The sequence below is a fragment of the Pipistrellus kuhlii genome, unplaced genomic scaffold (genome assembly GCF_014108245.1).
Source record: "Pipistrellus kuhlii isolate mPipKuh1 unplaced genomic scaffold, mPipKuh1.p scaffold_m20_p_7, whole genome shotgun sequence".
Lineage (NCBI taxonomy): Eukaryota > Metazoa > Chordata > Mammalia > Chiroptera > Vespertilionidae > Pipistrellus > Pipistrellus kuhlii.
In genome coordinates, this window is record NW_023425573.1 from 55,496,827 (window position 1) to 55,568,915 (window position 72,089).

Here is a 72,089-nt window from a genome sequence, read left to right on the forward strand (position 1 = left end):
TTTTCCAGTGGTTAGAGCATCAGCCTGTGGCTGAAGGATCCTGGATTCTGTTCCCCAGTCCTGGATAGGGACACATGCAGGAGGCAACCAGTAGATATATCTCTTTCACAACACAATGATGTTTCACTGTCTCCCCCCAACCCTCCTCCTTCCCATCTACTCTTGTTAGAAAGCAATGGAGAAAATATTTTCAGGTGAGGATTTAAAAAAAAAAAACAAGTAAAAAGATAACCTAGAAATATATATATATATATATATATATATATATATCCTTACAACTCAGCAATAAAAAGACAAATAACTCAATAGATAAAATTTAAATAAGCATTTTTTCCAAGGAAGATATACAAATGGTCAATAAGCACATAAAATAATGTGCTTATTGACCATTTGTATATCTTTATTATTATTATTATTAGCATTATTATTATTTATTAGAGAAACATATCAATACCACAATGAGATACGATTAACAGCCATTAGAATAACTATAAAAAAAAGACCAAATATTGTTGAGGATGTGCAGAAATTAGAACCTTCATACATCACTGATTGGCACATAAAATTGTGCAGCCACTTTTGGAAAACAGTTTAGCAGTTCCTGAAAAAGTTAAACATAAAGTAGCCACATGATCAAGCAGTGCACTCATAGGTATACACCCAAGAGAAACAAAAATATAATCCTACAAAAAAACATTCACATAAATATTTATATCAGCACTATTCACAATAGCCAAAATGTGCAAACAGCAAAATGTCTATCAACTGTTAAACAGATATACAATGGTATATCCATACAATGAAATTTATTTGGCTATAAAAACTAAGTATTAATATATGATACAACATGAATGAATCTTGAAAATATTATTCTAAGTGAAAGAGGCAGATAACAAAAGGACCATATTATATGATTAATTTATTTGAAGTGTCCAGAATAGGCAAATACATAAAGATAAAATGTAAATTAGTAGTTGCCAAAAGTTCTGGTGGAAGGAATAATGGGGTATGACTTCTAACAGGAACAGGGTTTGTTTAGGGGGTAATAAAAATGCTCTAAAATTAGATAGTGAGGGTTGTACAACTTTGTGTCCACTGAATTATTATATAGTTTAAGATATATGGATTATAGCTCAGTTAAGCTACTATTTTTAAAAACAGAATCACTTATGGAGATCATAAGAAAAGAGAAGGAGGTCCAGGATTAAATTGTTGGGATACTCTATTTTCTAGAAATTTAATAGAGGAGGGAAAATCAGCAAAAGGTACTGAACAGGATCACCCAGTGAAGTAGAAATAAAAATAGAACTTTATTAATGCTGAAAAAATGAAGTGTTTCAAGAAGTAGGGAATAATCAACTATGCCTAATGCAGCTGAGCAATTGAGTAAGAAGAAGACAATAAAGTAACCATTAGATTTGACAAGCAATGTCAATAAAATAATAATGTATTTGACATCTTTCTATGATCTTTATTGATTTCATTTTATTTCAAACTACCAACAAATATTATTAGAAAATATGGCAAAAAAATTGTTAGCTTTTTAATTTTTTTTACATTTTCTTAGCTTAAATATTTATTTTCATACCCATAAAAAACTTAATGCATTGTATAAAAGTTTGAAAATGCATTCCTAAAAGTAGATAGAATGACAAATATATATATATATAGAAAAGAAAAATTAGAAAATAATACAAAAAGTCAAACATTTGAATACTAATGAGAATAGTGAATATTGAGTGAGAACAAAATAAAATGGAGAAGGGGAAGTCTTCAAGAAAAAAATTTCAAGAAAATTTTCCAGAATTTAAGAATATGAGTTTCTGGATTAAAAGGGCCTGATTAGTGCTAAACATAAAGAATAAAATCAGGCCACATACCAAGATACATTTCTGGAATTTTACAACACATGGGGGAAAAACAAACAATCCAATAAGGGCCCAGTTAGAAAAGACGAAATAATTTTACACAAAATTTCAAGAATAGCAATTACAGGACGCTTTTCCATTCCAACATCAAAATCAGAAGACAATGGAAGTATGTGTTCAAAATTTTGAGGGGAAATTATTTGCAACATAGAATTCTATATGCAATAAAAATAAAAATCCTGTATAATAAAAGCCTAATATGCTAACCATTTGGCCAGTTGCTATGCCATATACCAGGGGCCAGACGCTCTGACTGGTAGGTTAGTTTGCTGCTGGGGTCTGGCAGATTGGAACTGGGGGAGAATGGCCAGACACACCCTAAAGCTCTCCCGTAATCCTTCCCAGGCCCTGATCATGCACCCATGGGGTCCCTTGGTTTGGTCTGCACCCTCTTGCAATCAGGGACCCTTCGGGGGATGTCGGAGAGCTGGTTTCTGGCAGGCCAGGCCAAGGGACCATATACCAGACCTCTAGTCATATATAAAGAAAGAATAAAATTATTTTTAGAGGTACAAAAATATCAGAAATTTTACTTGGCACAAAAGCCTGCTCAAGAAGCTACTGGAGAATATACTCCTCCAATACAGGAGAGTAAACTAAGAAGGAGGAAGCTTTGGAATTCAGGAAGCAGGGGATATAATGTAGGAAAGGGAAGGCACGTGAGGAAAATCCCAGGGTGACAGCTGTGCAACAGAGCTAGAGAACAACTGGTCTAAGATTGGAACAGGTGGAAGGTATCAAGAGATACTTCTTCAAAAGATGAACCTGGTAGAAACCTAATGTGCCTGAAAGTTTTGAGATGATATTTCCACAATTGTGGGAGAGATTGGTCTAAGATAGCGGTAAGTTCCTAGAAAAACTAAAAGAAGAAAGACAATAAAACTAGACACTTATTGTCTTTGGGGAGAACAAAATGTTGTTCAGAAAAGTGATCGTCATATACTACTTACCTTGTTGGTGAGTAATAATTACATAATCATAAAAATCTGAACCTCAATTACCGGCCTAATATAATAGCCACCTTAGGAAGCGGGTGGGATCAGAACTGGGCTGAGTGTGGTCAAGAAAAATAGTGGAAACACATTAAATCCTTATCCTCCATAGTCCTAAGTAAAAACATAATGCTAAAAGTAAATGCTCACACTTTCTCTGTATACCTATAGTTTCAGTAGAGTGCTGAACATACAATACATGCTGCAGAAAATATTTTATGGTAAATCAGTAGCTAATTTTATATATTGACAGTCAGACAATATGAACATGTTTTTATGTAAAAGTTTCCTCAGAAGTATTTCCATAGTGAAGAAGATATTTTGAACGTGTATGTTAAAATTCTGAACTACCTTTTTCTGACTGGCTTATTTCACTTAATTGCAAATTATAAACATAATTGCAAATTCAGCTCATGGAAGTCTCTTCACAGAAGAACTACAATATATAAGAAAATATAAGCTTTAAATATAATTAACAGATTACATCACCTGAGCATGTTTTCTGATGTGCAGTCAAGAAAATAAAGGGAAACAAGCCAGTATGAAGTCTATTGAAAATCTCACTGTTCACTCTATTTATGGATATTTGTTTTTGTTAAAACACATCAACATCCTCATTCTTTTTAAGCCTAGAATCCAACAGTTAAACATCAAGACTAGCTCAGGTCTGATGATTAATGACTTTGAGCATTTTTTCATATGTCTGTTGGCCATCTGAATGTCCTCTTGGAGAAGTGTCTATTTAGGTGCTTTGCCCATCTTTTAACTGATTGTTTGTCTTTCTTTTGTTAAGTTTTAAGAGCATACAGTGGAGTAAAGATGTTCTCCTCAATAAATGGTGTTAGGAAAACATTGCATACAAGTACATGCAAAAAAATGAAACTATACCATCAACTTACACCATGCACAAAAATAAACTCAAAATGAATAAAAGACTTAAATGTAAGTTATGAAACCATAAAAATTCTAGAAGAAACCATAAGGCAGCAAAATCTCAGACATCTCTCATTGCAAATTGCAGATACATCTCCTAGGGCAAGGGAAACAAAAGAGAAAATAAACAAATGGCACAACATCAAAATAAAAGCTTCTGCACAGCAGAAGAAAGCATCAACAAAATGAAAAAGGATCCTATTGAGATGATATTTGGCAATGAAACATCTGATAAAGGATTAATTTCCAAAATATATAAAGAACTCTTATTCATTCATTTTTAAAACAAACCTGTAATTGGATCATTTGGTTTTAATAGCTGCTTTGATTTAGAGAGGCAGATACATTATAATTGATATTTATAAATTCATGTCAAAGAGAAACTTATTAAGAATTATGGTTAAATTTTGCAATTAGCCAATATAAAATAATTTCTATTAATCCTCATATTCTCTTGCAGAATGTTTTTTAAATTATTTAACAGTAAGATATGATAACTGGGGATTTGAACCATTTTTAAAAAATAGTTAAAGCCACAAATTAGAAAAATTCTGCCAATATATTATTTCATGTAACATTGGAAAATTGTAACAGGCTCAAAAGAAACAAATAATTTACATATAACTCATGGAAAATATCTCTAAGTATATAATTATAATAGAGAATAATTTTATTTGAAAATCTATAACACTTTGAAAGAAACCAATTTTTAATATATTAAAATTATATAACCCTCTATAGAGTTTGAAGCTATATTCATCTCTACACATCTATATCATTTCTGAATGGTATAACTATGCTTATTAAAATGCATTACTATTTTTAATGGAGATTTAGATACTACATTTTTCACTGAATTTTGGGGGAGTTAGGCCAAAGCAAAATCAACATACCAAAGCAAAATTTTAAGAGGAGCTGTTTTTATATAAAATGAATGGAAAAGCAATAAAGTATTCATTAGGAATTTAAGCATATAATCTCTTAATTTAAAATCATATCATTAAAGTTGCTTTTCTTTTACCTGTACCAGTACATACACTATTCAAACATTTGGCATATATTAGTTCACTTTGGTGTTCCCTGACAACTGACTGCCAAACAGAAAGTTGGTGACCTCTTCGAATTTCAGTTCTTCATTTAAAAGAATTCTATGACTGCAGAGATTGTAGAAGGAAAGGACTACAAGTCACGATATTTCCCACTATACCTGATGCACAGTTAAAAGAACTTTTCAATTCAGAGAATCTTTGTGATCGTTTTATTTTTCATTGCTTGAGAATCACTGGATACTCATATATGCTCTGGTCTTATCATTAATTTACTGACTATTCTCTTCTTCTCTTCTATCATAAACTCTGAGATATTCATTTTGTCTTTAATAGCAGTAGGTTTGGAAGTAAAAATCACCTTCAAACTCCACCATTATATCCATAATTTTGCTTCAAACCAAATGGAGTAAAAAAAGAGATGGAGTTAGCACCACCACCACCATCACCACTCCTGTTATAAACAGCTAGAAAATGAGACAAAATACAGAAAACAATGGCTTAGAAAAGAGGCATTATAAGGCTGAGACCTCTGAGAGAAGAAAAACAGACAATGGGATCTCAAGTTCATCAGCTTACTTCCTGGAGGCAATTTTGAGGCAACAGCACAGAGCCAAACAGACTCCTAAGTTGAAAAAGCAGAGATCACAAATCAGGTAAACCAAGAAAGATAGAATTTTTTAAATATATATTTTATTGATTTTTTTACAGAGAGAAAGAGAGAGGAATAGAGAGTTAGAAACATTGATGAGAGAGAATCACCCATCAGCTGCCTCTTGCACACCCCCCACTGGGGATGTGCCCACAACCAAGGTACATGCCCTTGACCGAAATCAAACCCAGGACGTTTCAGTATGCAGGCTGATGCTCTATCCACTGAGCCAAACCTGTTTTGGCTAGAATTTTTGTGGAGCCTAATACCGAGAAGGAAGGAGCTGTACAAAGAGAGAACTACTGAGATCTGCACTGGGGTCTGCTGGAGACTTTGGCTAGCTACTTACCTCTTCAAACATGAAAGAAAATGGCCCAAGGCTATGGAAAAAAACATCAGAAAGAACTAGTCAGAAAACACCTCGGGCTCACAAAAGGGTAGGAATAGTCTGTCTTCCCACCAGCCAAACTGGAGGGAAAATTCAGAGAATAAAATAAAATCCTCAGAAGGGTGCTGTATGTCAAAGCACAACATAATCAAATTGCTGAAAACTAATGCTGAAAAGAAAATCTTAAAATCACTCAGGAACATAAAACATATTGTGGCATATATTCAGAGCAACAAAGAAAAAGGTGACAGCAGACTCTTCATCAGAAACTATGCAAACCAAATACATTGAAATGTGAATAAAAACTGTCTACCGACAGCTCTTTAACAAGGGAAAATATCTTTCAAAAATGATAAATAAGTACGTATTTTCAGGTGAACAAAACTAAAAGAATCCATTGCACTTCAAAAATGTTAAAGGAAGTTTCTTAGTAGTTAAAATAGCAACTTAAAGCTTCACAGAGGATCTAGGAAAGCCAGAAATGAAAATATATGGGGAAATGCTAAAGACAATTTTCTCACTTTTAAAAACTATTTTTAAAATATAACAGACCTTAAAGCAAAAATAATAACTGTAGCTCGGAATTTACACCATAGGTGTAAGTGAAATACAGACAACAATAACACGAAGGATAAAGAAATTGAAGTAAACTGTTATAAAGTTTTTATACTACATATAAAAAGGTATAATATTACTTAAAAGCAGACTGTGATAAGTTAATGGTACATATCATCAACCCCAGAGAAATTAAGAAAAAACAAAGCAATATAAATAAAATATAATTGTAAAAATTAGTCAATCTCAATAAAAGAAAAGGGAACAGGAAAAATAAACAAAGAACAGTTGGCAGGACAGGCTCTATACATGGAAAACAATGAACAACTCATATTCACATCAGTAATAATAATAAATAACATTAACCAACTAGTTATTATATGCCAATAAAGTTTTAAGTACTTTATAGATATATCTAAAGACATTTAATCACTAATCAACCCCATTCTATAGATATAAACCTTGGGCACTTACTCAATGGTAAGGTAGATAAGCTAGTTTAGTAACTCTATCTTAGTAAATGAGGAGGAGAAATCAGTATTGTGGCTAGCCTAGGGAATTGGTCATGGGAGAGATAAGGCTTGAGTTGGCTCTTGGAAGTTCTATGCTTGATGACTACCAAGTTTTTTGTATCAAATGTTACAGTTAAATATAGGAGACCTAGTACTTCATCAGAGTAGTTTAAATAAATTCTTCAGCATTTTCAACAAACATTTATTGAACACCTACTATGTTTTAGACTCTAGGATCACAGAGATGGACAACAAATGGATGTCTATTGAATATGTATAAACAATGCACACCATATGGCTAGATGACACTGAGTTTGCAGTTATCATTCTCAAAAAGCTTATCTAGTCAGTTGTGTGTGTGTGTATTTATGTGTGTGCGTGCAATGTGCATGTGTGTAAACCTGAACAATGTTATATAATGATTCAGGAAACAGGAAATTAGTGTGAATTATCCAGAGATATCTTTATGAAGGATATGCCTTGCTGCTGAATTTTGAAAAACCAGTAGCATGTCTACATAAATAAAAAAGGGAGACGAGGCACATCAGTTAGTGAGAACAAGATGAGAAAGACTCAGGTGGAAATAAATGTAATCAACTTAGCTAAAGTTAAGTAATGTTAGAAAAGAGCTAAAGATAAAAGGAAGGAGGAATACTAATTGGAGCATGAAAATTAACGTGAATCCTAGATTTTTATTGAGAAAAAAGAATTGATGTTTCATTCCAAAATTTGAATAAATCATTCTGTTTTACTTAGGCAGAAGAAAGGGCATAATTACAAAAAGGAGTGAAGAAAATTCCCAAAACAATAGAGAAAAAGGGTTTCAATGATCATTTAATAAGCAGGTAATTTCCTTGGAACCCAGAAATATCAATAAAAATTCAAAGAAAGAAAAAATTTACTTCAGCTAAGAGTCTGTTGATTTTTCTAATGACAAAGGCTTTTTTAACCAATTAATAAACATGCATCACCGATTACACCAAACCATAGAGAAAATAGGAACCCAAACCAAAGAGTAAGCAGTATAATGACTGATACTTCCTGGGCTGGTGGAGTTCTTGGTCTGCTCAAATGACAGAACTCCGGTCTCCAGCGGGTCCAGGAGATATTCCCACTGCATTTTGTCAGAAGATTAGCAAATGTTCCTAGTGACAGGAACACAGTGAGGAACATAGCCTTGCCCTCATTTACGGCTCAAATCACCTCAGGACCATGTCGCTTTCCTCTCCTGGCTGCTTTCCTCTCCTGGCCTCAAATGCCAATTAAACAGCTTTGCCATCTCTGTATCTAAATTTGGACCTAGGTATCAAGTCTGGGTGCCTGATGAGACTAATTAAGAGCTTTGAAGAAGTGTGGTGTCATCAGTCCTAGAATGGAAGGAAAAAAAGGAATTCCCAGGGGTGGATTTAACACGTTTCTCATCCCCATGGGAATTTCACAAGATCCCAACTGAAAGAAACTTCTACTATAAATTAAAGGACTGTGTTAACAGCAGGAAACAAAAACTCATCTCACAACTCTTCCCCCACAAATTCTGAAATTGTCATCCTTCCTTATGTCTCCACCTAGTGTCCACAGGCAGGTGTATGTTAACATTAGCTGAGCCCAAAGGTGACATTTTTTTGCAGTTACCCCTCAAGGGCTTCCTGTTAGGTTTGGCTGTTCATTACATCAGGATTCCTAGTGTGATTCCTCCTTCTACTTTAGGGCATGTCCAAGAAAGTGTAATTATGGACTTACTTCACTGTAGTTGAAACTCCCATTTTGTGGATTATTCTCAAGTACTTTAAAACTGCAAACTGTTTCCCAGGATAACTCTTTCTCAACATTCAGCACACACCTTCCCTTCTCGCTTCTCTTCATGCTCTTTGGGTGTGGAGTATCGCTGTGCATTTTAATAGCATTATTTGCTGCATGAAATAGAAGTGGGAAAAAAGGGCTGTACCAGAAATGTATCAACATTTTCATAACGCTAACATTCGTGTGGCTTTAGAATTGCTTCCTTTTTAGATTCACCCTTTTCCTCCTTCTAGTCCAGCAACCACAGAGTGGGAGAAAAGAGATGTTAATGAATAATATAAAATCAGCCTAATTACAGGAAATAACAGAAATACAAAATAACTCCCAGGATTCGTTACCCAAGAGTCCCTATCTCCTTCTAACCAATCTTTAGAAATATAAGTCCAAGCAAACCTCTTCCAGCCAGGAACTGTGAGATTTTTAAAGATGCAAGCTTTCAGATAGGAGCAATCCTACCAAAACAGTTTTAGACCTACACTACTGTCTTGGAGTGAAACTTTTCCCATACCAGGCAACACAGGAAACTGAGCAGTCAGATGAGGTTGGGGTTTACAGACAGGAACATGGGATAGCTCTCTCAGTTTGCCTTGGAGGTAGATTGGCCAAACTGTGATGCAACATTTAGGACATCCTAGGAAACTATTCATTGTTCACGCAAAACTCAAATTTAACCGAGTGTCCTGTATTTTTCAGGGCAACTCTCCTTGGAGTGGACAAAAGACCTCGTTGGGGAAAATAACTAGGCTCCTAACAGAAAGGGAGTCATTTTTTATGGAAATGATGCTTCAGTTGGGTTCCAAGACCAATATCAAAGCAAAGCCCAACACTATAAGCATTCAAGTACTACTTTGCATATATTTAATACTTTACATTTTAGAAATATTTTCACATATAATATACAGGTCTGGGCTTACAGTTGTTTGTATAGAAACTAATACAATAATTAATAAATAATAATACAAGAATAAACTCGGTATTTTGCATACTCACAACTTTAAATCTACTTTTGCCCCACCCTGTATAAGTTGGATCCTCCTCACCGCAACCCTTATCTGGGTATTTTTATGCCTGTTTCAGGGCTCACAGATGTTAGGAACATGTTGTGATAAAGGGAAGCCAGAACATGAATCTTTGTCTCAGTATGATGCAGTGTTTACAATTAAAGAAAATGTCCATGTAGACATTACACAATACTTTCAATCCCCTAACTATAGATGGAAAGTAAATATCTGGAAAACCCAGTTTAAAACCAATATCTTCACACAAGGCCGGGAAAATGAAAAAAATATTCTCAGAAAGAGCCGCTGAGCTGCCTCACATACTTGCAGACTGTAGAGTCCAGTTTGTTTGTTTTTTTATTTTATTTTATTTTATTTTATTTTATTTTATTTTAATTTTTTTAATATATTGTATTTTATTGATTTTTTACAGAGAGGAAGGGAGAGAGATAGAGAGCTGGAAACATCAATGAGAGAAACATCTATCAGCTGCCTCCTGCACACCCTCCACCAGGGATGTGCCCGCAACCAATGTAAATACCCTTGACCAGAATCGAACCTGGGACCTTTCAGTCCTCAGACCGACGCTCTACCACTGAGCCAAACGGCTTTGGCGCCAGTTTGGTTTTTTAAGCAACAACACAAGCAAGCACAGTGAGACATTATTCTTCTGATGTGAGTTCATTCTCATATACCCAACATTTCTAAATCTCCACCCACTACTCTTTGTAAGCCATTTATATGTCTTCAAGATCCTTAATAAAATCACAAAATAATTCACATCTATTTAACTAGATCTTTACATTTCAATTTTGGAAAATGTTCTTGTAATAATTCCTTTGGCTGTTAACTATCAGGGTCTTTTAAAATTGTAGAATTGTGACACCTGGCGTTCATACTGTATATTGCACTTCTCCTCAGCACAGTTTTTATATATATACATACAGCATATAAGGTATATAGTTTACCTGTAGTCCTCAAATTCGAGAATTCATAAAAATTCATAAAAAATATTAAGCCACTCATAGATTCTAATGCTATATACCTGGGTGATTACATTATGCAAACCCCAAAGCTACCATTCCTTTTCCACCTCTTGTTCAATCTCATTGAAGAGAACTTCATTGTGCATATGAACTATTGGGATCTCATTAAAATACAGATTTGGGGAGGGGGGCGGTAATTTGGGGATAGAGCAAGAGATTCTGCATTTCTCCCGAGCTCCTGATAGCTTTAAACTCCCATTTAAAACCTAAACATTTTCACTTCTTTATGTAGCTTGAATCTGAGTTTGCAAGATGTGACTTATAGATGTTTCTCACTCATTGCTTATACTGATTTTGTTTAAATCTTCTCCACACCCTACTCTTCGTTCTGTCTACAAAAGTCCTTCATCTCAAGCGCAGTAGCTCCGGACAAAGCAGACAGACATCCTGATGAAAGTCCTGCCTTTCATTTCTGCTCCTTTCTAAACCCAACCATTTCCTGGTGCCAGACAGGAAGGCCCAGGGCAGTATCACTCTTTCAATAAGGACAATAAGATTATAATACCAAAAGAGACAAACTGTGCGTGTATATGGGAACCAAAGCTCATCTACAGCATCATTACCTCCCTATAAAATGGAGTTCAGCCCCACTGGTATGGTTTTCAGTAATGATTATGTTCATGATGATAATGAAGGTGTAGGCTAACATTTACTGTGTACTTGCTAAGTGCCATGCATTGTGTTAAATTTTTTACATGGATTATTGTATACAATGAAGTAGATAATATCATCGTCTCATTGCAATGATCAGGAGGACAGAGAGAAGAGCAGTGTAATATCTAATATCACAATTAAAGTCCAGTGGTAGACATATGAGTCACAAACTGAAAACCAACATATTACATTGAGGGCTACTCTTCATGTTTTCTATATAGTCTATACTTTTTTAATAGCATTGTCTGATGTATAAAATACAGCTGGGAAGAAATGCATTAAGTTGTTTAGAACACCAACAATTGAGTGGCTTCAGAAATGTTTCACTTTAAAGATTTACCTTTTCCCTCCTTCTAGTCCCAAAACCACACAATGGGAGAGAGGAAGATAGGTTAGAGGCATAGAACCATCCACTCTCTATAACTTTCACAGGTTGCCATCTCACAATGCATGGCTAGAACTTAGAAGGGCTTTCCAGAAAAATCATGAATTTTCTAGAAATGGCCAAAACATATGCCTGTCTTAACATAAATAGCTATTGCAGCACTGATACAGGCAACTTAAAAAGATGTCTTCTCACCCTAACTGGGTCAGTGGATAGAATGTCGGTCTGTGGACTGAAGGGTCCCAGGTTTGATTCCGGTCAAGGGCATATACCTTGGTTGCAGGCACCTCCCCAGTAAGGGGTTGCAGGAGGCAGCTAATCGATGTTTCTCTCTCATCTATGTTTCTAACTCTCTATCCCTCTCCCTTCCTCTTTGTAAAAAAATCAGTAAAATATATATTATTTTAATGTGTTCTCAATAGTTGAGTTTTGTGACCAAGTCAAAGAATAAAAAACAAGTATTCACATACTTTTTCTTTTATCCATACCTTTTTAAAATGTCTATTATTAACTTTTTATTAAATACTATTTCTTGCAACCAGGTAATACCCATAGTTCCATTCAATCTTTCTTATAATAATAACACAGACTATTTTATCCAAACTTTTAATGTGCTTCAGATGTGCTTGGTTGAGCAGAAAATATTCTCTCTTGTCTCTTTTGGTATTACAATATAATCCTATTGTCCTTACTGAAAGAGCTAGTAGCAAAGACAATAGTCTTTGTGAGCACTTTGTGATGACTAAATATTCCATCTTTGCTTAAAGGTGCATTCTTTGTTATTGAGAATTAGTGTTTTCTAGAATAAAAAGGAAGTCATATGTTTATTAAAAAGCATTAATGCAGACAGCTGTGAGAGTGAGATGAGAAAGAAAACCCCAAGGAATACCTATTGGCCTCTGAATAATCTCATAATCTTGTACTTTGATCAATCTTTATAGTTCAGCAAAGGCCCTGCTTTGTCTCTGAAAAATAAGAACAATCCAAGAGAGAGTGAAAGAAAGCAAATAGATAAGGGGACATTGGAATAACAGTTGAAAGACAGAGATTCACCTCTCTCTATTAGTTTTGTTATGGAAGGAGTCGATATTTTGGAACCAGATAAATCCAAGTTTAAATCTCATTCATCACTACATGTAAATATATGGCATCAGGCAGTTTACTTAGCATCTGTGAGTCTCAATGTAGACACTGCTACTTTCCCAGGCAAGCTGTTGGGTTGACAAATGTTAGCCAACAGATGTTAACGTAAGTTAGGAGTCTGGAAGTACAACTGCAAAAAGCAGCTTTTATTAATGGTAGTTTATTATGAATGATCATCACTTCATCTGCTCAAACATTGATTTGTCGTTCCACTTATTTATGCATTTATTGGTTGATTCTTGATGTGCCCTGACTGGGGATCAAACCCACAATCTTGGGTATCAAGACGATGCTCTAACCAACTGACTTACCCAGCCAGAACCATCTGTTCAACTTTCAACAAATATGGGTCGCCTCTTTTTTGGAAGGACTATAGTGAAGTCCCAGAAATACAGTGAACAAACAGATAAAGTCTCTGTCCTTAAGAGGTGTATGTTTCAGCCTTTGAATACCTACAGTAAAAAACAAACAAACAAAAACAAAAAACTGCCCTACCCCATTCCACTCCACTGAAATTCCTTTGGCAAAGATACCATTACCTTATTAATAAAATACACTGGACTGTTTGCTGGTTCTCAATAAGACCTCTTTGTATCATCTAATAATATTGAGCAATTATCATCTTGATGTCAAGAATACTTCTCTCTCTCCTGATTCCCTAAATCCTTGGATTGGAATGTCTCAGCTTTCATTGTTTTTTCTTGTTCTGTTACTGGGGAGATGATGAGACCTCGGTTCTTGTCTTCTTGAAGGAGAGATTTTAATCAAGAGACGAAGTATAAAAAGCAAGCAAGAATGTATTGGCCACAGCAAAAACATACTTAGGGCAGTGAAACAAGGAAGGGTTTAGAAGAAGCAATAGGAGAGCCTAGGCTGGCTGCCTTGGCTCGCTGGGAAGTCACAGAACTGGAGGCCTTGGAGATGGTCCCAGGGGGTTAGCCTGGGAAGAGCTGCCACTGCCCAGTGCTCCCCTGGTTGCAAATCTCATGGGGTCCCTTAAAAGTTGAGGCATATGGGGGGGCATAGGGAGGTTGAGAGGGAGAAGGCAATGGCTTGGGCATGCTTCCAGGAGAGTGAACCCTCTGGGACCTTTGTTTTCAAAGATTTTAAGGCTGGGTGTTTAGGGGAGGTCTTAGGGGCAGATCAGTAAAGTATTCATCAGCTTTATGCTAATGTACCAAAATGAGATTTATTCTCTTAATTTGTCTGAATTTGAGTGGGATTGGCAAATGATACTTAATTGGATTTCTGTTATCTATCTCCCTAAATAGGGTAATTTAAATTATTTACCATCGGTTTGAGGAAGAGAAGTGCAAACCATTTTTTTAAAGTGTTCTTGGTTGAGGGAAGATAGGATTTAGTAAGTGGCTGCAAACTGCTCTTTAATTATCTGTCTTTGTTTCCCATTCTGCTTATCCTGGAATTTTTCTAGCTTCTTATTATTCTATAATACTCCTGTTATCCCTTTAACTAATATTTCTTAGTGTTCTGAATTTTACCCTTTTTCTTTTATACCCTATAGCACATGTGTCAAACACAAGGCCCTCAGGCCAAATCCGTCCTGCCAGGCCTTGCAATGTGGCCCGCACTGCGCTGTCATCACTGCACTCCGCTGCGTTTCCATCACAATGACAGTTTATGACTGTTCAGTAAACCAGTGTTTTTCAACCTTTTTTGGGCAAAGGCACACTTGTTTCATGAAAAAAATCACGAGGCACACCACCATTAGAAAATGTTAAAAAATTTAACTCTGTGCCTATATTGACTATATATAAAGTAATTCTCTTGAATAGGAATCAAATAAACACAAAGAAAGTATTTTATAATTACTTTATTATGAAATATTAAGTAAACAAAATAGTGAAAAATTATAAAATTCTTGTCTTGTCTGCACCTACGGCACACCAGGCAACATCTCGTGTGCCGCGGAACAGCAGTTGAAAAACGCTGCAGTAAACCATTCGGCCCGCGATTTAGGCTGGATTTTAGATTTTGGCCCCTTCTCTGATTGAGTTCGACACCCCTACCCTATAGTAATGTTTATTTGATTATTTTAGAGTCAAGAACTCCTTTAAGAATCTAAAGAAGCTCTTGCCAGGTGGCTCAGGTGGCATTGTCTATCACCAAAAGGTTATGGGAGAGACTTTCGGTCAGGGCCCATAAGTAGGTTACAGGTTCAATCCCTGGTCAGGGCAAAATTGAGAGGCAACTGATCAATGGCACGCGCTTGCGCGCTCTCTCTCTCTCTCTCTCTCTCTCTCTCCCCATTCCTCTCTCTCTCAAATCAATAAAAACATATTCTTGAGTGAGGATTCTTTTTAAAAATATGTGCAGAAATCATCCACCCTCTCCCTAAAGGGCGTGGGGGGGGGGGGAGTATATCTACTTTTAAATATACAAAAATTTGCATATATTTTAAGAAATTTCATGGGCCTTCTTCCCTTCCCACAGAGCCCATTGTTGAACTCCAGGTTAAGGTGTTCTTAGTTTTAACTATTAGCTACATGCCAATGACCCTCAAATATGTCTCCCACATAAAGCTCTTTCCTGAGCAACAGTTCTACTTTCGAATGACTTATTGACAACTCCACATCAATGTCCCTCAGGCACCTTAAAAATCAAGATAACTGAAACCAAACTCATTATCTTTATCCTAAAACATATTCTCCTCCTACGACAGAGAACCTATGAGAAAACGAACACTGTTTTTGAAACTAATAGATCTAGTTTTAAATCCAGCCCTGGAAACTTCAATAATATATTTAATTTCTTATATTTAATATGAGTATAATACTTCCATTTTCTGAATTATGATGAGAATTAAAATAGATAATGGGAAAATCTCTAGCCATGTGTCACCACATAGCATACATTTCACAAATATTAATATGTCAGCCAAAGCAACCCCATTCACCAATTATCTTAAGTAAAAAACTTAGGGTCACCGGAACTGGTTTGCCTCAGTGGATAGAGCATCAGCCTGTGGACTCAAGGATCCCAAGTTTTATTCTGGTCAAGGGCACATACGTTGGTTGCCAGCACATCAGTAGGGAGTGTGCAGGAGGCAGCTGATTGATATTTCTCGCTCATCGATGTTTCTAACTCTTTATCCCTCTCCTTTCCTCTCAGTAAAAACTCGATAAAATATATTTAAAAAAATTTAGGGTCATCCTTAATTTGCCCCCCTTTCTTCATCTATAGCCAATGGATAGCTATGCTGTGTTGATTCCTCAATGTTCTCATGCCCTTAGTTCAGACTCTCATGTTCTTTCTCATGGACACAGCAGTAGTTTCTGTTATGCCCAGACTTCATGATCCCCAAGGACCACCAGGGAGCCAAGTCTGATGAAATAAACAAAAGAGCCTCTTCCATGCTAGCATGGGCTCTGTCCCACTCACGCCAGCAGCATGGCGGAAGAGCGAATCTTGCCCAGCCCAGGGGTTTTACTCCAGTCGGTGGTGATGTCACTGCCTTGGTTAACCCTGATTGGTTGAGTGAGGGCTAGGGTTCAGTTACAAAATGGAGGATAACTCCGCCCTACCCCATAGTGGAGTCAGGAGTTTGTCCTCACCCAACCCTGCCCTCTCAGTTTCCTGTCCTGTTGATCTAATTCCTATCTCACACCTGGGTGGGGAACTTTTTTTTCTGCCAAGGGCCTCTTGAATATTTATAACATCATTTTCAGCCCATACAGAATTTTCACCTTAAAAATCTAGCCTGCTATGTTTGGTCAGACATTTAACTAACTCACCCCTAATGCCTTGGCAGGGCCAGACTAGATGATTTTGAGGGCCATATACAACCCACTGGCCAGATGTTCTCCATCCCTGCTCTACACTGAAGCCAGGGGATCTCCTCAAGACACACATCTGATAATGCCATGACTCTGCTTAAATCTGCCCAGTTGCTTCCTGTTGCTTCCGGTATTACATCTACCTTAGTATTGCACAGAAGGCTGGCTGACTGGCTCCTGTCAACTCCAACCTGTGTGTCTCCCCAACTTCCCATAGTGTTTTGGAGTCCATATCTCTATTCACACTGCTTCATTTGCCTGAAATGTCCTCAACACTCTACATCTTTTTCTGGCATTCAGGCAAATACCTACTCACTCATCTTTCAAAACAGTCCAAGCATTACCTCTGCTATGAAGTTATTCCTTACAGCCTCCTGTCATACTGCTGCTCACTGACTCCTTTTATCTCCTTGATGGATGATTTTCTATCATGGCAAATATGAATGCACATAGTTTCCAATTTCAAAAAGCTTACAACCAGAAATCTTGTTATATAATCTGGACTAGTAAGCCAAAATGAAAGAGAAATCTTGAGGCATGAAAAAATGAGTTGTAAGCAACTTCAACAGTGAGATCAATGGTGCTTCTCAGAGGTTCTGTGTGACTCCCAAGTACTAGGTTGTGTGTGTGTACAGATTAATACATAAGTATTAGCTATATATTAACTAATTTAATCTTCACAATCTTTATGAGGTGGGCACTATTATTATACCCACTTTATAAGTCATGAGCACATTGGAGAGGCTAGAGGTTGAGCATCAACCTATAAACCAGGAGGTCATGGTTTGATTTCTCGTCAGAGCACATGCCTGGGTTGAGGGATCCATGCCTAGAAGTGGGTGTTCAGGAAGCAGCTGATCAATGATTCTCTCTTATCATTGATGTTTCTATCTCCCTCTCTATTCCTTTCTGAAATCAATTTTATATATATATATATAATTTTTTTTAATGGAAGTAAGGAAGCTCTGGCTGTTTTGGCTCAGTGGATGGATCGTCAGCCTGTGGACTGAGGGGGTCCTGGATTCAATTCTGGACAAGGGCATATACCTGGTTGCAGGCTCCATCCCCAGTGGGGGGCAGCAGCATTCAGGAGGCAGTCAGTGATTCTTTCTCATCATTGATGTTTCTATCTTTCTCTCCCTCTCCCTTCCTCTCTGAATTACTAAAAAAATATATATTTTTAAAAAGTAAGGAAATTAAAAATAAAGAGATTAAGTAACAATAGAAATGTTAGTATGAATAAAGTATGGATTTCGGTTAATTAAAAAATAGCATTGATAAAAATTAAGTTGATAAATAAAAATTAATTTTTGTTGTAATTAACTAATATATATTTTGAGCCTATTAAAGGCTGATGGGCAAAGAAAAACCTAGGTGCCCTATGCTCAAAAACAGTGAGTCATGAATAATAGAGTAAGATACAAAGAGCAGGAGACTATTTACTGGGGGCTGTAAGAAAACTCTGGGGTGAGGGCAATGTATGAACTGGATCAGTAAGTTAATGAACAAAACGAGATGAAAGCCTAACCCAGGTCGGGGGCCCTCCAGGCCATTCCTCTAAGTCACTCTGACTTCACCTTTTCTCCTCCCACATTGTTGGCCCGGACGAGCCAATGGGAGGTCGGCTCCGCCTAGGCCTCATGTGCGCGTGCGCAGCGTCGGATCGACGATCCTCTCCATCCATTCGCTCGGAAGCAACTTCCTCCGCCTCGTCACTGTCCGCGCAGGCGCGACCCAGCTGCCGCCGCCGCCGCCATCTTCGCGGCGGGAAGAGTCGGGGTCTGGGACAGCTGGAAGCGGCGGCGGTGGCAGGTATGGATGGTTTCCGCCCGCGGAAGCCCCTCCACATTCGCCCGTCTTCGGGCCACCGCTCTTGGTGTTGCTCCCATTCCCACAGGGCCACGTCTCTGCCCCCATTTCGTCCTGTCACTCTGGCTTCAGCCCCCTTTTCGCGTCCTCACTCTTCCCGTGCAGCTGGAACCTTTGTTTGGAGCTGCTGGATGGCCGCCCCGACCTGTGTTAAAACGCCCGCTCCGCCCTCAGGACCGGGCCTGGGCGCAGGCCCCCCACTGCTGCCCGGGTCTGGCCCGAGGTGTTGGCTGCGGGGCGCGCCAAGGGCCCCGAGCGCGGGCCTCCGGGGCGGGGCGGGGGCGGGCGGGGGTCTGGGCCGGGCCGGGCCGGGCCGAGCCGAGCTCGGTCTCCTTGGATGGACCGAACCTGGACGCTGATCCTTCGTGATCAGGGACACACACACACAGGCCGTTTCCGAGCGGCCCGCCGTTAAAGCCTGATCCTCCACTAGCCTGTGGTTTTGTCCTTTCCCAGGAGTGACTCTGCGGAAGGGAAGATCCTCTCTGTCTGCTCTCTCCGCCAGAAATGGCCAATGTGAGTAAACAAGCCCCGAAGAGGCGGCTTAGTCCGACAGCACCCGTCCGGCCGCTTGTTGGGGAAAGGGGGAGGTCGGGTTTGAGAGGGTGTTGGTGACACCATGTTTTTCCGGACTTAGACGGCTTAGCGCAGCGATTCCCACCCGATGGGTGAGCCGCGGGGATGGCAGAGCTGCAGCGCCTGGGCTGACAGGCCCTGAACCCTTCCCCTGGGATGGTCAGATCAGACATGACAGCAGCCGATCGGAGTGAAGGAGTCAAGTTCATGTCTATTTTTGTGGTCAGATGGGCAAAATACTGTGTGTGCGCGCTTCAGAATTTTAGTAATTAGTTTAGTGTGCCACCAGTTGAAAAAGGGTAGAAAAGTCGCTGGAAAATAAATGCCCAGGGAAGCAAGGGGCGAGAAATGAATGATGTTCTCCGCCTTGACAGTAGCTTGAACGCATCCTTTTTCAAGTAAAGGTGTACTTGTTTCTACAAACTCAGTTTTAGAAATACATTCAGATTATTATTTCAGTAAAATATTTCGGATCTGTTTTTAAATTCTTTGTTAGCCAAACTGGATGTTTTGTAGCAAGTTTAGCACAGCAAGTAACTTTCCAAACCCAGCAAAATGAAAGCAAGAGATACTATTCACACAGACTAAAGCTATTTATTGACTGTCACTGTCCAGTTATTAATCGGACACGCCCTAGCATATGGCGTTCTTATGGTAGGGGATGTGAAATATAAAGGGAAACAGCAATAAAAGTAGGAAGTGATTTTTTTTTTTTTTTTAAAGCTACACACACGGTACAATGTGGATTCAGCTTTGTGGAGAAGGGAAAGTAGGGACCTGGGATCACTTCATCTGAGAAGTGTTTAATTTGAGTTTTGTGAAAGAATCGGATTCAGAGAATCTAAGGTGTAAGTGGGAAGAACAGGAGTATATATAATCCAAAAAACTCTCCCCCTTTCAAAAATCAAGAATTTTGCCTTCCCAAGTATAAGATATGTAGATAAAATTACTGGGAAATAAGTTTGTATTCTAGAATTCTGATCAAATAATAGAGAGCCTTGAATGCCAAACAGTAATGTAGACATTTTTTAAATCATGATGATTTAGTCAGAGCGGTGTGTGAGGAAGATTAATATGGCAACAGATACCCAGAATAGTGTTTCTGTAATTGAACCTGATGTATTCAGGGAGAGTCTAATGATGTGACTATAGGGACAAGTTATAAAAGTAGACCACTAGTCTTGGCCATGTAAGATGAATTTTTACCCAGCCATAACCACAGAAAGGGAACATTGTAAAGAAGCACATGGTACTTTCAAAGGAGAGACATTAATTAGAGTAGAATGCTAATATTTGACCTGGCTTTATACATTAGGGTAAACAATTTGGAAGCTATTTTGTAAGCCCTCTTATTGTTAGAAAGAAGGTCATATAAAATTAATTTTCAAATTTGGTATTTATATGCATTGTAAACATTGAATGGATGTTACTAATAAAATATGCAGATATGTGTGTCTTAACCATGTATGAGCATACGTAGCAAGGATCAAAATGCCCATGCTTCAGCAGATAGGTAAATTAAGAGGCATTGATGGGGATTTTGACAAACTGAAATGTCTACTTCTGATATAAAGGGAGCAGCCTTCCTTAGCCACAGCATTTGTTGTTAACTATTGTCTTCTGGGAATCTGAATCATTGCTGCCAGATCTTCAAGAACAGTTAAAAATCTGCATTTTTTGTGTGAAATCTCATAGTTTCTCACTGTTGATATTCAATTCAAATTTCTTGTGTAACACTGTGGACCACACAAAAATGTCTGTGGATGCATATGGATATGTTTCATAGATGACCTGTTTTCAGTCTTTGGTATAGACCAGTGGTCAGCAAACTCATTAGTCAACAGAGCCAAATATCAACAGTACAACAATTGAAATTTCTTTTGAGAGCCAAAAACCTACTTCTACGCATGGACCACGAAGTTTTATTTTATTTTATTTTTAAATATTTTATTGATTTTTCTTACAGAGAGGAAGGGAGAGGGATAGAGAGCTAGAAACATCGACCAGCTGCCTCTTGCACACCCCCTACTGGGGATGTGCCTGCAACCAATATACATGCCTTTGACGGGAATCGAACCTGGGACCCTTCAGTCCGCAGACCGACGCTCTCCCGCTGAGCCAAACCGGTTTCGGCTTGGACCACGAAGTTTTAATCACACTGTACGTGCGTGCCCACATGTGGTATTTTGTGGAAGAGCCACACTCAAGGGGCCAAAGAGCCGCATGTGGCTCTTGAACCACAGTTTGCTGACCACTTGTGTAGACCATTTTTCTCCTCACAAAACTTAGGCCTAAGAAGTGCCTAAAGATTGTTTCTATTTATATGCTAAAAGAATTTTAAAATTGAATTCAAATAGCTTGTCATCTTCCCAAGTTTAGAGTCCTAGGTTTGTTTGAACTTAGTCATGTATAAAATATATACTTATCCTCAAACTAAAATAAGCTGGGTATTCTAATTTGGAAGTGGTTTTATTGGCTTCAACTTGTAAACATTATGTTCATCAGTTGACCCAGTGTCATAAAATCTGTCAAATTCACACAAAATATTTCACTTCAACCATAAAAGATTTGAGAGCCATATAGGTTAAAGGAAAATTTTAAAACTAACTAGTACTATCATCAGCCATCTCTTTCCATGGACAAATTAAATGCTGGTTTATTTTGCAAATAAAATGAAACTTGGTGATTAGATTTTCTTAGAATAGTTATTATATAATTTTTGTTAAAAGTTTTACCACAAAGAAAAATAAATATAGAGTCTAGTGGCCTTGGTACTAAGAGGCTGAAATAATTGTTAATAATATTAGGCAACTTCTGAAATAATCTCCCTGAAATGAAATTGTTTTTGCTTGTGAAGCAAAGTTAATATGATGGATCACAAATAATATTTTAATAATCATACTTAAGTTAGTACTAGTAATGGCATATAGGAGTGTTGTGAAAATTAAGTAAAACAGTACATGTGAAGCACTTACCACAAGGACCTGGCCCAAAGTCACTAATACTATTGATTGCTATTTAATATTGCCTCTTTCAGCTAATCTCTTATTAAGCTTCTTATTTTGAGGCTTTGCTCAAATATTTCTGATATTTAAATTTTTAAATTACATTTTAGATTCTGAGGCATAGTCAATCTGTTAAATGTCCTCAATGGTAAAGGTAAATTTAAAGTATTACAGAAACACCCAAAAGTTTCTAGTTTCTCTAGTAGTTTAAAAATTTTTTTTAATAATTGCCACCTTTGTCTCTTTGAGCAGATTGGGTACAGACAAGGGAGAATGCTTAAATTTTCAGGTGGACTGAATGCTTTGGAGAAAGTCTTGCACTTAGGAGACTCAGAAGGTTCTATTCCAGGTCTTTAAAAGTTGTAATATTTAAGGCTTAGAATATGAGGGAAAGGGGCATTTTAGCATAAGAACTCTTTTGGCAGTCTAAAAGAGGTAGACAAATATGGAAAATGTGAGGTAGATATTTTTATGTGACTAAAGAGTGAAGTAAGAGAAGGGAGGGTAAAATTAGTAATCAAATGCTGTCAGAATAAGACCAGTTTCTAATGTTGTCTTAAATTTATGGTAAGAAATAAAGTCAGAAAGAACACATAGGTTGGATTTCAGAATACTATATAAAAAGGAAAAAGAATGAGTAAGGTGTCAAATGGCTAGACTATTTCAACATCCTGGTAACTAGTTTTATACCACCTCTCTAACCTCACTTTAGTCCATTCTCTCTGCTCCCCTTAATGGTACATACCTTAAGATATATCATATTTTTATCAGTTTACTCCATTCCCTGTCTACAAAATAAAATTCTGATTTATTATCTTGATATAACCGGCCCTTTACTGTCTGTGCCAAATACAAGGCCTTTTATAGTTGCCCTCAAGTCAACTTTTAAGACTGTTTTTTACTGCACTCCCCTATATCCTCCCTCACTGAACTTGTCACTCTTTGAATATATCTTTTACAGCTTCATACTTTTGTTCCTGAAAGTCATTCATTGAAATTTCACTTTCCCTAGCAAATTTTTACAAAACCTAATATACTCTCCCTGAAACTCTTTTTCTACTCCTTCAAGGATTTCTTAATTATTCAAATATTTAAATAGAATTTTACAGATGACATATTTGTTTTTATTCTTTTCCACTAAACTAAAAAGTTGGCAAATTTTAAGTTTTTTAATATAAAGGTCCAGATAGTAAATATTTTAGACTGTGGGCCATAAAGTGTCTGTGCAACTGTATTTAATCCTATTGCAAAAGTAGCCATATAAGTGGGTTACTGTTACAATAAAACTTGTTTTATCAAAACAAACAGTATACTGTATTTGGCTATAGTTTTCCAGCCCTTGCATTAAATTATTCTGACTCAAGTATTTTACTAAAAGTTTATGCATTTACACAATCATTATAACACCTCAGAGTCCAGGAAATGAACTTAGGATCAGAAAATGTATTGCAAAAGCATGTGTTAAAATGGGAGAAAGTGGACATTGCCGTAAAACCAAGAGGAAAGTTGGCATGGGAGATAATTGACACAATTTATAGCAGTGAAAGAAGACAAGGGTTAGAAAATAAACAGGTTTTGATCCAAGGAAAGGTTTTGAAAGTTCTGTGTTTTGAGAATAGAAGAATCTTATTACTTGGGCTACCTTTTTAGTGCAATTTTTAGAGGTTCCATTCTCTAGTGTAGCACTCTTAATTCTGGTCTTTATTGGAAAAGTAACATATTGTTTGTTTGATTTAATATTTGTGTTTATTTTTTAAATTATGAATATACATAATATTTTCATATGAAAAGAATAAATATACATTTAAAAAGATATATTGCAGTGTGATTTGCCAGAGGTTATCAAAGTATAACATTTATAATCAGAAAAAAATAATTTAAAATTTTGTGTCATTTTTAGGTGCTCTGTAACAGAGCCAGGCTGGTTTCCTATCTCCCAGGATTTTACTCTTTGGTTAAAAGGGTTGTCAATCCCAAAGCCTTTTCAACTGCAGGATCTTCAGGTTCTGATGAGTCTCATGTGGCCACTGCACCTCCCGATATATGTAAGTAAAAATTATTATTGCTTTACTTATAATTGTTTCAAAACATTTTTAGTTTTGTTTCCTATTTTCTAAAGTTGAGTTTATACCATTGAATATAGACTCAGAGCTCTGCCTAAATATTTATATCCAAAAGCTACAACATTAAAAAAATAAAAGAATATTGGTTTCTAAAGCTTACTTTCTTACACATTAGTTTATTTCTATCTTCAAAAATACACAGCCCTCTCTGAAATAAATCTTTTAATGCTATTACACGTACCACTTTTTACCATTCTTTGCTGAATGTTTTAAATAGCTGTCACTTTTTATATGTGTTTATTGAATCAGTAACTTACCCTCTACAAATTCTGCTTCATGAATTCCATCTTGCACATTATTAATCATTCTAAAACATTTTAATTCTGTCACTTCCTTAATAAATCTTGGTTATCTCCCACTACTTTCAGTAACAGTTCCAGACTGTCCCCAACCTATGAATAATTTTCCTGTTCTAAAAAAGTTTTTTTTTTTAATTTATGTGATTAGGTAAATTTCAGAAGTGTTATATGCCGCAGTGCTATATTGGAGACTTATAATGCACACTAAAATATTAAGAGAGGGCTCTTAGGAACTTAATGTAATGTATCCTAAAGGAATTGGGCCTGGAATTCTTTTTTTTCTTGTAACACATTACTTACAGTGTAATGTAAGTTCACTTGAGCATGCCCCAGGTTTTCTTGCCTCAGTTTTATACCCCTTCTCTGATTACTCCAGCTTATATCTTTGGAAGACTAAACATGTATGTATCATAAATGAAACATTTGTGTTGAAACCGGTTTGGCTCAGTGGTAGAGTGTTGGCCTGCAGACTGAGAGGTCCCAGGTTCGATTCCGGTCAGGGGCATGTATGTTGGTTGAGGGCACATCCCCGGTAGGGGGTGTGCAAGAAGCAGCTGGTCGATGTTTCTCTCTCATCCACCTTTCTAGCTCTCTATCTCTCTCCCTTCCTCTCTGTAAAAAATCAATAAAATATATTTTAAAAAAAATAATAATAATAGTTTAAATAAATAAATAAATAAATAAATGAAACATTTGTCATTCAGGGATTTGTATCCTGAATATTAAAAAAAATAATAATAGCCGAAACCGGTTTGGCTCAGTGGATAGAGCGTCAGCCTAGGGACTGAAAAGTCCCGGTTTCGATTCCGGTCAAGGGTATATACCTTGGTTATGGGCACATCCTCAGTAGGGGGTGTGCAAGAGGCAACTGATCGATGATTCTTTCTCATCGATGTTTCTAACTCTATCCCTCTCTCTTCCTCTCTGTAAAAAAAAGAATAAAATATATTTTTTTAAAAAATAATAATAATTCATAGGAGAAAGACAGTAGGAAATCAGACTATTTTTTGCATTTTAAGATATAAATTTTGTTTTTATTTTTACAGATTATAATCCAAATTCAGTTAAAATCCTATTATAATTTATTTATTTTAAATTTATCTTCATTGTTTTTATATACTTTTTATTGTTACTAGTATTACAGATATCTTCCATTTCCCTCCTCAATCCCCCCTTTTTCTCAGCCCCTACCTACCCCCCCCCACCATGTCTTCATTACCTTGTTGCCCATATCCAAGGGCTATGCATTTAAATATAAGTTCTTTGGTTGAGGGGAGCTATTCATTTAAATATAAGTGCTTTGGTTGAGGGGAACAAGAAGAGATAAACCAAACATTTTTTAATGTAAATGAACAGACTATTCCTGGAAGAAAAAAACTAAATAACCAGTCAAGGTGAAATTATGCTCAAATCCACTGTTAACATGGGTTTTTTTTTTGTTTTGTTTTGTTTTTTGTTTTGTTTTTTTTTTTTTTTTTTAATAGACTGTTAGATCTGAATAGTCTTTAAAACCAATCTTATTAAAAAATAGCTGATAGGTTTTTGCTTTTGAACTGACTTGAGTTAATCATTAGTGTGTGTCAGCCTTATTACTCAAGATGGGCTTCAGACAGTAGCATCTAGAACTTGATAGAAATGAAGAATCTTGAGCCCTACTCCAGACCTAATAAATCAGAATCTACAGTTTTATAAGATCTCCGATGATTTTCTGACATATTTTACCTTTTTTTCCCTTCACCCGAGGATATATTTTTATTGATTTTTTAGAGAGGGAAAGAAGGAGAGAGAAACATCAACCAGCTGCCTCTTGTAAGCTCCCTAACCCAGGACTGAACCCACAACCTACTTATGTGCCTTGTTGAATGGATCCTGAAACTCTTGGGTGCATGGGACAATGTTCTAAACAACTGAGCCACCTGGCCCGTACTCTGATAATTCTTAAATACTCCTTAAGAGTTTAAGAAATATTAGACTAGAGTGTTTAGGTTAAGAATTATGAAACATTATCTAGATTCAAAGGGAAGAGTTTTATGGTTGATGGATAATGTTGGTCCTAGTTCTAGAAGATGAATATGGTAACACAATCTAATGATGGAGCAGCCATATTATATGGCCATTTTTAGTCACTCGGTTTGGGCAGAGAATTAAAAAATATTTTTATTGCCAATTGATGTCTTCAGCAATCATTTTTTTCTGTAAACAAAATTTCTACTTGCATGTTTCTTTGTTTAGTTTTCTACTTTATTCTTTCCTGGATCTTTTTGAAATTTTCACAAGTTAGGATATTTTTAAAAAGTGAATGAAGCACTATTTCTCTTCTGTAAGTATTTAATCCTTGTTAACTCATTCAGCTGGATAAACAGGGCATTATGTTATATGGTTCATGAAAGGTTTTTCCAGCCCATCATTAACAACAGCTTTATGCCCCTCCCCTAGGTTAACACTTGTTATGTTCAATATGCTTCATTTTAGATTCTCTCCCCCCTTTTTTTAAACATAAATAAAAGATTTTAAAATAAATACTATTCTTTGACTTAGCTTTTTCTCTTAAGATAATATATCTTGGACTTTAATATCAGTAAAGATATACTATATTCTTTTTCACAATTATCAAGCATTAAATAATATGGATTGCAGTACTTTTATTAAATCTAATAATGGACTTGCTTAGGAGCTGACATCTGATTGCTTTGATTAGCAATTTGGAAATAACTCGAAACTAATTTATATTTGCATAGAAAAACAAATTTCTAAAGTCTATCATTTAGGTAAAAATACCAATTCTAAAAAGAATTCATTCTTTCAGTCTCCCATTACTGTTAAGGAGAAAATGACTCATTTTGTTGTTTGTTTTCAGGCTCTCGAACAATATGGCCGGATGAAGTAATGGGACCATTTGGGCCTCAGGACCAGAGATTCCAGCTTCCTGGGAACATAGGTTTTGATTGTCATCTCAATGGGACCATGTCACAGAAGAAAAGCCAGGTTCATAAAACTTTGCCTGATGTTTTAGCAGAACCTTTATCAAGTGAAAGACATGAGTTTGTGATGGCACAATATGTGAATGAATTTCAGGTAAATTGTTAATATCATATATTCTGTTTTTATAATGCTATATTAATTTCCATAAAATACTTTTATTGAAAAATGTAAAAGAGAAATATTTAATTTCAATATATACAAAAACAACATAAGTAGATTTTTTTTTTAAGTTGGCATTGTCTTATATATTTTACTTTAGATTACACTCTTTTTAGGTAATTAAATCTTCAGAACTGTCTTTTGAGATAATTTGATTATTTTTATATTACTGAAAATTTAGATCCCTGTTTTTCACTTTTATAAATTGTAATTATTTGTATGTGGACTAAATTCCTGCTATATTCCTTTTTCCCATTTAAAAACTTCAGAAAATTTTGAGATCTCTGAAATTCTTCAGATGCAGTAATCTAAAAAGGAAAACTTACAAGTGAGCTTGTGTTATTTTAAATACAACTTCTGAGGGTTCTTTTTAATCTGCTGTTGTTTAAATGAATGTTTTTAAATGAGTTTTTTAAAACTAGTATTGCTTCATTGCCCAATCAAGTGGAAAGCTATATGCTATTCAGAGTTTCTGTCAAACCCCTGATTCTTGTCATTTTTCACATTTCTACATAGTTTCAGGCTAGGTTTTGATCAACACCATGTTATTAAAAGCAACAACCCTTTACAGTTATTATGGTTTATATTAGATAACCTAATATTGGATACAGTTGACCTCTCCTGATAATTTTATTTCAGATAATTCCTTCTCAGTCCTCTTGGCTTCTCCTCCACCTACTAATCACATGATATTTCTCATATACTTCTGTTCTTCATCTTTTCTTTTTTTTAAAATATATTTTATTGATTTTTTACAGAGAGGAAGGAAGAGAGATAGAGAGCTAGAAACGTCGATGAGAGAGAAACATCGACCAGCTGCCTCTTGCACCTACCAGGGATGTGCCCGCAACCAAGGTACATGCCCTTGACCGGAATTGAACCCGGGATCTTTCAGTCTGCAGACTGACGCTCTACCACTGAGCCAAACCGGTTTCGGCTCTATCTTTTCTTTTACATTAATTCCTGGTCACTTATTCCCTTGGCTTCCTTTCTCAGGTGGTGTTTTTAGAATTTCTAACTTATTATTTCTACCATTTCTGGGTCTATATTTCTGTCTGCCCAACATCTTTGGATATCTCACAAGTCCTAGACTTTGCATGTCTAGTACTGAATTAGTTTTGTTTTCTCTCAAAACCTGTCCTTTTATATTTTCTGGAGTATAAATGACTTAGCTATCCTTCTACTGTCCCAAGATAAAAATTATACTGCCAATCTTAAATCCTCTCTCCATCATACCTCCATAAATAGTAATGAAATCTCATTGCTTTTATCTCTTACAGTAGCTTTTATATTATTTGTGGCCCTTTCAATTTTCAATAATATTGCCAGAGTTCCAGGCTACCTTATCTTACCTAGATTCTTAGAAGCATCCTATCTAATAAAAAGTAATATGCAAATTGACCATCAGTCCAACACACAAATATGGCTGCCCCCATGTGGATACAAGATAGCCAGCATGGGAGGGCAGTTAGGGGTGACCAGGCCAGCAGAGGAGGGCAGTTGGGGGCAACCAGGCCTGCAGGGGAGGGCAGTTGGCATGGACCAGGCTGGCAATGGAAGGGCAGTTAGGGGTAACCAGGCTGGCAGGGGAGGGCAGTTAGGGTTGACCAGGCTTGCAGGGGAGAACAATTGGGCAGTCGGGCAAGCAGGGGAGCAGTTAGGCATCAATCAGGCTGGCACGGGAGTGGTTACGGGGTAATCAGGCTGGCAGGCAGAAGCGGTTAGGGGCAATCAGGCAGGCAGGCAGGTAGGTGAGCATTTGGGGGCCAGCATTTTTGGATTGTAAGAGGGATGTCCCGATTGGAGAAGGTGCAGGCTGGTCTGAGGGACACATACACCCCTCCACCCGGGCTTGAATTTCATGCACCAGGTCTCTAGTTATATTGTAAAATGATGGACAATGGAGAAAGGATAAATCTAGGTTCAAAGGTTAGGTCTGCCATTTATTTAATGAGAAAATGACTTACCTTTCATAGCCTCTGTCTCTATATATAGAATTAGTGGCCTGATGCACAAAAATTTGTGCACTGTGGGGCGGGAGACCCTCAGCCCAGCCTGCCCCCTCTCACAGTCTGGGAACCCTCATGGGATGTCCTACTGACAGCTTAAGCCACAGTCTGGCCTCCCTCTGCTGGAGGCAACCGGCCTATCAGGTATAGAGATACTTTCTGAAGGCATCACAGACTCCTTCCTTATTTCTTTCCTCTGTGATTGGAGAATAGGGTATAAGAGGTGGAGACAGAACTGTGGCCAGGCCTTGGGGTTTTGTAGGCAGTGGAAAGAGGGAGAGAGCTGGGGAAAGTTTAGATATGGTTTCCTTCAATCCTCATCCCTTCCTCCGGGCCCCCCCTCCATTTTTTTCCTTGTCGTGGTGGAAGCTCGGGCCTTGGACCGACAGCCCAGCGACGGTGGGGTTCAGCCCCCTCACTTCTCAGCTTAACAAACAGCCACCTCACATTCCAGGCCGGGCTGTTTTCAAGTGGCTAAAGCTCTGGGAATTCACGCCTCCCGGTCTTTCCCCTCTCAGTTTCCTCCTTGGGTCTGTTTGACACTTCACCAAGACAACAAAGCAGCTCTTCCCTGATAGTTCTGCACCGGCCCCTGCCCAGGCCCTGCCTGGCACTCTTCCTCAAGGTCTCCAGGTCCATAGTCTGCGCTCAGGGAAGTTGCCCAGAGCCCATTACCCCAGGCAGGTGGGGCTGGCTTGGAGAGCTGGAGAAAGATGGTAAAGTAAGAGTTGGTATAAACCAGTGCCTGCTCAGTCAGACTTCCTAAGTTCCTTACTGGGCCCAGGCCAGGCCCCTTCCCCGCACCAGGAGGATCCCAGCTGAGGTCCCCTTCCTGCACCCAGCACTCTGGACCTTGCCAGCCCAGCAGGTGGTGCAGCCTAGGGCACCAGTGGCCACAAGCCTCCTCCCCCTGAAGCATGGGGCAGGGACCCAGGCACCTTGCATGGATACACTGCTCACCTCTGAGCCATAGTGGCGCCTGGGACCTGTGGGGTTGGGGTGGACTTGGGCTCCTGCTGGCCCCATCAAAGCCAGACTCAGCTTGGCCAGCCACCCCTACCACTCAAAGGCTGTGCGTGCCCTGCAGGCCTCGACACTATCATGAATCACTGCAGCCTGGCCGTCCCATCCCAGGAAGTGGCTGTCCCGATCACCATGGCTCACTCACCAGTGCAGTCAGGCTTGCCCAGCAAGCACATAGGCAGGAGCTGGGCTATCGAGGGGAGGGAAGAGAGATGCGCGGGCCAGGGCAGAAGCAGAAAACGTGGCAGTGTAAACACAGCCCCCCACACCACATTTCCAGACCCCCAGGCACCCCTGCCCGGTGCCACGCTCTCAGGCCTGGGGTGAGGGCAAGGGACTTAGGGCTGTGGCCTGGAGGCGGCTCTCACTGGCTTGGAATCATAGTGGTTGATCAGGAAGGGATGCAGGGTGCCATGAGGCAGCCTCACGCAAGTCCCCACTGCAAGTCTCCGCCGCTCTCGCTCTCGTTCTTGCACTCGCGCGCTCTCTGAGAGGTCAACAATTCAGCCCCCTCACATGTTGTGTCCACAACCTGGCATTCAGTTGAGCTCTTGGTCGTTTGGATGTTATGGACACTGGCTCTTTATATGTATAAATGGGGATAATAATCTCAGGCCAGTGCAGGGATGGGCTAGAAGAGATCAAGAGGGAAAAGAGGGACTTATGTAATATTTTCAACAGTAAATATATTTAAAGTGATAATAATAATAATCTCAGGCCCAGAAAGCTATGAGGATTATATGTGAAAGTGTATGTAAAGCAATAAGTGGTTAATACGTTGGCTTTTACTAGTCTATACCTTCTTCTCATTACCATATATCTTCCAAAGTAATACTACCATTAGCTTTTTATATCTTATCTGGCTATTCTGCATTATAAAGTCAGAAATTCTTAATTTGGTATAAATATGGCTTTCCACAATTTTGACCCTTATCATTTCCACTTTACCTCTCTCTACTTCCTACTTTCTCTGTACCTCAGTTACAGCATGCTTTTAATTTTTTTAAATACACCATTCTTTTTGACCATTGAATGCCTTTACCACTGTTGTAATATCTTGCTGGCCTGTTTTCCTCCTGAATTTCTAACCTATATTGCACCTACTTTTTACCTATCAAACATGCATATCAGTTAATATTTAGCTCAAATATGATGATTTCAACCTTTTTCTGATTTCTCTCAGCAAAGCAAGTTTCTTCCCTATCTATAAAGCTAGCAGACATTCTTCACAATTCTGTAGCACTTTTCCTTTTGGATTGCATTTATTTGTTCATGCTCTTTTTTCTTTTACTAGCTCTGATATACCTAAAAGTAAGGACTGGATTTTTATTTTTATTTTTACCTTTGTATTGCCTGTGCTTGTCAGTGTCTTATGTATAGTAGATGCCCAGTTAATTTCTGTTGAATAAAAGTCTCTAAGCCCTTTCTATAGGAGAGGCTGCATATTCAGTCATCTTATTTTGTAATTTAGTGTTATCCTCATTTAACAAATTACAGAATGAAAGGAAAGATAATTAGATATCACCAAAATATAATGAGGTAACATTGTAGGGCACAATTATGGTATTTTAGTTAATTTCTTAGCCAATTTCTATTCATATCAAGTCTCATTATATCAGTATATTTATACATTCTAGGTTTTTTATTTTGGTTTTTTGTTTGTTTAGATTTTTCAGATCCTGAGTGTATCAGAAAAAAAAACTACTACCCCACCAATAGTTGATTAGGATTATGAAAAAAACTTTCTAGGGAAGATAAGTTCATAACAGGCAAGATATTTTATTTGAATTCTAGATTTTATGTACTTATATTTCTTTTCCCCCTAGGGTAATGATGCACCTATTGAACAAGAAATTAACAATGCAGAAACATACTTTGAAAGTGCCAAAGTGGAGTGTGCAATCCAAACATGCCCAGAATTGCTACGAAGAGGTATGTTGTGCTTCTTTGCATTTTGCACTTATGTATATTTTATAATGGTACTAATTTTTTAATGTGTTGAATAATGTGCTCCATAGGAATTGCAATATTTGTGTTTTACTTAATATTTTATCATGTATGGAAGAAAATGATTACATGGCCAAGATAGAGTCTTGCAAATGTTCCCTGCCATCTGACCTGATATCATTGAATAGGGATAATAAATTTTTAAATAACTTTTTCCCTGTAGCTTTTCCCTAAAGTCATTTCACTCCTCTGTGATTATTATAGTTACTAGAGGCCCAGTGCACGAAATTCATGCACTGGGGAGAGGGGGTGTCCCTCAGTCCAACCTACACCCTTTCCAATCTGGAATCCCTCTCACAATCCAGGACTGCTGGCTCCTAATTGCTCGTCTGACTGTCTGTCTGATTGCCCCTAACCATTTATGCCTGCTAACCTGATCACCTCCTAACCACTCCTCTGCCAGCCTGATTAACACCTAACTGCTCCCCTGCCAGCCGGATCATCCCCAATTGCCTTCCCCTGCTGGCCCAGTTGTTCCCAATTGCCCTCCCCTGCCAGCCTGATCTCGCCCCCAACTGCCCTCCTCTGCCCACCTGGTTGCTCCCAACTGCTATCTCCAGCCAGCCTGATGTCACCCCCTATAGCCCTCTACTGCCAGCCTGATCTTACCCCCAGCTGCCCTTCTCTGCCAGCCTGATCACCCCTAACTGCCTTTGCCTGCCTGATTACCCCTAATTGCCCTCCCCTGCTGGCCTGATCTCGCCCCCAACTGCCCTCCTCTGCCAGCCAATTTGGTTCTGATTGGTTGGTTTCTATTCCAGTCAGCGGGCTTGGGGCCTGCTCAGAAAGGCAGAGTTGATCAGCAGCCCCAGTGGAGGCCTGGAGAGAAATGGAGGCGCAGCTACTGGCCAGGCCCTGAGAGAAAGAGGGAGGCAAGTGCTAATCAACAACTGGCACAGAGGCTACAGATTAGACATTGCTTCTCTCTTCAGGATTCTCTCCAGGCCTGATTCACAGCCCTCTCAGCAGTCAGTGCTGGGTCTCCACAGCAATCCAGTGCTGACTGTAAGACTGACTTCCAGTTGTCAAGCCTTCGGTCATTGTGGGTGTAACGGACCCAGGGTTTTTATATGTTAGGATAATTACATTCACTGACACATAACCATAAGAAAAATCTGAATAACAAAACTTTTTTAAAAATTATAAAACCGTAACATGTAACTCTACAGAATTATTGTCATTAATATAACAGTCATTACAATCAGAACAGAAGTGAAACAAAATAAAGTTTGTCTTCCTTTTAAAAAAATAATATGCAATTATAAACCTGTTATTGAGTTGGTACCACAATAATTTAACTTAACCATCTTTATAAAGAAGTGTTTTTATGCACTGATCCTCTTTTTTAAAACCAAATTATTTTCTTCCCGGAATTTTTTTCTTATTTATAGATTTTCAATCACTGTTTCCAGAAATGGCCACCAACAAACTAATGATTTTGACCGTAACACAGAAAACTAAGAATGATATGACGATGTGGAGTGAGGAGGTAGAAAATGAAAGAGAAATTCTCTTAGAAAAGGTAATTTTTTTCAATTGGTGACAATTTAATTTTATGATTTATTTAAACAGGAATGGACCAGTGTTTTAAAATGCTGGGTGTATTTTCTAGCCTTTATTAATTATCTACTAACTTATTTCATTATTAAAGAGCTTACATCTTTTCTAAGAATATCAGTGCCACAATTTAGAACAACTAAGATTCTAATACTTTCCTTAATTCTTTTTGAATTTAGTTTTGTTTTAGGACATTTGGAAAATAGGATAAAAAAAAAATACACTCTTCATACCTATCTTTCTCTCTCTCTCTCTCTCTCTCCCCCTCTCTCTCTCTCTCTCTCTCTCTCTCTGTCTGACCTTTCTTTCTCCATCCGTGTCTCTCTCTCTCTAAAGCATGTCAAATAAACAGTGAAAATTACCCCAGTCTTCTTCAAGGAGTAAATGGTAACTGTGTACAGTGCAATAGTCATAAAAAACTATATACTCACATTTTTTTCTGTCCTTTGCTTTTAGTCTGAAGATATATTTTAACTTTCTATAACATTACACAAAGATTTCATTTTTTGTAAAATCTACATATGTCCCATGGGCAAACCATACATTTTTTAAGTTACTTAAAATTTTCCTTTAGTATTATAACTTACAAGTTGAAAACCAAACTTTTTTTTTATAGGCTGTGAGTATATTTGTACATATATTCTTTATGCACAGACTTATATCTCTAGATTTCTGAATAGGAAAATTCTGAATTAAGGGATATGTTCATTTTAAATTTTGGTAGGTGCTGCCAATTTGGACATGAAAAAGATTGTCTTAGTGAATAAGCTCTCACCCTATCTTACCTTGTATATAAGCATTTCCTTTTCATTTTTACCAACCTGAGAAATGTTAAGAAGTGACTTCCAAATTTTAAATTTTAAAATTATATAATTTTCTGAGGGTTTTTTGTTTAGTTGTATCAATTTATTTGCCTGAAAGATAGAAATATTCCTGTGCCTGTGTGACAGGTTAGGAATAACTCACTTGGGTAATCTTAGCTAGCTATAGTTTAAAAAATTACCTTTACTAATTTCCAGCCAGAATAATGTTAGCAATCATTTTATATTTTCTTATGTATTGGAAGTGTGATTCTCTTCATTTGTAAAAATATAATTTACACAATTAACAGTGTTTTATAATGACGACTTAATAATTCTTAAAAGTCCCTTGATGGGCTTTGCTAATAAATTTCATGCAGTAGGCAACAATCTGAGCAAGTTAATAAGAAAATTACAGAGAGGCAGGCATACAGCATTGTTTCTGACTTGATAGAGATCTCAATTTAGAGAGTTGAAATTTAAATAGGCAATGCAATAAACACTTTTATTTACATTTCAAGGTAATGTTTACTAAATTTATACTTATCACTCTCACTAGAGAGCTCTTGTGTGTATAGCATTTTTTGACCAGTTAAAGATTCTGAACCTCTTGATACTAATCCATTATAGTTGTAAGGCAGTTTTTTATAACCAACTAGTGGCTCAGTGTACGGATTCATGCACATTGAAAGGAAATTAATTAGAATAAATATTTTAATATCGCTATTTGCCCTTTATAATAGAAGTGTCAACCAAATTCATGATCAACAATGACAGATCGAAACACATGCATGCAATTGGCACCAGTGAGAACTTTATCTGCATCACACATGTACAAGTCAATTTAGCCTTTTATATAGAGAGAATAAACTTGCTTAATTAGGCCTGCTTTCTTATTTAGCTAAACTTTTTCCAGCTCAGTGAAGCACCACAACTTCTCTTTCAGGTAATTGTGAGCAACACAGTAGTAAATATCAACACAAAGCAGATTATTATTGTTGATCATGCAGGGAGAACAAAGGGTAAAATATTTAACTGCAGCAGTGTTTGACTATATCCTGCACAGTTGAGAAAACCTGAAGTCATTTTCAAGGTCCACCATTTCTTCTTTTCAGTCGTGTCAAGTTTCTAAACTTTCTAAGTCTCCGTTTTCCAGCTAATGAAAATAGGATTCTACCAAGTCTCCTATCAAACTACTCCAGAACTTCTGTGAGGATCAAATGAAATGAGGCATGGGAAAATGCTTCACATATATTTGGTTAAAATGTGAAATGTTTGCACCTGGCTATAAAGCAAGTTGTGTTCCTGGGCTGAAGAAACTCCAAGGAGGCAGGCTAGTTGCTAGGGAGAGGAAGCCGGGCATTGCTACATGATACCTTTACCTAGCGCCCACAGCCACTGTTTCTGGGCTGGTCTGGGCTGGGCTGTAGGCCGCATTTAGCACCATGGGCAGTGTTGGCTGCGATTTGGAAGGCCGTTGCTCCAGTTGATGGTGGGACCTGTGTCCCACTTGGGGGAAGCTGTGTGTTGCTTTGTTGGTGCCAGATCCATGGTGCCCACTTCATGGCAGCTCCTGCGTTGAATGTCTGCCCCCTGGTGATCAGAGCATGTCATAGCAACCTGTTGGACAGTCAGAGGCTCACTTAGCATATTAGCCTTTTTTATGTGTGGTTGGGTGGGTGGGTGGGTGGGTGGATGGATAGATAGATAGATAGATAGATAGATAGATAGATACCGTGTTTCCCCAAAAATAAGACATCCTCCGAAAATAAGACCTACTTACAGATTTCCTTCTGAGTGAAATATAAGGCATCCCCCCAAAAAATAAGGCCCCCCCAGGCTAAACATGAGAGATTTGGTCCACTGATTCTGAAAGAAATGGAGTCACAAGAAATTCACCAGGAAATTCAGGAATTGGATTGTTATGATGATGTTTCAGAAGATGATGACATGATTGTCATTGAATAAATGAGTAAATTCTTGATACTGTAGGATTCAGTTTGTCTGGTTTGTGTTGACTACTACCGTACTACCGTACCATATACAGGTAATAAATTTCCTTTATTTTCATTTAACAATAAATGTGTACCATATTCTTCTTCATGGAAAAATAAGACATCCCCTGAAAATAAGACCTAGCACATCTTTGGGAGCAAAAATTAATATAAGACACTGTCTTATTTTCGGGGAAATAGGGTAGATAGACATTTCAGGGCTTTGAAATGGCATATGCTTCATCTTGTGATTTTTAGGGAAATAGATTTTTCTACTTTAGATATATTAGCGGTTATTTTAGAATCACATATTTTACTGTCGATAAATAGGTATTTTATATTTTTTGATTTAAATGTATTTTTCCAGCAGATGTCAGTATTCAATATTGATGAATAGAAATCTGAAGAGAAATATTTAAACTGGATCTTTTTTATGATAATAATGGGATTCTTTTAGTTAAACTTGACAAATATTTGATTGTATGGTTTTTTCTTTCCTTACAGTATTTGTGTATAGCACATCTCTGCATGATACCGACATACTAGTGACTTTTCTACATCATATTCAGTAGTTTTTCTATTTTTAAGAATATGGGGATTAATAAATATGGCAATAAATAGAAATATTAAGTGTGAAGGTAATCTAAAAAGCACAGTATTAATGTTTTGCATTAGTTTACAAGTATTGGGAGAAAATAAGTTAGCTAAGCTTGTATACATCTATAGCAGAGGTCAGCAAGCTTTTTCTGTAAAGAGCCAGATAGTAAATATACCTAGGTTTTGTGAGCCAAAGGCTCCAACTACTCAATTTGACTCTTGTATTGTGAAGCAACTACATGTATGTGTGTGTGTTCCAATAAAACTGTATTCAAACAGGCAGCCATCTGGGTTGGGCCCTCAGATGATAGCTTGCTAACTTCTTATTTAGTATATGGCCCCTATTCCTAAGGTTTTTACTTTTGAGATTGTCAGCTTAAGTCAGCGAAGGCTCTTTACTCTGAGTGGGCCAGAAATCCATATTACGTAGCACTGCATACACCCTGATATCACCATTCAGCTCTCAGTTGGTTCTTTCTGCTTGGCCTCCCAGAATCTCACCATGTGCGTGCACAGCTCAGGATATATCACCACGGTCAATTGCCCTGCAAACTACCTGGAGCCTTGCTTGCTTATCTCCCTCTTCTTCAGTATCTTTTCCACAAATTCCATATGCTTCAGTCCATAATTCTTGTTTTCTACTACCTCCTCAGTGCGGTGACACTATCATTTGCTTGGAAACCACTTCTTTGCCTGTGACTAGAAGGTATACCCAGACAAAACTGGAAAATATGGGGTCACCTCATCTTTTCCCCATCTGTCAAAGAAAGTTTTGTCTGATTGTTATTCAAGGTATAAAAATAGTTGCCTCATATATTCTTGTCACTTTTATACTGTTCAGCAGATGACAAGATTGGTACCTATTACTGTTATTGCTGGAAGTGGAACTCTACCCTATTTTTAAAAAAATAGGTATAAATAAATATTTTTTATGGATTTCAAAGAAAGGAAGGTAGAGAGAAACATCAGTGATGAGAGAGTATCATTGATCTGCTACCTCCTGCATGCTCTCTACTGGGGATCAAGTCTGCAACCCTGAGCACGTGCCCTGTCTGGGAATTGAACCATGACCTCCTGGTTCATGAGTCTACATTTAGCCACCGAGCCACACTGGCCTGGTGTATCCTCTTGTTTTTAAACATTTATGATCTGTTTTTTGTTTGTTTGTTTAACATTCTAATTTGGGTACTAATGTTTGTTACTGACTTCACTGGTTAGACTTTCGATAAAGCTAATAAAGTAATCATAAGCATTAGGATGGCGAGGCCAAGATTTTGACTAGGTGATACATACACAGGGTATATAATAATTATACATTATACAAAAGGAACAGTTTTATAATGAAAAGTAAGCATCCTATCCCATCCATTTATCCTGTTATTTTTATGTACCTTTTCAGAAGTATTTCACAACTGAAAGTGGATAGATGTGTTTTTGAAGGACACAAACAAGTATATGATTTTAATGTTTATTCAAATTAATGAATGGTTCAGATCTTTTTGTGAACATTTCGTTTTTCCTTTCATACTTTATTTCTAATATTTCCATAGCATTACAAAATAGCAACTATAGCTTATCGTTCATGATAAATTCAGAAATCAATAGCACAGAACTGATTAGAATTAGTTCCTAAAATAAGAAATAGTTTAGCAGAAAAAAATACGCAATTTATATTTCTTGAAAAAAAATGAAAATGTTATATGAACCATTAATCTTTTAGACTGGTGAAAACAACCTTATGACTTTATCAGTTACAAGTTTTTACTAATCTTATGGAATTCTCTGAAGCAAAACATTTATTTAAAAATTTATTAAAAATAAAATTCTGTAGCCCTGCTATTTTGAGCATATTATTTGTCTTTTTCTCTGCAGTTTATCAATGGTGCTAAGGAAATATGCTACGCTCTTCGAGCTGAAGGCTATTGGGCTGACTTTATTGACCCATCATCTGGTTTGGCGGTGAGTCATTAAATTAAAAGTTTGAAAGCCGGGTTATGTAACTTGAAGTAGAAATGGTTTTTATTATTGCGAAATCATTTGTAACTATAACTTTGGTTAAAATAGATCATTTAAGACTTTTTAAAAACCTCACAATTTTACCAAAAAAGTACCACAGTGAGTCAATTGCAGTCACCACTTGTAGAGACCCCTATCACTCATACTTAGGTTTCTTCATCACTTTAAGGATTTTTAAATTAAAAATAAAAAGTTATTTCCATCATTATTTAATTGATGTGTTTATTGTTTGTTAGTTAAAAATTACTTATCTGTAGTTTCTTTAAGGAAGAAAATAATTTTTTAGAATTAAGGAAATTGGATGATAAAAAATATTTGGAAAAGTAACAATTTTAAAAATAAACATAAAGTTATATTTTGAAAATAACTGAACTACATTCTAACATTTTAAATTTTGGGTGTTGTGTTTTTTTTGTTGTTAAAATAGTAATTTTTTTTAAAAAAATCTTCATATAGGATTATATACTATTTTTTTCTCCAAGTCAAGTAAGATATAGTATAGACAAAAATGAAGAACTTAACTCTGGACTTTAGCTTCCTTTTCTTGTAAATGATAAAGATGAACCACAGATGATTGTCTAAAATTTATTCCATCTTTAAGGTGATGTGATGTGATGCATTTGGTTCTAGATAACATGAAATTTGCTAGATCATTCATTTCACATTTCCAGAATGCACAGGTATTGGGGGAGAGGAGGTATTAGGCAGTTTATTTGTTTCATGTGACCTTATTATTTGGTTTTAAAAATATTTGGAATATTAAAATAGATACGTGTTTATGTTTGCATGAAAATTATTGTCTTTCTTGCTAATGAAAATACTTCATTTTTTAAATTTCCTCCAGTTTTTTGGACCATATACAAACAACACTCTTTTTGAAACAGATGAACGCTATCGTCATTTAGGATTCTCTGTTGATGACCTTGGCTGCTGTAAAGTGATTCGTCATAATCTCTGGGGTACCCATGTGGTTGTAGGAAGTATCTTCACGAATGCAACACCAGACAGCCATATTATGAAGAAATTAAGTGGAAACTAGTAGTAATGTCAATTTATTTGCTGTACTATTTCTACTTAACACTTGGGTTGATCCATAAACACTGTCAAAGGCTTCAGATTTTAAAATTTACTTATTTCTAGGTATTTATTTCAACATTTGTAAATTTACAGCATTGACAAGGATTTGTGATTTTTAAATCTCAAAAGTTCATATTATCTATGAATACATGTTAAGCACATCCACATTGTACAGAATGTGGTAAATAACATGTAGCTATGGTATGATCTATTGTTACTGCTCCCCTTTATTGGAAAAACCTTAGTTTTAATTATTTTCTCCAAAAATAAATTATACATTTGCTTATGGTATTTTTTTTTTCATTGCAATATTTTTTAAATATGGTTCTTAAGACTCCTAAGAAATTGTATTAATCTTTATGAAGTTGTTTTTTAATGAATGTGGTTGAAAAGTCTAGATTTAACTTTTCCTAATTTTCTTTTTTCTTATACCAGTCTTGAGTATTGCTTTGAAATAATGTACATATAGGAAAAGAAGAATAAGAATAATACTACATGTATAAAGGCATATGAATCTCATCCTTATACATACTAAAGGAATAATTCTTAACTTCTTGGTTGTAATAAATAAATGTGGACTATTTTGAGACAAAACTATGCCTCAAGCTGTTAAATCATATTTCTCCAATTTTAAAAGATGCAAACTGTGAGACATTACAGCAATATCTCATTTGTGATAGCTAGTTTTTACAGCATTGTGAACTTTTTAAAAAAATCACACCTTTTCATTGGTGAGGCTTAGACAGTAGGAATAGAGACAAATCTCAGGAGAACAAGTAACTTCTACCAGATAAATTATTTCATTTTTGTCACATTTGCAATTTTACTTCAGTGTACATGAAATACCATAGTCATTAAATGTGCTTCCTTAAAATGAAAACAGGCTGGAAAGATGAAGTTGTGATGTTATAATCTGCTTTGATCTTGTTGTATTTAAAAATAGATGCTCTCCTAGCTGATTTAGCTCAGTGGATAGTATCAGCCTGGGACTGAAGGGTCCCTGGTTTGATTTCCTGTCAAGGGCATGTGCCTGGGTTGCAGGTGCCTTCCCCAGTAGGGGGCATTTAGGAGGCAGCTAATCAGTGATTCTCTCTCATCATTGATGTTTATCTCTATCCCTCTCCCTCTTCCTCTTCCTTTTTGTCCCCTTTTCCTTCCCCCTCTCCCTCCCTCTTCTTCCTCTCTGCAATCAATAAAAATATATTTTTAACAATAAATATTTCAGTGGCATCTTAACCAAAACCCATTCAAATGAATACAGGCTCCTTTATTTAAAAGAGAAGAAAAAAAAAATATATATATATATATATATATATATATATATATATATATGCTCTAATTGCTTTAATTTTATTCTGCATAAGATTATATTTAACTTATGACTTCTTGCATATTCTGACATAAAGAGCAATATTCCTGTAATTTAATGATGCAAAAATGGACATTTTTTATAAACTATAATACAATTAATCAAAAATTTCCCCTTGTATGGTTAAGGTTCTGTCCTATTTTTAAAGAGCATTAAACGTTTGAAATGCTAGGTTGTATTCATAGCCTAGTTGTTTTGCTATAAATTGAATTTTTAGTAGTTTTTAAAGAGTATAAAAAGCCATTCTTGTCAAAAACTTCATGAAGTATCTGCCAAAGGTCCAGTTTTGTTCCCGGAAGATTCTCCAGCTCACTGTTTATTACATAGATGTCCAATAACAGATTTTGACTAATTTAATAATGGCTCAGAACAGCAATCCAGATTTGATGGGGTCAAACTGGAACTTTGTGTCAACTTTAATCCAAAACCTTGTGCAGAGAGATCCCAATTAATTTCAGATTAGTTCAATCTGGTTTACAATTGCAGCACAATTCAAACAGTGTATTAGTGATGTATACTGCCTATCTCCTACATGTTGCATGGTACATACTAATACTAAAAAGTTACTTTTTATCTGAAATTCAGATTTATCTTACAGTCCTCGATTTTGAATTTTTAAATCTGATGACTGAATGTCAACATTGTTATCAAACAATATTTTTAATGGTGAGATTATAGAGGAACTTGAATAGAAACCAAACTTAAATTTTTCAAGCATACAAACACCTACTGAGATTGAAAAGGGTACAATAGCCCAGATCACATGGCTCTGTGGTTGAACCAGGAGGTCAGGACACATGCCTGGGTTGTGGGCTTGATCCACAGTAGAGAGTGTGAAGGCAGTGATCAATGATTCTCATTGTTGATGTTGCTACCTCTCCCTCTCCTTTCCTCTCTGAAATCAATTAAAAATATATGTATTTTTTTAAATGAAAGAGTACATACAATCTTTGAGCACCCTGAAAAGTCAGCACTTTCAGAATTAAACAAATGCCTTGATGTCTCATTTCTATTTCAGGCTTTGCCTTTGATATTTTATGATTACTGTGCATTGATTGCTATATTTTTATTTCTTCGGTTTGTTTTAAAACTGTAAGTTAGGCCGGGACCGGTTTGGCTCAATGGATAGAGCGTCGGCTTGGGGACTGAAGGGTCCCGGGTTCGATTCCGGTCAAGGACATGTACCTTGGTTGCGGGCATATCCCCAGTAGGGGGTGTGCAAGAGGCAGCTGATCGATGACTCTCTCTCATCGATGTTTCTAACTCTCTATCTCTCTCCCTTCCTCTCTGTACAAAATCAATAAAAATATATTAAAAAAAACAAAACACTGTAAGATCCTTAACTTTGGAATAAACAGTATTTTTTAGAAGAACTTCACTACAGAGGAACATGAGATCCATTTGTTATTTGCTTTACAAGCATGTGACTATATACCTTTAGATAAAAGTCATTTTAAACAATACAAATTTTACCTCTAATTTCACTCAATCTTAATTGTAAAATACCAGATTTGGAGTACCTTGAACTGAGTTAAATCACTAGCAGGGCCAAAGAAGACTTCCTTCTGGCACTGAGTAAACTGGTGGGAAAAGAACAAGGCAAACTAAGTTATGGTAATAAGATTTGTTAAAATACTTTGTAGAGTCAAGTGGTCGCTCATGGGAGTTAAATTAACTTTCCTGAGACAGAGGGGTATGAATTAGGACCTGGAAGAGACAATTTCAAATGGATGAGCATTTGGCTGATAGATTGCTCCCCAGTTATGGTTCCCTTAGAACCAGTGTAGATCAACACAGTGTGGTTTTATGCAAATAAGCCCAAAGACCTACATAGATTCAAGACAATAATGTCTCCAGGTGGCAAAAAATCATTTTAATAAATTGGGGCGGGGGGGGGGGGTCAGAAAGTCGGTCAAGAAATCTACAATGGAGATAAAACTAATATTAACACTGCAATTATTGAATGTTTTATGGGTTTTTGTCATGGAACTTTTGTATATATCACTTAACACAACTTTCTCCAAGCAAATTTGAAGTGTGGCAATTAAAAGTATTATACCATTTAGGTCTATCAGAATTCCTAGCCTGCTTTTTAAATTAATCCTGCTTCTATTTTAAATTAAATTCTCTTTCACTAGTGACTTAAAAGACTGTAAAAGCTTAAATAGCCACTTTTCTGACAATGTGATTATTTTGAAGGGTAGCTAAAAAGCACTGAGATTAATTTCATAAGTAATGTGTAAAAGTCAATGTTATTACTTTGCAATCATTTCCAATAGAAGATCTCTACTATTGTGGGTACTGAATGGTTAGGCCCCAACTGTCTAGGATTATTTTTAGCTGTTGGCCTTTCCACTTCATAGCACTGCCCCTTCTTTTCAAAGTGAAGAATAACCTGATGCTAATAAGTATCCTTATAATATACATATATACATACACACACAAGCACATACCTTGTGAACAAAACAACTTCTAAGAGCAAGATAGCTAAATAGGTGAAGTGTGTTTATTTTATTTAGAATTAATCCACAATGTGAATGTCTCAAGTGGATAAAATCCCTAGTTTTGTACTTGGGACTTTGCCAGCAGTATTTAACCTTCTGCTCCTAGGTATATAAAAATATGAGCTGCAATGATACATTTGGACAATAGGTGTCACCATCTAATTACCTAGAAATACCTCAAATTTGGGTCTTATTTTGCAAAGAATCCGGGGCTTCTGACTTTGTAAAAATTTATTCAATTATGAGTTGAAATTTATTCTATTCAGAAAGAGGTTCCTCTACATTGCTAATGATTTAATTTTTTCACTTTTTTCCTTAAAGCTGTTACCCAGATGCCATTAGTCTATGAAACTAATTATATCTTTAAAACAAAATGAATCTCCAATGCAGTAAGCCAAATTGTTCAATAGTCCCACGTCATTGTTTTTATTTATAAAAAAATATGAGCTCCTAATAAAGGTATCAGTTTGTTACCGTGAATCTAATGGCTTGAATTCGTAGCTTGGTAAGTAAAAAAAGAAAAAGGTATAGAAATACTCATGTGTTTTGGATATTCAAAACATACCTTTTATTTGGTGAGAAAACTCAAAACCTTTAGAGTCATAAGTGATTTGCCCAAGATCACAATAGAATCTAGATTTCCTGAATCTTAGTAAAGTTGAATTGGTGATTACTGATAATTCTGCCAGGTTGTTTTAAAATTAATACTCTTTATTTAAAAAATTTCAAGTACATTTTGGGCTTTTATAATATCCATTTATATTACATGATCATCTATTTTTAATACAACCTTATTAAGATTCTTCCCCATTCCCAGACAGGAAATTGTAAGTTGTTCACAGCACTTCCTTTATTTGGACAGCTCTGCTGCTTTTATCATATCAGAGATGACAGGAAAGGTAAGAAGTTCCATCTAACAGTGGTGCTAGAAGTAATGAAGAAAGGCCAATACCTTTGATATAATAAATTACTGGATTTCTCAGTAACATTTGTGTTTTATAATTATACTTGTCTGGCTATAAAACACCTTTATTGTTGAAATTCCTTAACAATATCATGAAAATTCCTATTTTTGCCATTGACTTTCTTTTTTGAGCACACAAGATTTCTTAGGTATACAACTGCATTACAGCAGTATGGACAAACGGACAAGTGAAATAATGAGGCCTACTGATTTATCTTGAGCAGTGAATTCAAGCATTCTATTATACACGGTGACATTTATTTATTAAAACAGGTTACAGCAAGCCCTTTGCTAGTTCAGTTATTGCTTTCTATCACTATAACACTAGGAAAATGTTTGAATACTTTAAAATCTTATAATTCATTAAATATTTCTCAAACATCATATCTTCCTTTTGTTTTGTACTTAATCATCCCTAATATGCGTGTACTCCAACTGAATTGTTAAAGTTTGACTTTATTCTGATTCCCCTTGGGTCTGCTCCAAGACAGAGAGAGCAGATAGCATGTATGGAGCCTTTGGAGGAGACAAAATTTGAGCTGCCCCTAGAGCAGCAAGTAGTATTTAATAATGATAATCTGAATAGTAAAAGGGTTCCAGGCCCTAAGAGTGTTGTATGGAGAAGTGCATATATCCAGTAATTTATTATATCAAAGGTATTGGCCTTTCTTCATTACTTCTAGCACCACTGTTAGATGGAACTTCTTACCTTTCCTGTCAATATATGCACTGGTTTGCTTAAAGGTTCTTTCACATGCAAGAAAGAAAAAGGAAACTGGGAAAATAGGTTGGAGCTGGATTGAAGGGATTTTCTGTCCCAGAATGAGGAATTTTCACTATATGCTGTAGCATTAGACATTGAAAGTTTTTGAGTTAGAGAAGAATTCTATTAAAACAACATTTACAAAGAGAATTTCTGGTGGTATAGAGCATGAATTGCAGGAGAGAAGGAACAGGCAACAAGAATGCTATTGTAATGGAGAAGTTCAAAGGTAATAGAAACCTAAGTTAGGGTGGTGGCTGTAGAAAATGCGTTATGTTCCAAAAGAATCTCCTGGTTCCCACATCCTCTTCACATCTAGTCATTCAAACAAAACACTGCAGTGTTCAGCCTGAATGACAAAATAATAGTAGCCAACATTCCTCTGTTGCTTACTACATGCCCAGCACTTGTGTGCTTTATGTGAAATAATTCATTTAATTTTCATAACAAGCTCATGAAATAATAATTGGGTGGATGGAAACCTGAAACACAAAGGTTCGATGATGTGTTCAGTCACACAGGTAATGAGTGACAGCCATGATGGAATAGCAGCAATTGGGACTCAGGATCTTATGCCTCTCCTGATGATCTCATTAACAGGTACTATAATAGTTTGTGGGTTATAGCCCTCTTTACTTCACATGTGTTCAAGCTAAAATGGTGGTGATATTGAGCTGTTAATTGGAGATGGGAACCTAGAATTCAGAGACTAGTTAGTATTGAAAATTGAGTGTGGTGGCCCTGCTGGTGTGGCTCAGTAGTAGAGCATCAGCCCATGAACCAAGATGTCAGTGGTTTGATTCCCTGAACAATCATGGGCTCCATCCCAAGAAAGGGGCCTGCAGGAGGCAGCCAATTGATGTTTCTCTTTCATCAATTTTTCTCTCTATCCTCTCCCTTTTTCCCCTCTCTAAAATCAAAAAACTTATTTTAAAAGATTGAATGATGGGTACCTCAACTAATTAAAATATTCAAAACCCTTCATTACAGAATTGAGATTAGATTTTAGCCCACTGATTTTCCACAGTGCAGGAGAGGGGGCATAAGCAAGGGTAGACTTAAGATTTTGAGCCCCATTAGAAATCATGCTGACAGAGTTCTTGAAAAAATGTTGTGCTTATCTTTTGTTCTCTCATATCCTATCCAACGAAAGAGTAATATACAAATTAACCATCACTCTATTACACCCACAAGCCACACCCACCAGCCAATCAGGAGTGAGTATACAAATTAACCCAACCAAGATGGCTGCGGCCATGGAGCAAGGAGGCTTGGGTTTCCTCGGCAATGGAGGAAACCAAGCTTTATGCACACCCTGGTGGGCCCAGGCCTCCTCTCATACCAGGACCTCCACTTGGGTTGCTAGGGGGCATGGCTAGCCTGTAAACCACCACAGGCCCCTCGCCCAGGCCACCCCACTCCCCAAGGTAACCCCATCCTGACCCAGGACACCCTTCAGGGCAAACCAGTCAGCCCTCACCCATGCACTAGGCCTCTATCCTATCTAATAAAAGAGTAATATGCAAATTGACCATCACTACAACACAAGATGGCTGCCCCCATGTGGACACAAGATGGCCAGCAGGGGAGGGCAGTTAAGGGTGATCAGGCCGGCAGAGGAGGGAAGTGGGGGCAACAGGGCCTGCAGAGAAGGGCAGTTGGGAACCCAGGCCTGCAGAGGAGAGCAGTAGGGGGGGACCAGGTCTACAGAGGAGGGCAGTTAGAGGCAAACAGGCTGGCAGGGGAGCAGTTAGGCATCAATCAGGCTAGCAGGGGAGTGGTTAGGGGGTGATCAGGGTGGCAGGAAGAAGCAGTTAGGACCAATCAAGAAGGCAGGCAGGAAAGCAGTTGGGAACCAGCAGTCTTGGATTGTGAGAAGGGTGTCCCAGATTGGAGAGGGTGCAGGCTGGGCTGAGGGACACACCCCTCTGTGCACGAATTTCATGCACTGGGCCTCTAGTAGTTTAATAGTTTTCTATTTGAGTTTGTAATATATTCATTTCCATTTGGTTATAGGAAATCATGTAGCTTATATTTTCATGCTTAGTTTTAAAGTCCCAACTTGTTTTAGACTTTTGAATTTTTTTCATTATAGCTTGCCATAAACTATCACTGAGTTCAGATATTCAGACACTCATTAGGAAATCAAAGAGCTTTGTAACATCACTACCAAAAAGGAGGGAGAGAGGCTTTGGAAAACACCTGGATTTGGGTCTTAGTTCACTATCTAAAAGTTTTCCAACCTTGGACAAGTTACATTCTGTTTTCTGATAACTCCCCATTTGATGGGAAGATTGTAAGTTTTAGGAGGGAATGACATATGCAAATCACTAACATTTCCTATTGAAAAGGTCAGTAAATTTTAGTTCCTGTTATCTGATCTCTGTGCACAAATTTTGAGAACATCAAAATAGGAAAAATTAGCCCCAAAATGAATTTCCCTAAAAATATAGTACAAGCACCTTCAAGGGGAAATCTGTTTGGCAGAACATTTTAGTACTTAATCTAACCACAACTTTGGAGTAAACCACCAAAACAAACAATGCCATCACAAACAATAACATCCAAAACAAAAGGAATACTCCCATTAGCTGTTAAATTATAGTGTGTTAACCTAGTAATCATGTGACTCACTAGTTTAGATGTTAGCAGCTATTCCATGCCCAGAAACTTGTCAGAAACTTGGCACTTAAACATTTTCCTTTAGTTAGGTGCACTCAAAACCCAGCATGCAAACACTGGATCCAACAGAATTCCACCTCAAAAATTTGGGAAGATACATACATACACTGTGAGGAAAATAGAAACTATTTATTTAATTTTTAAAAATATATTTTATTGATTTTTTTACAGAGAGGAAGAGAGAGGAATAGAGTTAGTAACATTGATGAGAGAAAATCATTGATCAGCTGCCTCTTGCACACTCCCCACTGGGGATGTGCCCACAACCAACATACATGCCCTTGACCAGAATCAAACCTGGGACCTTTCAATCAGCAGGCCGACGCTCTATCCACTGAGCCAAACCAGTTTCGGCAGAAAATAGAAACTTTAAAAGTATCAATATTTATATGACAGATCTGTGTATGTTTTTGTATAGTCAAGTCTTAACAAGGCCTACCCTGGTGCAAAGTACCCGTATTTTCCTGCGTATAAGACGACACTGTGTTCTAGTAAAAAGCCTGCTCAGATTGGCCAGAGTCAGAGAGGCGGTCTATTAAAAAAAAGAACTGGTGTTGCCTCGGAAGTGGGGGGTAGTCTTATACAGCAAATATAGGCCTAAACGTATGTTTTAACTGTAAAATTAGGGGATCGTCTTATATGCCGGGAAATACGGTATTTCCCGATGTGAGATTTTGCTATTTGGTCACAGCTATTGTGATGGTTCTGTTTATAAATCAGTAAGGGCTTAGAATTATTTATTTTTTTTTTGCAAAAAACATTATCTGTTGAAATTTATATAAGTATCTCATTTAATTTTTCACATAAACAGTATGGGGTACCCTAGATGGTTTGGCTCAATGGATAGAGCATCAGCCTGTGGACTGAAGAGTTTCGGGTTTGATTCCAATCAAGGGCACATGCCTGGTTGCAGACTCAATACCCAGTGGGGGGCATGCAAGAGGCAGCCCATCAATGATTCTCATCATTGATGTTTCTGTCTCTCCCTCTCCCTTCCTTTCTGAAATCAATAAAAAATATATATTTTAAGAAAAGAATGGAAACTTAAAAAACAAAACAAACAATATGGGGTAAGTGATGGTATCCAAATTCATGAGGAGAAGTTTGAAAATTAAAAAAATCAATAATTGAAGGCCATGACATTTTTAAGTAATAGACCAGGAACCCAAACCCAGGTCTTTTTCATCTGAAAGTCCAAAATTTTAATACTGTATGGACTTGTGAAAATCACTGGCCAAGCTTCTCACCTTTGGAAATAGCTTTTGGATATGTTCCTTGAAGGAAGGGCTGTTGATTATGGGGAAGCGATTTAAGTGTGATTTGAAGTGCTTTTGAGAAATGATTACTTTTAGGCACCCTGAAGACTGACTTGATGGTCAATTACATGGCAGTGGCTCAGAGCATGTTCTGCTGCCTTTGGAAACTAAAATTTTCACAAGCCTGTGAGTTCTAGTTTTAGAAAAAGAGCATATTTTCAGACTGACCAATAAAATGTAGGTGTAATTATAATTCTTAATATTGCAATCTCCAGCATGATAAAAGAATAAAGTGGGATTTCTTTATTCAGCTATAATTTATATACTTATTTAACATAAGCACCTGCTTATGCGGGTTACTGGAGATCAAGAAAATTGTAAATGCCATAACCAGAATTTTACTACAATGGTTTGACTTACGATTTTCGACGTTATGACAGTGTGAAAACAATAGGCATTCAATAGAAACCATACTTCACATTTTGAATTTCGATCTTTTCCCAGGCTACTCTCTCCCGATGCTGGGCAGAGCTGCAGCCCCTAATCAGCCACATGATGACAGGGGTAAATAACCCATAGTCTACTGTGTGCCAGCATTTTTATTTTTTGATATTTTGTTCTGAGCATGTCTAAGGTAGGCAAGATTTGGATGTGGTGTTCAGTAGTTTAGGTGAATTAAAAGCATTTTTTACTTACCCTATTTTCAACTATGATGGGTTTATCTGAAGGTAACCCCCTTGCACCTCAAGGAGCATCTGTATTTATAAAATGACTATATGAATAAATTAGAAAGCAGTCTTAATAGGTCTAAATGGTTATGGTTGCCTTCAATAAAGAAGATTATAGACATTATGTGCATGTATCCAAATATATGCAAACAGGCACAAGTTTGTTTTATCCCTGATATTTTATTACATTATTTAATAACTAGAGGCCTGGTGCATGAAATTTGTGCACATATAGGGTCCCTAGGCCTGGCTCACAATCACGGCTGATCTGTGGGGCAACTGGTGGGACAATCAGGGGGGCCCTGCTTGCACGTGCCTTGGCCAGCCTAATACTGCCTGCTTGCCAGCCCCACCCCCCACTTTGACTGCTGTTCACCTCCCTCTGCAGAGCAACCAGGGGTCCCCACTGGCACCACCTTGGAGGCAACTAACAGGACAATTGAGGGGTGGTGCTAGCCCACTTGCTGGCCAACCCCATCCCCCGATCGTCCTGCCACTGCCGCCGCCAGTCACCTCCCTCTGTTGGGTGACTGGCAGGGCAATTGGAGGGCCCCCACTGGCACCTGCCTTGGCTGGCCTGGGGTCTATAGGCTGGAGGAAGCTCCTACATTGAGCATCTGCCCCCTGATGGTCAGGGCACGTCACAGTGACAAGTCATTCCACTGGTCATTCTGCTGTTTGATCAATATGTATATTAGGCTTTATTATATAGGCTCTTCTGTGAGTTTTCTTAACTGTTATAATTCTATGTTTATCATATCTTAAAGTTTGGAAGCAGCAACCCTGTTGTTTAAATAATTATTGCTACATTGAGGAAATATACTTCAGAGCTCTTAACCTTTATTTTCTTCATATTATGGGCCCCTTTTTCAGAATTATATTTTGAGTGCATAAAATATATGTATTATTAAAATTGGTTATTTTGAAATACAATTATCAAAATATTTTATGCATTTGTGATAGAACATTTATGTTTTTTTATTACAAGACTAGAGGCCCGGTGCACAAAATTCATGCATGGAGAGGGGAAGTTTCTCTCAGCCCAGCCTGCACCCTCTCCAATCCAGGACCCCTCAGCGGATGTCTGACTGCCATTGGGATTAGGCCTAAACTGGCAGTCAGACATCCCTCTCATAATCCAGGACCGCTGGTTCCTAACTGCTCACCTGCCTTCCTGCTGGCCTGATCACCCCTAAATGCCCCCCCTGCTGGCCTGGTTGCCCTTCACTGTCCCCTGCCCTGCCGGCCTGGTAGCCCCACACAGCCTGCTGTTCAGTTGTTTGGTCATTCCTCACTGACCCCTCTGCCAGCCTGATTGCCCCTCACAGCTGCTGTTTAGTCATTACTGTGAGAACATCCTGACCAACTTGCATATTACCCTTTTATTAGTATAGATATAGCAACAGGTCTAATAAGTACTGTAATTTTGAACTTGTGATAACTATAAATGTATTAGAAGATATCTGCAACAACTATAATGTGATAGAAAAAGATGTACTTTCTATTAGTAACACACCACAGGAACTGCTAATAACATTGGATGCTTGTATTTGAAATAAAAAAGAAATGCTAAATTTCAGTTAAATAGTAAAATAAAAATTTAATTTTTCCTCAAACAAATGTATTCTACACATAGACCCCACATTAAAAAAAAAAAAAAAAAAAAGCATATTTGCTCCCATTTACTTGAAGTGCTTCTCCTACCTTGCTCATCAGACATGTTTGTAATCACAAATCATTACTACCTCCAGGGAATTTTTCCTGACTCAAACAATCTCCTTTCTATGAAACAATACTCAATGCAAAGGAGGGCTCCAGAGTTGTTGATTCCATGAATTGGGGAGACATAGATTGAGCTATTTCAAAATAGATTTCCTAAAATATGTAGTATTCACTTTCCCCACTTTGCATTTCTCAGTTTTGTAAGCATTTAAAAATATATAGTATCCAGTTTTATTTTTGGTGTTCTAATAGTGTAGTTGTGTGTCTATGTGTGATAGTTTGTCAAAACTAAGAGCTTTCTGAAATCCCCGAAAGTAAGATATTTTGCTACTGTTGGAGAAAAAAAACGCAAATCATTATAAAAATGACAAAATCAAGCATTCCTTGACTTTAGCATTCATATTTTCAAACTACAGCCTTCAGAGTTCACTAACTGTCCAATGCTCTCTATCCAACTTTGTCATCCACCATTTCCTATATTAAACTTTAACTCCAGGCTGAGCAGTCTTCTGATTATATCCCCAAATATAATAACTTTAACTTCTAAGCCTTTGTTCATACTGTTTCCTCTCTTACAGTATCCTGTTCTCCACTTCCACATTTCCTATCTGCATTCTTTCTTAAAAAAGAAAGTATATATATATATATATATATATATATATATATATATATATATATATATGATTTTTTACAGAGAGAAAGGGAGAGAAAGTTAGAAACATCGATGACCTGCCTCCTGCACATCCCCTACTGGGGATGTGCCCGCAACCAAGGTACATGCCCTTGACCAAAATCAAACCTGGGACCCTTTAGTCCACAGGCCCACGCTCTATCTACTGAACCAAAGTGGTCAGGGCTGCATTCTTTCTAATAAGACAAATCCATCTCATAAACCACCTCCTGTAAATCATCCATACTGTTCTCTTCTGCTGAACTTCAGTAACATTTGACTGAATCCTTTCATTTAATAACTAATCCTACAATACTTTGCACCATGATCTAACTCTTTAAAGTAGGGGTGTCGAACTCAATCAGAGAAGGGGCCAAAATCTAAAATCCAGCCTAAATCGCGGGCCGAATGGTTTACTGAACAGTCATAAACTGTCATTGTGATGGAAACGCAGCGGAGTGCAGTGATGACAGCGCGGTGCGGGCCACATTGCAAGGCCTGGCGGGGCGGATTTGGCCTGCGGGCCTTGTGTTTGACACATGTGCTTTAAAGTATTATTGTCTTATCTCCCCAACAACAACAACAAAAATATCACTAGTCCTGAACTATTACAAATGTCATATTTTATATTTATTCACATCCTTTTCCTTAACTAACTCCTTGTTTTATACATGATAGTTGTTATACAAATACTTAATTGAAAGATGCTAAATTCCAGAGCATGTCCAAGAACCAGGGAATAAAGCAATTTTGTGTTCATTGGTTGATTCAGTCATTTATTAAACAACAACAAAGCTTTTAAATCTATTTCCATGAAGTAAATATTACTTTAAATAATGGGCTACAACACACACAGAACCAAGATTTGTGTGTCAAACATAAAAATGGAACTGCTATTAGCAGCTGCCATCATGGCCAATGTCTTGGCAAAAACACTGAGTTAAAAGAAAAACATAGATTTCAGTCCTGGATCCCTCAAAGGTGTCTTTGGCAAAATTGTGTAGCTTCTCTGGGCTTCATTTTATATATTTCTGAAAAAAGAGTGTTGAACTTAATCATTTTTTACCTTTCCAGCCAAAAGAAAATCATGCCATTTGTCTTTGGAGACGATGGCAATAAAAACAAACAAACAAACAAAACAAAAAAAACCTCAAGAACTACCCGAGGCACTGATGGAAATTGTTTCCCTGCCTCACAATAGGTAGAATAATGGTTGCCTTCCTAATCCCCAGAATCTGTGAAGTGGCAAGGGGGAATTATGGTTGTAGATGGAATTAAGATTACTAACACTTCTTATTTTATGTTTATTCAGGTGGGCCAACGTAACTATAAAGAACCTCAGTGTGGAAGAAGGAAGTGGAAGAGTTCATGTCAGATGATACCGGGTCAGACTTAGCCTCCCATTGCTAGCTTTTAGCATGAAAGGGGGCCACAAGCCAATGAATGCAATCAGCCTCTAGAAACTGGGAAAGCAAGGAAACATTGTCTCCCCTAGCCTCCAGAAGGAACCAGCCCTGCCAATACCTTAATTTTTAGTCCAGTAAAATCCATTTTGGACTTCTGACCTCCAGAACTATAATAATGAGTTAATATGCTAATTAGACCAAACAGCCGAATGATCAATCTTCAGGACAAAGCCGGGGCCATGAGAACCGAGCCCCTTGCACGAATTTCATGCATCAGGCTTCTAGTAAGATAATAAACATGTTGTTTTAAGCCACCAGGTTTGTGGTCATTTGTTATGGCAGCAATAATAAACCTTCTTCCCAATCAAAAAAGATATTTACTAAAAGAAAAAAGCCTATAAACATTTTCTGATAAAGTAATATGTCAACAATATAAATCAACTTGACATGTCTGAACTAGCAGCAGTCACTTTAAGGACTAGCAGAAATTCTCATTTATTAAAAAGAAAGCAGAATAATTCAGCCACATGTATATTTTATGAAGCACTGGTCTCAGAAGATGTATTTGCTTGAACAAAATAAATTGTTACAGATAGGATTGCCAACATGTATTTTGTTATTGTCTAGCAGTTTTTAAAATGATTCATACTAATAACCCATCCTAGCTGTAAAGACAAGTAACTTAGGAACTTTGAAAATAATTAAAGAGACCATTTACAACCATTTGGTCTATTCCCTTCATTTTAAAGTTAAGTGATTGAGTCTCAGAGCTAAATAAACTCCAAAGTTGAGCAGTTTTTAGCAGAATGGGAAGTAAAATCCAACTTGCACCATTTTCAGGCCAGTGTCACTGTCAGACAGCAGGGGGGGAAATGGGAGGAGATGGGAACAACACGAATGGGAGGCGAAGACAACCTTCAAGAGGATGGGTTCCAGTCATATGTAGAACTTTGGATTTAATCAAAGTGCATCAAAAAGCCATAAAGCTTATGTATGTTTTTTAATGTATGCATTTAACATAAATTTAATCATTAAAATATGCAAATTCAGCCTCATAGAAATACAAGAGTGAAAGTAATGGACCAGTTACAAGGTTATTGCAATAGTTGTGGAACAACTCAAAATCTACTTTGAAGTTAAAATCAATACAACTTGCCAATAGATTGGATGTGTGCATAGATAGGAGAATAACCAAAGGTTATTTTTGAGTTTGTGGTGAAATTGGAAAATGCAAGGTGAAGAAAAGTGTGAGTTCTACTGTATTCTCTTAAGTTCAACAATCAACTAAAACTCAGGTGAATTGTTTCTACTGTATTCTCTTAAGTTCAACCAATCAACTAAAACTCAGGTGAAATATCTACTTATATGTAAAGCATTTAGCTAGTAATTATACATATTTCCTCCTCTTATGTAGCTTATAATTGAGGGATGGGTAGTCAAGGATGGTGTTAGATGAGTTAAAACATGTCTATAAGGGAATGCAGAATAGGGCTGTCTATGAGAGAGTTACTAATAAAGTGCTTCAAAAGTGTACGTGAAACTATTTCTTAAAGAACTAAGGGAGAAAAAAGAAGTAAGAGAGAACATGTTATTTGACATGGGTCATTTAGGAGAGATGGATGGCATTCCAGCCTGAAAGAACTGTGTTCTCCAAGTCAATGCAGTGGGGAGGTTCAAAGCATGCCTTAAGACTAGGGAATAGTACAGTTTAGTTTTGATTGATTAATTGATGCAGTCATTCAACAAGTATTTATTGAAAACTTAGTATATGCTAAGTATTGTTGCCAGCTGAGACCTGAAAGATGTCTGAGATACAGCCCTTTCCCTCAGGTGGTTTATTGCCTGAGAAGTGGTGATAAAAGAATTCAATAAACACATGGTAAAGAGATATGAAAAGAAATATTTTTTTACTCAAAATTTTTATTCATTCAATACATATTTTAATACTTACTGTGTGCATTGTTCTAGAACTTGCCCATTGTTCTAAACCTTGTACCTGACTATAAGTTTAGATACACTTATGGAAGTACCAGGAAAGGATTAGTCAAGTCCATCTGAGGTATGGTTGAGATTGTTCAGGAAAAACTTTACAAATAAGTCACCTTTTACACTACAGAAGTTTAGACCAAAATATTAGGCAAGGCCCATATTATGGAAGGTTCCTAATGTCTATGTAAGCATGTGGCTTCTTCAATTGGCATTGGGAAGTCATTGAGGGATTGTTGGCCACTTGAGTGACAGAATTAGAGCTTTAATTTGGGACAGGTAGAGCTAAAAGACAAACATGGAAAGGAAGAGAATTATTTTAAAGCCCCAGCAATTTCACTTTTAGAAATATACTCAAAAGAACTGAGTAAAATACATTTGCACAAAAATATGAACAAGAATGTTTATAGCAGCATCATTTAAAATAGCCCCAAAGTGTGAACAACTTAACATATTCATAAACTAATGAACGGATAAATAAATGTGGCATATCAATAATAGAATATTAATCAGCTATAAAAAAGAAATTAAGTACTAATTCATGCTACAGCATAGATGAACCCTGAAAACATGCTAAGTGAAATAAGCCAGACACGAAAAGCTGTGCATGATTCTATTTATTTGAAGTTTCTAAAATAAGCAAATGCATAAAGACAGAAAGTACATGAATTATTTGCAGGGCCTAGGAGGAGTGATGGGGTGACTACTAATGGCTTTGGGATTTTTTTTTGAGGCGGGGGAGATGAAAGTCAGTGGCTTTAAGACTGGTCGTACCATTACTAGGAAATAAAGATATGAGAAGGAACTGTGGGGGGAGTTCAATTTAGGACATATTGAAGTTAAGACATTTAGTTTTAATATTATTGTAAATGTTCATTTACAGGTTTTAAAAGGGTATATTTGGATACTGTCTGCATAGAAATGACTCCTGGATAAATACTCTGAGTGATAAAGTGAAAAGAGAAATGAAGTCTGAGATAAAATCTTGAGAAGTGATATAGGAAAGAGGCAAAAGAGAGAACAGAATTCCAGAAATAAAAACTACTTGGAAAAAGGCCTGAAAAAAACTATGTGGAAGAAGGAGCCTGGGACATGTGAGGAACTGAAATACAAGGCCAGTGTGGCAGAGCCCAAAGGTAAACCCGGGAAAAGATGAGACTGGCTGAGTCATCAGAGGTATGTTTGTGTAAACCTTGCAGGTGCAGTTAAGGATGCTTGGTCCTTAGCCTAAGAACAATATGAAGCTATTAAACTTGGAGAGTCATGATTAGATTTGCATTTTAAAAACATCACTAGCTATAGTGTAGAAAATGATTTGGAGGAGGTCCAATCAAAATAATCCTGGTGGAACATAAAACGTGTACTAGGAGGGTGATAGTGTAGTTGGAGAGATTTGAGAGAGATTTCAAAGTAAAAATGATGACTTGGTGACAATTGAATATAGATGGTGAGGGAGAGGCAGGTGTCAAGGGATATATATGTCTTATTTTATAGCTTACATTCATTGAGCTATGATGTCTTTCAATGGGAAATAAGAGGAATCCATTGTGAGGGGGTAAATGATGTTTGTCAAAATCCAAGCAGAGCTATTGAGAAGAAAGCTGTTATATAAGACTACTCTCTGGCAAATAGCTCTGAGCTGAAGATAATAATTTAGGAGTCATTACCCTATCTAATAAAAGGGTAATATGCAAATTAACAGTCACTCCATCACAAAGATGGTAGTGCACATAGCCACAGGATGGCAGCACCCAGTCATCTCAGCCCCGCCTGAGTCCCCCAGTCCCGGGGGGCGGGGGGCCACTGAGAGTGGGCAGCGTGAGTGGCCTGGCGGAATGCTTGCTTTGTTGCCCCAGCGAGAAGGCAAGCATTCAGGGCCCAGCCGCAAATGGACCTCTAGGCCGTGGAGAGCCTCTGTGCAGTGGGCACAGAGCAGCCAGGCCCTGCAGAGAGCTACTGGCACATGGATTCATGCACAGGGCTACTAGTTATATAATAATCATTGAAGCCATGGAATGAATGAGATTGATTAGGGTGATAGAATAGAGTAAGAAGTCACTAGAAGCAGTCTAAGACTCTGAGACTGATGGCCACAGTGAACATGTAGAACACCAATGTCTAAAATTCAGATTGAGGAGCAAGAGCCACTAACAGAGCAAGAAAGAGAGAAGGATTGGTGAGAGAAACAGAAGGAGCACCAGGATAATCCCGTGTCATGGGAACTAAGGAAAGAGAGTGTTTCAAAGAGAAAGTGGTGATTGGCAGGGATGTTGCTGAGAGGTCAAAAATGTTTGTTATGACAATATGATATAATTCCATGGTGAAAACAGATGAAATCTCAATGCCCATAACCGGATGCAACCTTTGAATGAGGAGGTGTGGCCAATATTGATTGTTACTGTACATGGTTGTTGAATGTTAAAAGTAGTCCCTGATGATAAGTAGGGAACTGAGACTTGGTGGCCTTCCAAGCAGCTTCAGTAAAAAGTCATGACTCAGCTGCCTGAAGGGTGTTCCAGAGCTGAAGTCTCCCAACCCCTGGTCACTGAGTGCTCCCTCTCCACACCTCCACCCAGAGAAGTCCAGGTGTGTGGAAACAGGTTGGGAATTCCCCATGATTTCCGAGAGTCCCTAAAATTAGAGAGGCAAAATAACCACATTTAACTCACCAAATCTTTTAGTAACAAAACAAAACAAAATGTATTTCTTAAATAATAAATTTATCTTTCCCTCTCTCATATACCCCACTCCTGCCCCCAGCAACCCAAAGCTCATGTTCTAATCCTTTTTACACTGAAGATAGAATGGTCGGTTTGGAAGGGTTTATCCCAGTGGTCAGCAAGCCTCGGTTCGCAAGCTGCATTTGGCTCTTTGGCCCCTTGGGTGTGGCTCTTCCACAAAATACCATGTGTGGGTGTGCATGTACAGTGTGATTGAAATTTCGTTGTCCATGCACAGAAGTCGGTTTTCGGCCTGGGCAAGTCTATTTTGAAGAAGTGGCATTATAACACTCAAGGGGCCAAAGAGCCGCATGTGGCTCGCGAGCTGCAGTTTGCTGGCCACTGGTTTATCCAACAAGAGGGGCAACAATACTGGCAATGTAATCACAGCTTCGTCCAACAGTTTTGTGTTTTTTTCCCCCCGTTTTCATAATTTAATGATGACTGAAGCATTGATGGTAATCAGTGAGGTGGGATGGTAATTTTCTGTTATGTAAGACAATTCATCTCAAACAGAATGTAAACACTATACAAGTTTTCTTTTAGCTGGATACTTTTTACATGCATTTGAAAGGTGGCTGTATTTAATCACTTTTTATTGCATAAGCTAATGATGTGGATAATGTTGTTGACTTTTTATTCATCACTTAATGGGTAGTTTCGCAGCTAAACCACATAAGTGCCCTCCTACAGTGCTGCTAAATGATATGATCAAAATCATATAGGAAGATGACAAATCATTCATCAAGAACCACAACCCTCAGTTACAGGGAAGATAAAATGGAGCTGAAAGATATTTATAGGAATTGCAATTGCTCAAAAAATATTAAAGTCTCTTTCTGTTGGAGTGCATGCAATTTAAAAGTATACTGGGGGTAAAAAATTAGCCTGTGTTACTCAACTTTTATTTCTAAGTGTAATTAACAAAGTTTAATTATAAGGAGGAGGGGGGTTCTCAAATTAATGTGTCACCAGCCCTTCTTTTCTCAGAGGCCATAGCGTGGTTATCATGTTTTTGGTTAGAACCTTAGCTTCTCTTACCCTTTCTCTCCTCTTCTTTTTTTCTGTTACCTATTCTCTAGCTCTGTCATCCCTTGTTAGTAATTTCATTTGGTAAAAGAGTGGAGAAAGGAGCCAAAACTTTAAATTCCATTCACTTTGCCTCTTGCTAGTAGCAAAGGTAGAAGATTTATTACAAGAAGAGGTTGAAATGAGTAATGGCTGAAATGAAGTTCAGGAAATATAGTATATTTCAATTACTTGTGCTCTGACTTTGCTCTCTAGCCAAATATTCAGCCTGGGTATGCATTTAGCTGTTCAAATCTAATCATCTCATGCTCTGCTTCTCCCTTCTTTCCCTCCTGTGTCTACCCAACTTTGTCATCAGGCCGATGCACTATTAACTCTACCTGAAGAAAGAGGAGTCCAGCTGCCCACTGGGTTCCCAGTACTCTAAGAAGAATAGGAAATCACAGTGTCAAAGACACAGTCCTTTGAGGTGGCTTATAATCATCTAGGGATTTTACTGAAATGCAGATTTTAACTCACTAGGTCTGGTTTGGGTTTGCTCTCATGAAATCAGCTATTGCTGGTTTATGTACCCACAGCTTTTGAGTACAAAAACTGTGGTAGACCCTGATTAGCAATAAATAAGAACTTATTCTACTTTTACATACGGTTCAGGATATAGGTGATAAAGATCCTCCACCTGTGTATTTATATTTGGTTACAGAATGATATATATTTTGCTATAAGTCCATGGGTTACAAACATGTTTTTGTGTTTTTAAAAGTTTCTTTTATTTTAGGCCTGGCCAGGTAGCTCAGTTGGGTAAAGCATCATCCTGATTGGGAGGTTTGATCCCTAGTCAGGGCACATAAAAAGAAGGAAGCAATGAGTGCATAAATAAGTGAAACAACAAATCAGTGTTTCTTTCTCTCAAATCAACTGAAAAGGCTGTTTATGATTTTTATTTTTATTTTTCCATGATGGGAACAGTAACGAGATCTATCTCCTTAAGAAATGTTTACACGTACAATACATTATTGTTGCTTCAGCTACAATGTTGCACAATTAATTTCTAGAAAATTTTCATCTTCCCAGACTGAAACTCTATTTCAGATCCCTCCTGTAGGTGGTACCCTGTGGTGTTTGTCTTTCTGTGACTGGCTTATTTCACATAGCATAATGTCCTCAAAGAATATATTGCAGAATTCCCTGCGTTTTTTTAAGGCTGGATAGTGTTCCATTGTATATAGATATTACTCCTGGTTTTATTGTACATAGGGGAAAGAAGGTGTTGGTTCCTGCATCCAGCACCCTAACTTTTCTGAGGGGGCTCCCCAGAGGGCTGGCTTCTGTCTTGACAGTTTTGGAGCTCTGATGGGTCCAACATAGTCTAATCCATTGGAGGGAAATGGAGGAAGCACTTGGGGCTGGTTGACTTGATAGATCCTCACCCTGCTCAGCACAAAGCAATCAGACACATATACATACAAAAGCAGCTCTTAACTTCCTCCTGGGGAGGGAAGGAGTTGAGTCAAATGTATTTTCTTAAAGGCAGCAGGACTCCTTTCTCAAAGGAAATATTTCGTACAACTCCAATATATGAAACAGGAGAAAAGTGATTGTATGGAGGAGCCCCATAGCTCCGTGGAACTCTTGTTTCCAAAGGACACAGACAAAGAAAACATTGGCTGAAGCTGCAGTGTCTATCTCCTGGCCAGTGTCACAAGGTAGGATTCTTTATTCAGCACACATTTATTGAGTGCCTACTAGGTACCAACTACATAGTAGGGGCTTTCATTCTGTGGAAGGTTACCTGACATAAAGAGTGAGCAAACCTTCAGTGATGGCAGACCTCCTTCCTAACAAACCCACTAACTGAATAATTGCCCTCTATAAGGCTGAAACCCTTTATAAATATCAGGAGATAAAAAAAACAACCTCTTAGCTTTTTTCCCGCCAAATTGTTAATTGAAGTAAATTGTTACCTTCAGATAGTCCTGGGTTTTGCATTAGTGAAATGTTTTTCTTCATTTATAGAGCAATTCATTGTTTATGACACTTCATCATGCTGAAATGCATTTTCTTGATTGTCTGTGGAGTTACCCAGGGGTAATAAATGTGTTGCTACATTTTGTAGACTGAAAAATTTCCTGCATGAGTGAGCAATAGAGGGAGGGCAGGCACAAGGCGGGTAAGGGGGGAGGTGGCACAGGTGCAGACAGAAAAGCAGAGAACATGCAGAAATAAGCCTCAGAGCAAGGGAAGGAAAAACACGTTTGTCCATAGGGTACAGCATCCAAGAGATGCTCACGCCCAAGCGATACAGCATCACCGGTGCCAGGAAGGCTCAGGGTCCAACCTGCCAGTTATCACTGCCAACACCTTTGTCCTGAGACAAGCGCCTAGAAGAGGAACTGCACAGATGGCACAATAGCCCAGCACAGGGAAGGTGTGTATTGTGGGGACCAGACTTTTCACTGAGAGATCAAAGAGGAAATCTCAGGACGGAAACCAGGTTTCAAAGGCTGTTCCCAGGGCGATGCAGATAAACTGGGCTGATCCCCATATTCTCCCAGGATGTCACACAGACCTTCCGGTCTATGGTCGTCCAGCACTGGCATGTGTGGCAGGGAGGTGACCGTGTGCATTTTTCTGTAGGAAAAGGCCAACCTTGGTCCCAAGGGGCTAGCTCTCCAGCACAAAAGCTTGGTGTACTGCAGTTGTGGGGACGGGGGTGAGGGGATGGAGGTATCCTGGTGCCTTTGGCTCCCCTTTTCTCTCCATCTCCGGCTTCCTTCCTTACTCAGCTCTTTATTCCAGAGATACAGCAACAAAAACTAACTAGCGTGCTTACTCTCTATCTTCCTGAATATTAATTAATTGCCACTCCACCCCCGCAGGGTGGTGAAACTCCATGCCATTATTCCTGGGACTGCCCTGGGACACAGATGGGCAGGCTGAGTGGCCCCATCCCCCCATTATCTTTAATGGCTTTTTAAATCCGTGGTCATCAATCACTCTCTCCTCTGAGTCTGAGCAGGCGGGCTCCACCTAGGAATGCTGAAGAGAAAAACAATACCCATTTTTGTGTGTGATTTTACCTGAAATGTTTGCTTTTATGAAGGAACTAAAATACTGGGACACATGGATCACTCAATCCACGATCCCTTTGCTGATGGTCACACTGAGGAACGATTTGAAGAAAGTTGGATAATTTTCCCCAGGTTACATTACATTTCAGCAGCAGTTTTAAAAGATAACCCTCGCCGAAACCAGTTTGGCTCAATGGATAGAGCGTCGGCCTGCGGATTGAAAGGTCCCGGGTTCGATTCCAGTCAAGGGCATGTACCTTGGTTGCAGGCACATCCCCGGTGGGGGAGGGGCGGTGCAGGAGGCAGCTGATTGATGACTCTCTCTCGTCAATGTTTCTGGCTCTCTATCCCTCTCCCTTCCTCTCTGTAAAAAAATCAATAAAATATATAAATAAAAATAAAATAAGATAAGCCTCAAACGTGCCTTGCTTTCCTGAATAACCCATTAGTGATATATTGTCCATGAATTTATTTATACACCCTCAGATTTATTAATATATCTGTGTTCTGCCTCTTAAAGCAACAAGCTCCTTATGTTTACTGCCTTGTGAAGTACCTCTTCCTGTCCTGGCCAGTGTGGCTCAGTGGGCTGGGTGTCATCCCCAGCTCGGGAAGGTTGCCATTTCTATCCCCAGTCAGGGCACATGCCTGGGTTTTGGCCTGGATTCCGGGTAGGAGGCATGGAGGAGGCAATCAATCAATGTTTCACTCACACATTGATGTTTCTCTCTTCCTCTCCCTTCCTCTCTTTCTAAAAAATCAATTTAAAAATCTTAAAAAAATAAATAAAATAAAGTACTTCTTTCTTTTTTGTGAGTGTACTAAATTCATCTCTTTAATCACTGCTTCCGATATTTGGTAAATAAATCTGTGTTCTACTCCATAGGCTTTGAGTTATTTATGTATTTCTTTCACAAACCGTTATTGAGTACCTACTCCTCATGACTAAATGGCTTCCTTTATTTTTTGTAGTTTATCTTCTCAGAGCTATATTTCTCTCCCTTTGATTATCTACTTGTCCTTACTTGTGCCATCCCAGGAAACATTATCTCTTTATAATTGGCATCCAGCACCTCCCACAGGCCCCCAACTGTGGGCTTTCATATTTTGATACAAAGACAGGGTAATACTGTGTTTTGTTTCCACTGCTCCTGCTAATGATGGCCTACATTTTATTAGTCTTTGTTGTAACTATACCTATTCACTACATATAGTCACTAGTTGTTACTAGAATTGTCCCAAAGTGATGCCTGAATATTTACGTCTGTATCTCTTCTTCGGAGTACTTTTCCCATTGCCATTACTTTCCCTTGCTCATACAGAAATACATTTGACTTAAAAAAAAAAATGTGCAAAGATCTCGCTCATTAACATCTTAATGTCCTACGCTTTTGTTTAAGAACAGGTCAACTCAAAAGCAGCGATGCTTGATAATAGTTCTTGGTTTGTCTACTAAGTATTGTATCAAAGAAAAATTTAGCCTTGCCAATAAATTTTCAACCCCTATCACTTTCTATGAGTATAGAGAACAAAGAGAATGGTGATATGATTAAACCCACAAATAATTCATCATCCTCATTCAAGCCCATAATTATAAGAGTCTTCACTATTAAATCTGTTTCTTAAGGTTGTTCACCTTCTTTGCCATTGGCCTTTATCTTTCTATCAGAATTACCGGGGGGGGGGGGGGGGAGAGGGGGGAATATGCCCTGGTAGGTGTGGCTCAGTAGGTTGGGTGTCATCCCGTGCTCATGCCCAGGTTTTGGGCTCAATATCCAGTAGGGCGTGTGCAGGAGGCAGGCAATTGATGTTTCACTCACATCGATATTTCTTTCTCTCCTCTTCTCCCTTCCTCTCTCTCTAAAAAAATATCATATATAATAAAAGCCTAATATGCTAAGTGTCCAGTCGTCCAGTCAGCCGTTCAACCAATCAAAGTATAATATGCTAATGAGATGCTAAGGCTGATCAGCCACTCACTATGATGGGCACTGTCCACAAGGGGGCAGATGCTCTGACTGATAGGTTAGCTTGCTGCTGGGGTCCAACAGATCAGAACTGAGTGAGATGGGCTGCACATACCCTGAAGCCCTCCCGTGATTCCTTCCTAGCTGGCCAACCTCCTGGATACTTCCCTGGCCCCAATCATGCACAGGTGTGGTCCCTCTGCCTGCCCTGCACCCTCTCACAATCTGTGACCCCTTGGGGGAGGTTTGGACCCTACTGGTGCATAAATCTATGCACCAGGCCTCCTCTAGTATATATATATATATATATATATATATATATATATATATATATATATATATATATATATATCTTAGATTTGAGTCAAATCCTTGGTAAGCAAAGCAATTGAAGGTGTCATTTTCTTTTTTTTTCTTTTTAAAAAAATATATTTTATTGATTTTATACAGAGAGGAAGGGAGAGAGATAGAGAGCTAGAAACATCGATGAGAGAGAGTCATTGATCAGCTGCCTCTTGCACACCCGTTACTGGGGATATCCCGCAACCAAGGTACATGCCCTTGACCGGAATCGAACCCAGGTCCCTTCGGTCCCCAAGCCGATGCTCTATCCATTGAGCCAAACCAGTCTTGGTGAAGGTGTCATTTTCTATTTTGGATGTTTTCAGAATGTGAAAGAGATTGCCAGCTATCCACCCAAATCCATTTTCCCCCTTTTTCTGGCACATACCTAGACTTCGTGTTATAGTGTCCCTTCTGGTTCAGAGTGGCCACATGGCTGAACCTTAGCTAACTTCTATTGTACTGAGCTGTTGAATGTTTGGGTCTTCATAATAGCCTCAAAGATCAACCAAGTGTCCCTCAGCTGGGGAATGGATAAGGAAATAGTGATATACTTATTGATATAACAGAATACAATTCAACAATAAAAAATGTTTTATTCATCATAGCCCAAACTAGAAAATAACCCTAATGTCCATCAACAGGCCAATGCATAAACAAATAAGGTATTTCATGTAATGGAATACTACTCAGCAGTGAAAAAGCACAGACCGGAAGGGACACTGTAAAATGACTAATAAGAGGAAATATCTCCCTAGAGCCAGGTCTCTCTCAGCCAAGAGGGAAAATTTCCATAATTTAATAAGCAGATGTCCAGATTCCCAGGTCATGAGGTAGACTTCCTGGAGAAGAAAGGATATGCTGCTTACTATTGCCCGTCAAAAAGTGCCTGTGCCTTTAAGAGATAGGAGTTTTATGTGGATGCTCATGGCTAAGTTTCTTGGTGGATTTTTCCATGTATCTAATAGGAAAAAATTGATTTTTCTCCCCAGGTTATCTCCCTCATAGTCTCTACAACATATAGGTCTTCTGCTGAAGTAGAAATATTCAGAAAGTCAAGGCCACAATTCTGTGAGCTTTGATAAATGAACAGAGTCATGTTACCATCATCATAATCAAGATATAGAACGTTTCCAGCCTGGTCAGTGCAGCTAAATGGTTGAGCACAAACCTATGAACGAGGAGATGAAGGTTCAATTCCTAGTCAGGGCATATGCCCTGGTTGACCCCAGGAGGAGGCATGCAGGAGGCAGCTGATAGATGATTCTCTCTCATCGTGGATGTTTCTGTCTCTCTCTCTCCCTTCCTCTCTGAATTCAATAAAAATATATTTAAAAAAAAAAGATATAGAACATTTCCATCTCCCCCAAATTTCTCCCTTGGCCTTTGCAGTCAGTCCCTCCCTGCACCCTCAGCCTCCTGCAGAACCTGATATGTTTTCTCTAGAATGTCATATAATTGGAATCCTTAAAGTATGTATATGGCCTTTTGGATGTGGGGTCTTTCATTAACATGAAGCATGTAAAACACCTCTGTGTTGGTGTGTATCCGTGACCTACTCTTTTATTATTGTTGAATTGTATTCTGTCATATCAGTAGTTATATCATAATTTCCTTATCCATTCTCCAGCTGAGGGACACTTGCTTGTTCTCTGTTTGAGGCTGTTATGAAGAAAACCACTGTAAACATTCCTGTGCAGGATTTTGTGTGAATGGAGACTTCATTTCACTTGGGTAAATAAATGCAGTGGGATTGTTGGGTTGTATGGGAAGTCTGTGTTTAACTTTATTAGAAACTAGAAACTGTCAAACTGTTTTCCAAAGTGATTTTTCCATTTTGTGTCGTCACAAGAATTCTAGATTTTTAAAAAATTAATCATTCTAATAGATAGTGCCATAGTTCCATTTTGCCAGTTCTAGAACAATGTATAAATGAAATAGTTTGCCTGGCTTCTTTTGCTTAGCATAATGTATACAAAACTTATCTATAATATTATATATACCAGCAGTTGGGTATAAACCTAGGAATGAAATTGCTAGGTTACAGAATAGATATATTTTTAACTTTATTAGAGATTTCTACATCCAATTTTGCATACTTTTTCGTAAAGAGAATCCTTAAAATTATATAAGCTCTGGTCTCATAAGGCTAAATCTGTCCTGCAAAAAAGATTTCAATCAAGAGACCAATGTCACAAACAATCCCCTTGCACGAGTGAAGACAGAATACGCAGGGTGATTGTAAGGGGGCTCAGTCTTGCTTCCTTGGAGTACAGCATCCTGCCGGCAGCTACAGCAGCCTCTCTAATAAGCACTGCCAGCAGACCTGAGCAGGCACTTAGTACTGTGCCTACAGTCAGCACATCTGAGAGAAGGGGCAGTTGCCCAGGTAACTCAGGACCTTGATCTCTTTTGGCTAATTCTCAGTTAATAGGCTATTGTGATTACTAGATCTTTGGGGCTTCAATATATCTAGATTCTGACATCGGCTCTCCTACTTAAGGGATGTTGACAAAGGCCCAACAAGTCCTTAAGGTGTTATTATAATTTTTAAAAACATATGTTTTTTGATTTCAGAGTGGAAGGGAGAGGGAGAGAGAGAGATAGAAACATCAATGATGAGAGAGAATCATTGATTATCTTCCTCCTGCTTGCCCCACACTGGGAATCCAGCTTGCAACCATGACATGTGCCATGACCAGAAATTGAACCATGACCTCCTGGTTGATAAGTCTACACTCAACCACTGAGTCACGCTGGCTCTATCCTTAAAATATTATATTTGTGACCCAAGTTTTCTCAATTGGCAGGACATCAATGCCCTCCAGTTTGTCTATGGCAGTGGAAAATACACCAAGCAAAGAGGAAGCGTATGAGGTGAAAGAGCCCGCAAGCCTGTCTCTACCACCTCTGGCTGGTCAACAGCTTTGCCTCAGCTGGTGGCTTACTGCACTTACTGGAACGCTAACCCCTTCCCTATCCCTGGCCCTGGCCTAACCCACAGCTCAGCTTGTTCCCAGCTCTTCTGGATCACTTTGCACTTGATTCATTTCAGGAAATAATCCAGTGATGAAAGACATGAAGTTTGCCTATGGTTCTTGCTACTTCCTCCACACAAAGAGAGCACTCACCCCTCAGTGGTCTCCTGATTACATAACGGCCTGATTAACCCACGGGCTCACATGGGTTTCAGGCGGTGCAAGTTTACCCGAGTGCTAGGCTTTCAGCTAATCCTGTCAAAGGTTGTCGCTGGGGGTGGGGTGAGATTACAAATCCAAACGTATTTTCACAGATGTCTTTTTTAGTTCTGCACTCAGCCAGGACTGCCTTTGCATCTTGTAACAAAATCACGATTACAATAGAACAGGCCAACTTTGTTAGGGGCCTAAAACCAGGATATTGAGAGAGAGGATCGGAGAGAAAGAAAAGGGATGAAGATTAAGAGTGTATATGTGTGTTTGTGGGCCGAAGGTCGGGGTGGGGGTAGGGGGTGGGGAGAAGAGGGCAGGAGAGGAGAGAAACGCTCATGGGCAGGACTTTCAGCAGCAATCAGCTGAGAACAGCAGGTTTGTGTTCAGCCTGTGTGGCTATTTTTCTGATTAGGCTGGGTTGTCTGTCTAATCAGATTTTCTGCTCCCCTGTTATCCATCTTATTAGGCTCTTAGGGTTCCTAGTAGTCACAAGATGATTCAGAGTAATGACCAACAAAGCCACTTTCTGTGGGATAGTATTTATTAGGCTTATTCCAAATCAGGTCTCTCTGACTGAATAAGTAAGAATATAGGTTTTGGGTTTTATATTTTATTTTTTTATCTCACACATGTAAGCCTCATGAGAATTCTAATTTTCATACAAATCTAATAATGCAAATAGTTTTGATTAATCAAAAAAGCTCCTCTAGGTAGACCCTGATGTAGTAGACTTCCATCAATATCTATCTATCTATCTATCTATCTATCTATCTATCTATCATCTATCTATCTAATATGCATATAGATAGACTGAACAATGGAACAACCAAACAACAAAACAACCAGTAGCTATGATGTGTGCTGACCACTAGGGGTCATGCATAGAACATGGCAGGTGTTGGCAGCAAGAGGCAGAGCTTGGAATATGGTGGGTGTCAGCCATGGCAGGATGGTGGAGCAAGTGAGTGGGGGTGCCAGACTAAGGTGGGGAGCCAATCCCTGTCACCAGAGCAAGCCCCTGTGGTTACTGAAAATTCTTTGCTCCCACATGCCATGGCCCCACCCTGCTGCTGGCACTGCTCCTGCTCGCACCTGCTGCCAGCACCAGAGCTGTAGCTCACACCTGCTGCCAGTGCCCGGCGCTGGTCCCAATCATCCCTGAGGGCTTCTCTACCTCCTTCTGCTCCTGAGGGGCGATTGGTGCAGGAGACATTTCTCACACCCCCTGCCAGCACTGAAGCTACCACTCATACCCACTGTTGGTGGCCAGTGCTGGTCCCGATCATTCAGCACTGTCAGCAGATGCAAGTGGTAGCTGCAGGCCCCCATCATCCCTGAGGGCTTCTCCACTTCCCCCTGCTCCTGAGGAGTGATCAGAGCAGCAGCCATCACTCACACCTGCTGCTGGCACTGGCCCCAATTGCTCCGTGCCATCAGGAGGTGCGAGAGGAGTCGGCATCATCAGTGTGTAAAAAAGGCAGTGGCAGAGGGAGCAGGGCTGCCGTCAGACAGGAGACCAGGGCCATGCTGAAGAGGCTGGGTGGGCACAGAAGACGAGTCCACCACAGCCTCATAGCCCACAGTTCTTTTCATGAATTTGTGCACTGGGCGTCTAGTAAAGAAATATTACTTGAACCTTACCATGTGCCAGGCACCAGGCCAGGCAGTGGGCATAGGCTGATTGGTAGACAACATACAGTCTGTACCTACCAGTGTTTATAGTCCATGCCACAGAGAAGAAAATGATTTTCTTTCATTAAAAAGTGCACAGGGAGACAGGAAGTAATTTTTTGTGTCATCCTTGCTTATTTGTCCCAGAGATCAAGTGATATTCGGAAAGATGTTTTCCTAACAGCCAGGCAGATATGGAGATCCCTGTCTGCTCAGTGCGTAGAGCAGAATACTCTTTGGAAGCGTTCATGTAAACAACCTCTGAAGACAAATTAAAATGACAAAAGGTCCCAATGTAATCTTTCTATACTTTTACACTTGACTACTTGGGGCCATAAGAATGATGGGAACAATCTATAAAAATTGTATTTTAAAGAAAATGTATTAAAGTCTACAACAATTTCATTATACAGTCATATACAGAGTAATATTATTTCAGATACCATGACAAGCAAAATATGGCTATTTAGCAGAGAAGGCAAATTCTGCCCTATGGGTAAGAAGAATTCAAGTCTAAATTGAATGTGAAAAGAAAATTAAAATTTTTTAATACCATCTAAATGCTTCTAGCTATTTTACAGAGCCATACTGCATAAGGACTTTGAAGACCACATATAAGTTAAAGTGTTTACGACCCATCTAAGAGGGATGGTATACACATGTCCTCTACTTGCTGCTAAATCCAAATATTACCAGGACAGAATTTCTCGTGATTGAAAAGAAATATATATTGTTTACTTGTGAATTCTTATTCCAGAATCTGAGCTTCAGGCACTGAAATTTGCCTTAGGTCCAACATTTTCAATTGCAGCATCTGTGTTTGGTTGAAGTAAAATGGGAAAGGAACGGTGGAGATGACTAGAAGGCAACCTGCTTAGGGAATTAACCTTTATGGAGTGGCAAGTTCATGCCTAGAAAGTGTGGATTCTGTTGGAGAAGAAGGGGAGGCCCCTAAGGTCAGGTTTCTCTTCCAGTATTTACCCAGGCCAAGAGCTGAGAGCACTTGCAAACTGGTGCAAAGTGGGGCTCTCTTCCTGCTGCGGGGAGACAGGGTGAGAGTGGGGAGTCAGGGGGAGGTGGGTCTTAGAGCTTCTCCATTAATTAAATCTCGCCTTTCAACACTCCTTTC

At 38.2% G+C, this 72,089-nt stretch overlaps 1 protein-coding gene across 2 annotated transcripts; it reads left to right on the top strand.

Moving 5' to 3' along the window:
* The first annotated feature begins 18,561 nt into the window (after positions 1-18,561).
* Positions 18,562-41,210, top strand: MMADHC (metabolism of cobalamin associated D). 2 transcript variants are annotated; one of them, XM_036420560.2, is made up of 8 exons: positions 18,562-18,638; positions 19,152-19,211; positions 24,177-24,321; positions 27,556-27,773; positions 32,698-32,803; positions 34,270-34,400; positions 39,699-39,785; positions 40,687-41,210. In XM_036420560.2, the coding sequence occupies exons 2-8, from the start codon at positions 19,203-19,205 to the stop codon at positions 40,879-40,881; spliced, it is 891 nt and encodes a 296-aa protein (XP_036276453.1). In that variant the 5' UTR covers positions 18,562-18,638; positions 19,152-19,202; the 3' UTR covers positions 40,882-41,210. The 2 variants fall into 2 exon arrangements, with proteins under 2 accessions (XP_036276453.1, XP_036276454.1); XM_036420561.2 differs by lacking the exon at positions 39,699-39,785.
* Positions 41,211-72,089: the final 30,879 nt, after the last annotated feature.

What these genes read in the sequence shown, in the direction of transcription:
- MMADHC (XM_036420560.2), top strand. An exon ending in CACTGCACCTCCCGATATAT is followed by an intron (nt 24,322 to 27,555) that starts GTAAGTAAAAAT and finishes GTTTGTTTTCAG; the next exon opens with GCTCTCGAACAATATGGCCG. An exon ending in AATATGTGAATGAATTTCAG is followed by an intron (nt 27,774 to 32,697) that starts GTAAATTGTTAA and finishes TTTTCCCCCTAG; the next exon opens with GGTAATGATGCACCTATTGA.